Source organism: Mustelus asterias, unplaced genomic scaffold (genome assembly GCF_964213995.1).
Source record: "Mustelus asterias unplaced genomic scaffold, sMusAst1.hap1.1 HAP1_SCAFFOLD_199, whole genome shotgun sequence".
Lineage (NCBI taxonomy): Eukaryota > Metazoa > Chordata > Chondrichthyes > Carcharhiniformes > Triakidae > Mustelus > Mustelus asterias.
In genome coordinates this window covers 189346-261434 of record NW_027590191.1, presented here as the reverse complement: position 1 = coordinate 261434, position 72089 = coordinate 189346, and the positions used below count along the sequence as shown (strand labels likewise).

Below are 72089 nucleotides of genomic sequence, written 5' to 3'. Positions count from 1 at the left end.
GTAATTGAAAGTAACACATGAGCAGCTTGTGTGACTGTTTCACCTCATTGCCCCTTTCATACTGCAACGAACAGTAATCGTTGTTGCCATTGGATAAAGGAGTCACTTATGTTCTACCTGAACAGAACATTTTGAAAGAGAGACTTGCCTCTTGTGGAAATAGATCTGACATGAAAATAATGAAATGTAAAATGAAGGAAATTAGATTAAATATCAAACGTATTAGAAATATTGGGGCATCCAACCTATTCGAAATATTGGGTTCACAAGAAGTGACATGAATTGATGTTGTGATCGCAGATATAGAACTGGAACCCACCATCACACTGAGTGAATCCGCTGTCTCGTTAAATGTTGACCAAAGAAAATTTTTGACCATCTTCCACATTGGAAAGTACGGGAGCTCAGACAATAAGCTGTCTCCACTCACAAATAACAGAAAGGGTCAATTTCATCTCGCAACTTTAAGCCTTTACCATCTTCTGTACATTAATCATGGGGCGGCACGGTAGCACAGTGTTTAGCACTGCTGCTTCACAGCTCCACGGTAGCACAGTGGTTAGCAGTGCTGCTTCACAGCTCCAGAGTCCCGGGTTCGATTCCCGGCTCGGGTCACTGTCTGTGTGGAGTTTGCACATTCCCCTCGTGTCTGCGTGGGTTTCCTCCTGGTGCTCCGGTTTTCGTCCACAGATGTGCGGGTTAGGTTGATAGGCCAGGTTAACAATTGTCCCTTAGAGTCCTGCGATGCGTAGGTTAGAGGGATTCGTGGGTAAATATGTGGGGATAGGGCCTGGGTGGGATTGTGGTCGGTGCAGACTCGATGGGCCAAATGGCCTCCTTCTGCACTGCAGGGTTCCTAAAAAAAAAGATTTATAAAGTAAGTAAACAGACTGTGTGATGGTTAAATAAAAATGCGTTCCCTCCCAGTGGCGGATTAACCATTAGGCTGAGTAGGTTTCAGCTTAGGGGCCCGGAAGGGAGGGGGGCCCGAAAGCAAAAAAAAAATTGGTTTAACCCTTTTAAGGGTGAACAAATTTTCATAACTCTACCCCGTGGATGAATTAATATTACAAATACCTATAAATAGAGAAGCTTCACCCCCGGACTTGTGCTACATGCAAATAAATACAAAATAAATGCAACAAAGAGTTTATTGTCATGCTATAACATGTATACATACTTATTTTAGTGCATATTTAGTTACATATAGTACTTTTTTCAACATTCACCCTAACATAATATTAGTCCCACACCCCAGCACGATGACTGTCACCACTGCCTCCAGTGCTATCAACGTATCATCAAATTCACGATCATCATCTGATAATTCACCAACATCAACTTCAAAATCCTCGACACCTAAATCACTCCCACTATCATCACTGCATAATCCATCATCAAAACTGTTGTTGAGCGCATTTACCGCCTGTGAAAACGTCAAAACAGACTTTCGTTTGCGCGCCATCATCGTACAATGATATGTTATCTAACGTCACTTAACGTATCTTTATTCTATTCAACGAAGGGTGGGACGGGGGCAAGGGGCAAGGTTTAGGGGGCCTTACCAAAGCTCAGCCTAGGGGTCCGGGTGGTAGTTAATCCACCACTATTCACTCCCTTCGGGCCCGTAAACACAGAGGAACAAGCATAAGCATAGGCCACGCGAGACAGAAGACGAAGGAGCGACAAAACGGAGTCTTGGTATCAACGGAATAGCTGAAGGGTGGAGCATTTGACTGCAGGTTAAGAAGTTCCTGCATTCAAATCTGATGCCTCCTTCCACGCTTAACTGATATTTGTTTTTCAATTGAAAACTGCCCTTCATTGGCTGGAAAGCGCTTTCTGACGTCCGCTGGTCGGGAGAGGTTCGAAATAAATGCAAACATTTCATGATCTTCAATCCCAATCCTCTGTTACTGAGCCCAGTCAGTGGGAACAGTCTGTCCCTCCCTGCTCTATCAAACGGCCCTTTGCCCATGTTAGGAGAAGGGATTAACCATGTCACCACAGCAACACTGTGGGGTAAAACAGTTAAATGTACATGTTTAGATTTGTAAACGATACCATCATTTGGTTTTTCTGTGTCAGGTTTGGTGAAAATTGAATTGGCTTCAAATTTGCAGCCAACAAGCTGACACCCTGATTCAGGATACCATGTGGGCTGTAGTTGCCTCAGTCTCTGTGGCGCAATTGGTTAGCGCGTTCGGCTGTTAACCGAAAGGGTGGTGGTTCGATCCCATCCAGGGACGGGTTTTTGCTATTTTTACCCTCTCCATCTGCTTTCATTATCTCTCGGTTTTTGAGTGTCACTGAGGTCCGTGGGCAACACAAGAAAAAACGTATCGTGTGTTTCTGCCTCTACTGTTAGCCGCCGTCAGTTTATTGAACATTTATCTCTAACATATTATTTGTAACAATTTATATATTTCAAATATTATTAAATTCAATGACTGAACTCAAAACTTTAACCCATGTTTGATCTTGAGTTGCCATTTTCCTGCACATTTCCCTTCTTTCTCAGATAGATCAGGAATCTGTCTATCCCAACCTAAAATGTGTTCATTGAGGGAAATACACAGCAAATCGGCAAAGATCAGTGGAATGAGGACTGAGTTAAACTTTCACCAGAATGCTGTTTTTATAATTGCAAAGTCATGAGATTGAGTGCAGGTAGTTCACATTTGAGGCGTTTCAGTTCTTTGAGAGATGAATGCCTGCCGTGTTTTACAAGGTGCGTTTCAATGGATCAGCAATGATGAAATTGGTGGATTTTGGAAATTGAAATTTACACGTGAACAGCTTGTGGGACTATTTCATTTATCATTGCCGTCTTGCGGTGTGTTTTATGTTCTGATAAAACCTGTATTTATAATACAAGCATTAGATTATGGAAATTTTCAGCAGGTTTGGCAGAATCTGTGGACACGCATCGAATTCTAAACTCTTCCATGTGTCACCTGTGTTTCTGCAGTGTACTGATTACTGTGTTCGAAATAACTGACAAAACCTTTTCAAAACAGCTGTCCCATCTCTAAGTGTTATTAAATCTTAAGGAATCACATTATCTCACAGCCATGTGGTATTTACACTTCCCCAATGCTTGAATAATATTCTGCAACTGCCGTCATGGAGAAAGCGATACAATTCAGGACAAATGTTATTTTCTGAATCTTATGTTAGATCAATGACTGTGCCACATGGCTAAGGTTTTCAACCGAATTATAATTCTACAAAACAAGGATTTAAATTGCAATCAGACTGTACGGCTTGCTATTCTAGGCCGGTCACATTGGTCATGAGCAGAGTTTTGTAGGAGTTAACATGTTCACTTCATTGGCTCCACGATTCAAAATAAGGTTGAAACATAATCGAAAATATTATTATTTTTTTAATTTTCCCCGAAATTGAATTAAAGCATTCTTAGAGAGTTTAAAAGATTTAGAATGAAGTTTTAGAAGCATAGAGCAAGACGAAAAGATAGAGTTAGAAGGTATACTGGTCACTGCTTCCAAGAGGTCGCCTCGCTCGGGCGCCATCTTGCATCAATTCTGTAGCGGCATAGAGGTCTGTGAATCTTCAGCTGATGAAGACATTGAAGGTTGAGGTGGAGAGTTGTTGGAATCTAAGTGAATGGAGGGCTGTTGGTATAAGCTGGGAAATTGGGGTTGAGGCTGTGGATCTGACTTGATTCTGTCATGGAGGAGGCTCAATGGTTCATGTGACCCTATTCTACTCCATTGATGCTGTTCATTGGCAATACCAGATACGGCATCAATAGGTTCTGCTGGTACCATTGATGAGCTCAGGGCAGTAATGATGTGGAGTTGCCGGCGCTGGACTGGGGTAGGCACAGTAAATAATCTCACAGCACCAGGTTAAAGTCCAACAGGTTCATTTGGTAGCACAAGCTTTCGAAGCAAGCCTCTTCATCACGTGAGTCACCTGATTCGGACAGTGCTCCGAAAGCTCGTGCTACCAAATAAACCTGTTGGACTTTAACCTGGTGCTGTGAGACTACTGACAGGGCAGTGATAGTAGTTGAAGCGTGTGATCGAATCTCATCACCGTTATATGTCCAGTTCCTTAACTTTATGAAATACCTTTGTTATCGCACAAATTCCAATGGAACGCAAATGTAAATTATTGTTTGCAATTGATGGGTTTGTGGAACCAGTTTCCTTGAATCATTGCATCGCAATGTTTCTGTGGTGTAGTGGTTGTCACATTCGCCTTACACACGAAAGATCCCTGGTTTGATCGCGGCAGAAATACTTTCATCATAAACAGAAAAGGTTGGAAGGTCTAAAGAGACATGACAGCATCTGTGGAGAGAGGAAAGAGCCAAACTTTCAAGTCTGGATGACCCTTCGTCAGAGCTCCGGACTCGAAACGATGGCTCTATTCTCTCTCGACAGCTGCTGTCAGACCTGCTAAGATTTTCCAGCATTTTTCTATTTTTGTTTCAGGTTCCAGCATCCGCAGTATTTTGCCTTCACAAAAAATAACAAAAGCTTTTAATTTCAGAGGGATTCGACTACTGGAATTATTTGCGCGTTTGTCACTAAACATGAACTGACCGACTGAGTATTCCCAGTATTTTCTGATTGTAAAGTGAGGAATCACTGAGCGAAAGGGGGAAAAAAAGGATTTTTGTGATAGGGCACAAAGCAGGATGGATTACATGACACCATGAATGGTGGAAAAGACAACATCGAGGAAGTGATGGTGGAGCCTGGGTGGTCTAGTGGTTCAGAGTCAATGTTTCCATAGCTATGGCCCGGAATTGATGATAAACTGTAAACTAAACAGAGCACTTTGCTCAGCACGGACTGAATTTCTGGAGATGAAAGTATCTGAACATAAAGGAAGAAAGCATAATTTGCTTCAGTTGGTCATAAGATGTTAGAATGACTGTGTGACAATGTCAGTAGCGAAAGTGACTTGAAATGAAGCGGTGGAGACAGAGATGGTTATCAAAGAATTTCAAATCTCTGATATTAGCTTCCCTGGCATGCCGTGGTCAGGTTTCATCGCCATGTTCCACGTTGGAGTACCAGGCAAGTAGCGAATAACTTCTTATTTAACTCTTCATTAAACGAAAGCACGCCTCACAGTGTCTGTTAAGGGAGAAACAAGATCAATCTTCAGCTGTATGAATTGTATTAGAGCCGGAAAAATCAGAGATGTAACAATACAAACTCTGAAGAAGAATGACACGGCAGACATTTATCACAAAAACAACTGACACACATGTCAAATTCTTCCTCTTTCAAGTCTCATCGATTGACGCCTTGTTCTCCACCTCGGATATTTCCACATCCATCAAATATCACCCACCTGAAAATTCAATCTCTTCTTCGCTCCACTGATGATGATACACCAACTCCACGCTGGGCGCAGGAATTGGCTCCATAGCTCAGTGGTTGCATCAGTTGGACAGTTTAAAGTTTATTTATTAGTGCCACAATTAAGCTTACATTAACACCGCAATGAGGTTTCTGTGACAAGTACGTCATCGGCAGAACCGGCACCTTCTCGGGAAAATTGACAGCTAATTTAGCATGGCCAATGTACCTAACCAGCACATCTTTCACTCTGTGGGAATAAGAAGGGGCACCCGCAGGAAACCCACGCAACACGGGGAAAGCATGCAGACTCTGCACAGACAGTAACCAATGCCGGGAATTGAAACCGGGCCCCTGGCGCTGTGAGGCATCAGTGCCACCATGTTGCCCAGAAAGATCTTATCTTGTTCATAAACGGAGAAAGAGCAGACAATGTTTGTAAAGGTGACCTAGTTCTTTTTTAATTGATTAGAAATGGGTGTCGCTGCCGGCCAGCATTTATTGCCCATCCTGGTTGCCCTGGGACAGTTAGGATCAAACACTTTGCTGCAGCTCTGGAATCAATGTAGGCCAAGACGGATAAGGGACGGCAGATTTCCTTCCGTAAAGCACATTACCGAACTCAATGTTTGTTTTTCCGACAATCGACAATGGTTTCATGGTCATCAGTAGATTCTTAATTCCAGATAGTTTTTATTGAAAAACAATTCTACAACGTGCCGTGGCAGGATTCAAAAGCGGGGCCCCATAAAATTGGATGAGTTTCTGGATAAATAATCTCGCGATAATATCACCAGGCCATCGTCTTTCCTAATATAAGCGTTTGTCTTGAGAGATTTGGGTGTGTTTGTACAAGGAACGCAGGAAGATAGCATGGTGGTGCAGCAAACAATAGGAAGGGAATAGCATTTTGGTTTTTATTGCCAACAGATTGCTGTACAAGAATAAAAACACCAATTTACATTTATACAGGGTTTTGTTGGGAGCAAGTGTGAAATATTCGGTGCAGTTCTGATATCCACAATGCTTTTTATTTTAGAAAAAGGCTACCCTTCCAATGGAGACGGTCCACTGGGTAGGTTCCTGTGATGAGAGAGTTCTCCTGGGATGAGAGGCTGTGTAAATTGGGCTGAAATTCCCTGGAGTTTAGAAGACTGAGAGACAATTTTATTGAACCTACAGAATACTGAGAGATTGTTTCCCAGTCTCAGATGAGGACTCATCGGAGAACTGACACACAAACACATCCAGCCAAGACTCTAATTCTTAACTTTAATTGCATATTTGAAATGAATATATATTATACCTTGTGATATGGATGATATGAATATTCATTAAATAAATAATGTTGACAACACCTGACAACAGTCGAGCGGCAACACTTGAGAAATATTTTTATTGTTGCCGCGGTTCACAAGCCGGAACTGCGCGACAATGAATGCTTATGGGGAAAATAAAAGTACAACGACCGCCTCTGGATGGTACTGAGCCACCAAACATTTGCTTAAAGTCGAACGCAATAACGAATTCCGCAATTAAGACGAAGGCACACTATATTAGGGTGTCAACGAGTGCTGTTATATATCCAACCCCAATTCTCTTTTTTAAAAACATAGTCGAGAACTACAACATGACCACATCGTTTACAATACTATGCAAACCCCTTTGACTACTTTACCCCCCACAGTGTTGCAGCGATGTAGGGGTTTCCCGCTTCTCCCAACATGGGAAAGGGCCGTTTGATAGAGCAGAAAGAGACAAACTGTTTCTATTGACGATTGTCAGTAACCAAAAATTGGGACTGAAGGTAATTTATGAAAGACAGAATTGTATTTCTGTGACGCCTTTCCCGGTTGGTGGACGTCACAATGCGCTTTGCAGCCAAAGAAAGACAGTCACAATTAGAAATAAGACAAAGATAAGGAAGGGGGCACTCGGATTTGAACCGAGGGCCGTTTGATCTGCAGTCAAACGCTCTACCACTGAGCTACACCCCCTCAGCTGTGAACTGACGCTCGGGATCCAGCATAGTCTTATTAAGTGGTGGAGGGGGTTCCAGTGGTCAGACTGCATCACGCTTTGTCTCAGAGTTACTGGTTTCTGAGTGAAGTCGGAGAGCTCAGCGTTTAAGTTAGCGAGATGTTTTCTTGTGATTTGGCTGAGATTTGGATCCAGGTCTGGGAGATGTTTGTGTCAATCTAACCGATAAAATCAACTCCATTGTCACACAGATTTGAACTTGTATCCCCATCTCCATTGGCAGCGCTTTGCAGCCTATCACTGTCCTTCACAATCTGTGTTTGTTCTTGAACTGTTGCCCATGTGACATTTCCAATTCGGACACAAATATAGATCTAACTCCACTGCTTCTGACAGAGCTGTTTTCGACCAGGAAACGACTCAGGTTTGTTAAATGGATTGTAAAAAACTTTAAATCCTGGCATATCGAAGCCGATATATGACCCTGAAAGCGCCAAATCCTAAGCACTGGACCACCAGGATTTCATTCTCCTGGTTCTCCCATAGACTGGATACAGGAATATGCACAGTGCCAATTATTCACAGTCGCATTCTCCTTCCTGTCTTGTGCACGTTGTTCAGCTTTGAAATTATTCATTTTTTTCACATTAGCTTCCAGTGTGATGAAAGCAGAGCAGTGATAAGCGGAAGTTTTTCAACAGATTTACCACAATAAGGTTTATAGCAAACATTACTCTTTGAATGTGGTGAGCTACAATGAAATTTAATGCAGTAGAAGGTAAGTCACTCATTCTGACAGTAGGTACCAGCAATTGCAATGTAAATATGATGTCGGGATACCGGCGTTGGACTGGGGTGGGCACAATAAGAAGTCTCACAGCATCATGTTAAAGTCCAACAGGTTCATTTGCTCCGATAATAAAATCAATTTGCTTCATTTTATCAGCGCCCCGAAAGCTCCTGACTCCAAATAGACTTGGTGTTGTAAGACGTCCGAACGTAAATATGAATTGTTGTGGGTAATTGACAGGATTGTGAAATGGGGTAGATTTTTCCTTCTTCCTGTTCAACCTGCCATAAGTATCGCTCCTGTTTTCGACCAGGAAGTAATACCCACTCTCCTTAATTCATGTGTTGCACGAGAGCAATGAATCATCATTCCCTGACCGGGGATCGAACCCAGACCATTGCAGTGAAAGCAACAAATTCTATCAACGAAACCAACACGGAAATTGAGGTGATCTGAGCATTATTGAGCAATTGTGGGCGTGTGTGATTTGGGAGAAAGGTCACGTGCTCTAGGGTAACCCTTGATGAGTGAAGCCACCGACCTCTTTATCGCTGAGGTTTTTGTGTTCTTGAGAAATCGTCCTCTGGGGCTGATGCAATGAGGCCAGGAGAGTAACTCACTGCACCGTCTGCAATGTGATTGCGGTGCGATTTGCTGAAAGCTGTTAATTTTATAAAAATCATCTTTTTGCGAATTGTAAATGAAATGCCCTTCAGTACCCGGTAAGAATTCGCACAACACCAGGTTAAAGTGCAACAGGTTTGTTTGTAATCACGAGCTTTCGGAGCACAGCTCCTTCATCGCTCACGCTGAGGATTCACCACATTTTTCTGTCTTTGAATGAAAGCAATAGATATCTCGTCAATTCCCCGGTATCCTGAGTGGACGACACTGATTTCCACAGTACACTGCTTTAAATGTTTGTTTTCAAAGTGAAATTAAGTGGTTTGATTCCATGTGAAGGATTTAAACTTACACTCTTCCGGGAAGAAGGTGACATAGTGGTAAAATGAGTGGAGTATGAATCCTGTGGCCCAGGCTCACAGGTCACGAACCCACCGCAGCCTAGAACTGAAACGGAAGTGAAAGCTAGTCTCAGTAATGAAGCTTTGTTTTCTGATTGTCATGAAAACACATCTTGCAGAAGGAAATCTGTCATCCTTCTCCTTTCTGGCCTCCATGGGCCTCCAGAGGAAAGGCAATGTGATAGACTCTTAACTGCCCTCAGAAATGGCCCAGCAAAATACTCAGTTCAGAGGGAAATAGGGATGGACAACAACTGCTGGCATTGACAATGGAATATATATTGCATTCGCAGCATTTTAAGAAATGATTAAATGTCATTTTGTTTCATTTCATATCAAACAGGGTGACATATTCTGGTGTCTTATTATTTAAAACCTCAGCTTTTCAACTGTTCAAACAGGTAAGATTCAGTCAGAGAAAAGTGAACCACTGTGATCCAAAACTAGGAATTGTAGTTGGTGCGAATCCCACCTCAAAACAGAAAATGTTGGAAGCACTCATCGGCTTCGACAGCTTCTGTGGAGAGGGAAAGAGAATGAATGATTCAGGTTGCTGACCTTTGACCCTAACTGGAAAAAAGTAGTGATTTAATGGCTTAGTCAAGAAGTCAGTGAGGGTGGTGAGGTATTGGGGAAGGTATCAGGGTCAAGGGTGGGTACCGGTAGACAGGAAGGTGGGTTCAAGTGTGTCTACTTCAATGCAAGGAGCATCCGGAACAAGGTAGATGAACTTGGGGGCGTGGATTGGTACTTGGGACTACGATGTTGTGGCCATTACGGAGACGTGGGTAGAACAAGGACAGGAATGGTTGTTGGACGTTCCGGGGTATCGATGTTTCACTAAATGTAGGGAAGCTGGTAAAAGAGGTGGAGGATTGGCATTGTTAATCAAGGATAGTTTAACGGCTGCGGAAAGGCACTTCAAGGGGGATCTGAACACTGAGGTAATATGGGCTGAGGTTAGAAATAGGAAAGGAGCGGTCACGTTGTTAGGAGTTTACTATAGGCCCCCAAATAGTAATAGAGATGTGGAGGAAGAAATTGCTAAGCAGATTATGGATATGTGTGGGGGTCACAGGGTAGTTGTCATGGGGGACTTTAACTTTCCAAATATTGATTGGAACCTTGGTAGGTCAAATAGTTCGGATGGGGCAGTTTTTGTGCAGTGTGTGCAGGAGGGTTTCCTGACACAATATGTGGATAGGCCGACAAGAGGTGAGGCCACATTGGATTTGGTACTGGGAAATGAACCGGGCCAAGTGTTAGATTTGGTTGTGGGAGAGCACTTTGGAGATAGTGACCACAATTCGGTGTCTTTTGTTATTGCAATGGAGAGGGATAGGGCCGTACGGCAGGGCAAGGTTTACAATTGGGGGAGAGGGAATTATGATGCGATTAGGCAAGAATTAGGGGGCATACGTTGGGAACAGAAACTGTCAGAGAAAGGAACTAATGAAAAGTGGAACTTTTTCAAGGAACAAATACTGGATGTCCTTGATAGGTATGTCCCTGTCAGGCAGGGAGGAAACGGCCGAGTGAGGGAACCATGGTTCACGAAAGAGGTAAAATGTCTTGTGAAAAGGAAGAGGGAAGCTTATGTAGGGATGAGGAAACAAGGTTCAGAGGGCTCGATTGAGGGTTACAAGTTAGCAAGGAATGAGCTGAAAAAGGGGCTTAGGAGAGCTAGGAGGGAACACGAGAAGTCCTTGGTGGGTCGGATCAAGGAAAACCCCAAGGCTTTTTACTCTTATGTGAGGAATAAAAGAATGACCAGGGTGAGGTTAGGGCCGGTCAAGGACAGTAGTGGGAACTTGTGTATGGAGTCAGTAGAGATAGGCGAGGTGATGAATGAATACTTTTCTTCAGTGTTCACCAAGGAGAGGGGCCATGTTTTTGAGGAAGAGAAGGTGTTACAGGCTAATAGGCTGGAGGAAATAGATGTTCGGAGGGAGGATGTCCTGGCAGTTTTGAATAAACTGAAGGTCGATAAGTCCCCTGGGCCTGATGAAATGTATCCTAGGATTCTTTGGGAGGAAAGGGATGAGATTGCAGAGCCTTTGGCTTTGATCTTTGGGTCCTCGCTGTCCACGGGGATGGTGCCAGAGGACTGGAGAATGACGAATGTTGTTCCTCTGTTTAAGAAAGGGAATAGAAATGACCCTGGTAATTATAGACCGGTTAGTCTTACTTCGGTGGTTGGTAAATTGATGGAAAAGGTCCTTAGAGATGGGATTTACGACCATTTAGAAAGATGCGGATTCATCCGGGATAGTCAGCACGGATTCGTGAAGGGCAAGTCGTGCCTCACAAATTTGATTGAATTTTTTGAGGAGGTAACTAATTGTGTTGATGAAGGTAGGGCAGTTGATGTCATATACATGGATTTAGTAAGGCGTTTGATAAGGTCCCCCATGGTCGGCTTATGATGAAAGTGAGGAGGTGTGGGATAGAGGGAAAGTTAGCCAATTGGATAGTTAACTGGCTGTCTGATCGAAGACAGAGGGTGGTGGTGGATGGAAAATTTTCGGATTGGAGGCAGGTTGCTAGCGGAGGGCCGCAGGGATCAGTGCTTGGTCCTCTGCTCTTTGTGATTTTTATTAATGACTTAGAGGAGGGGGCTGAAGGGTGGATCAGTAAATTTGCTGATGACACCAAGATTGGTGGAGTAGTGGATGAGGTGGAGGGCTGTTGTAGGCTGCAAAGAGACATAGATAGGATGCAAAGCTGGGCTGAAAAATGGCAAATGGAGTTTAACTCTGATAAATGTGAGGTGATTCATTTTGGGAGGCCGAATTTAAATGTGGATTACAGGGTCAAAGGTAGGGTTCTGAAGACTGTGGAGGAACAGAGAGATCTTGGAGTTCATATCCACAGGTCTCTAAAGGTTGCCACTCAATTGGATAGAGCTGTGAATAAGGCCTATAGTGTGTTAGCTTTTATTAACAGGGGATTGGAGTTTAAGAGCCGTGGGGTTATACTGCAACTGTACAGGACCTTGGTGAGACCACATTTGGAATATTGTGTGCAGTTCTGGTCACCTCACTATAAGAAGGATGTGGAAGCGCTGGGAAGAGTGCAGAGGAGATTTACCAGTATGCTGCCTGGTTTGGAGGGTAGGTCTTATGAGGAAAGGTTGAGGGAGCTAGGGCTGTTCTCTCTGGAGCGGAGGAGACTGAGGGGAGACTTAATAGAGGTTTATAAAATGATGAATAGGATAGATAGAGTGAACGTTCAAAGACTATTTCCTCGGGTGGATGGAGCATAAGGGGGCATAACCATAGGGTTCGTGGTGGGAGATACAGGAAGGATATCAGAGGTAGGTTCTTTACGCAGAGAGTGGTTGGGGTATGGAATGGACTGCCTGCAGTGATAGTGGAGTCAGACACTTTAGGAACATTTAAGCGGTTATTGGATAGGTACATGGAGCACACCAGGATGATAGGGAGTGGGATAGCTTGATCTTGGTTTCAGATAAAGCTCGGCACAACATCGTGGGCCAAAGGGCCTGTTCTGAGCTGTATCGTTCTATGTTCTAAACAAGTACAGAGTCAAGGAAAATAGAGAGGAAGAGGAGGAAAGAACAAGCGGTCTTTTGATCGGATGGAAGGCTGGAGTGATTGAATTACACTGAAGCTGATTATTGTTCCCACTGACACAATCTCGCTGATCTGGGTTTAAATCTCATAATAAATGACATCAAAACCTCTCGCTGAGTTCAGCGCTAAACTCCCCGCCTTCCAGTGAACTGGAGGCAGTTTTCAGTCAGAAACGCACAACTGTGAGATAAACAACGCAGAAAGGAGAAAGACTCAGTTTGAGCGGTGACACTTCTGGAGGAACGGAGATCTGGAATTCACCCAGGAATGAGGGAAAGTTTAAAAATCAATGTCGCCCAACGTGGGGCTCGAACCCACGGCCCTGAGATTAAGAGTCTCATGCTCTACCGACTGAGCTAGCCGGGCACATGCACTCGAACCATTTCCATAACCTAAAATGCATGGAGACCAATACGGGTTTTCCATCATTAATTACATTATTCACATCTTCCAATTCTTAGCTTCACCTCTCCCAAATATTCCAAACTCCTCTTACATCATTCTCCTTATTTTTCTTTGTTCTTAATAATTTAGCCGGGGTGGAGGGAACTCAACATTTACACTGTCAAACTGTTTCCCCGTTTCAGACTTTTCAATAAGATCACCTCTGATTATTCTTAACTCCAGAGCGAACAGACTCATCCCACTGATTCTCTCCTCGCAAGAGAAACGCATAAATCAATCCAGTGAACCTCGGTTACACACAGACAGCGAAATAATGGACAGAGCAAGGAGCAAAAGATGTCAACGTAATAAAAACATCGTCAGTGAGTCTGAGGGAAATATATAGAGACAATGAAAAACAGAAATAGCGAGTGGGGTAGACACCCACAACCCACGAATGAATAACAATAATCACACAGCCAGCTGTCTCTACCAACAAACATGGGGTCCTCTAAACTGGTGAACAGAGATAAAGTGAATGGCCACAAGCATATTCACCTTTTAATGTCTTGATTTTCTTGTGTGAGTGTTGTGTTGATAGATTGCCTGCACTGTGTGCTCAGGTTCTCAAACCAAATCCCACGTAAACTAATCCCAACGTTTGCACTGAGAAAACCTATGACTTGTCCAATACGAAACAACAGCTGATTGAGGGATCGAGTCCGGCATGTGAACCCGAGAACGCTCACACGTTTGTAGATGCTTACTCCCCAGGCCCGAGTCATACCCCTCGTCCAACGAGCCGCTGCTGAGGATGTTGTTCAATGAAAATATTTCCATTGACATCCAAAGCTGCTCAGACTTCTGCAGTGAAAGGTGAAAATGCTGGAAAAACTCAGAAAGCCAGACAGCTTGTGTGCACAGGAAAACAAATCTGATATTTTAGCTCCATAACCTTTCATTGGGAACAACTGGGAATTTTTAGAAATGTAGGAAGTTTTAAACAAGTGTTATCCAGCCGCATAACAGGAGGGTTTGAGGCCTCTTGCCGGGTGTAAATCAGGAGAGATTAAATGAGGGAAACAAAGAAATTTAAAGTAATTAAACCACAGAATGGGGCCATTCCTCAGCCCCTTACAGGACTCAGTTGTGGTGTGGATGAAGGGGAAACCTGTGGATGTAATGTATGTAGATTACATTGGAGCCACATTGATGAGTTGGTGGGTTTGAAAAATTGAAATTTACACTTAGGAACATAGAATTAGGAGCAGAAGTGGGCAAATTCAGCGCTTCGAGCCTGAACCAGCATGCAATCAGTTCATGACTGATCTCTCCCTGTTCTCAAATCCACCTCCCTACCTGTTCCAATATCCCCTCATCCCTTTAATTATCAGGAATATATCTGTCTCTTTCTTGAAATCATTTAATGATTCAGACTCAACCGTGCTATACTGCAATGCATTCCACAAATTCACGACCCTCAGTGAGAAGCTCCTCATCTCAGTTTTAAATCTACCACCTCTCAACATATACATTTGACATGGTGTTCCCGATTGCGCATAAGAAAAAGATTTCACTTTCTTCAATCCTATTTAGAATTTTATATACCACGATCACTTCAGCATCTTGTGGGACTACTTGACCTCACTGTCGATTTCATGTCCCAGCAAGCACAATCGGTGTTGTCATTCGCTGAAGCAGTCACTTATGTTCCATCCAAACTGGACACATTAAGGGATATATGGTAAGTCATTTTGAAAAACACAGTTCACCCGTGGCCCTGGGAGTCCAGTGGGTTGTATTCAGTACTCCCCAGTGTTGTTTGTTTTCAATTCCCGCTGAGAGAACGATTATTTATAGCTGTCAGCAAACTATTGAAAAATAACGTGATTTACTATCTGATCGAAAGTAGATCTACTAATAGCAGCCGAGTGAGTTTTGCAAGTCTACATCACAGCTGGAAACGTCACATGTGCAACAGGTCAAGAACAAACACAGTAGCAGAAAGATAGTGATAGGCTGCAAAGCGCTGACAATAGAGATGGTGATGGAAGGTAACATTTGGATGGTAAAAAGGTCAGATTTTGGCGTTCACACTGAATTATTCAACTTTTCCCTCACTCTGCAACGAAAATATTTGGAAAAGGTTCTCTCTAGTTTCAAACAGTCGGAAGTGAAATTAATAACTGTAAGTGGAATGTATGCTGTATGTTGTCACTGATTGAAAGTATCACTGGGATGGAAATAGAAGGTTCCATATTGCAACAGAGACTTGCTTGTGGTGAATGTAGTCTGGCCTGGCGCGAAAAATAAAGCAACACATGCAGTGTGTGTAATGCAAGTTGTAAAACAGGCAACAAGCAGCTGATCTGTTGGTTAGAGTTTGACACTTTCACTGCTGTTTCGATTGGTGGTCAGGTAATGGAGATTTGTTGCTCTCATCCAAACCGTAAAAACAAATGTCAGTTATTGCCTTGTGGAACATATTAAACACAATCTCGCTTCCCTGAAGTGAAGACTGAGCAAATTCAACAGGAGGTTTTTTCTTGTCATTTCTGGCAGGATAGTGGGAACCAGACAAGGTTAAGGGCAGTTTAAATGATGCTGGTCCTTCACTGCAGCTCATTCTGTTTCTGACTGGATGTGATTCCTGCTTGTTACAGAGTTCAGGATCAATTGATTCAGTAAAGGAGCAGGCTCAAGCCGACTGATGGACTGTCGCAGCTCCATTGCTGCTAATTTCAATAACGATACCAGTAAAGGACACAGCTGCTTACGTGGTAACGTAGCCGAGTAATCTAAGCCAGTGGCTGAAGGTCCAGTCTCTACGGAGTTGTTGTGTTCGACTGCACCAATGCCAGAATGGGTTTGAGTTTTGGTCCCTGCAGTTGAAGTCCAGCATTTCAGATTGAATGCAAGGGTTTGTGCCGTGTCGTTTTTGGCATGAAGAAAGAGGAGCGACAGAGCAATGTGAACAGGTGTTGAGGTAAAGGAACGAGTGTGGAAGGACTGGAGCAAATTATCGTGGATTCTGGAATCGGAAACAAAAAGAGAAAATGCTGGAAAATCTCACCAGGTCTGGCAGCATCTGTAAGGAGTGAAGAAAGCTGACATTTCGAGACCAGATGACCCTTTGTCAAAGCTGGGAGGAGTGGAGCTGCTCCGATGGAAAATATAAACGGGAACACCGGTTGAATGGCTGTCTGTCGAAATAAACAGCAGGATTGCAAACATTGAGACTGCAGTCCCGGCCCAGGGGATGGATTGGGATTTTCTAACTGAGGTTCAAATCCTATCATGTGCGCTTCCCGTCATTCCTCATTGTGACTTTTTTTTAATTGAAAGTTATTGGAAATGAAGCAATGGGTGCAGAGATGATCAACTCGCTCCATATTTGTCACATCAGCGTCACTGAGGGTCTAGTGATCAGCGTCGGCGCCGTGACGCGGTTTCGATTCCCAGTCTCGGAGTGAATAAATTTTTGTTCATTTCTTCATTCAATAAAAACAGCGTCCGTGAAGGGAACAACAAGCTCAATCTTCCAGCTGGATGAACTTGTATCAGAGCTGGAAAAATCAGAGATGTAACATTAACGATAAACTCTGAAGAAGAACCACATGTCACACACAACATACATGTCAAGTTCATACACAATACACATGTCAAATCATGTCACTTTCAACTTCTGTCTTTTAACTTCCGGCTCTCCACCTCAGACATTTCCACATTCATCAAAAATCTCCGTCCTCAAACCCCATCCTGGTTCTCAATCCACGGATAATGCTGCACTTAGTGGCAGCTCCTTGCAGCATTTGGCTCCATAGCTCAGTGGTTAGAGCACTGGTCTTGTAAACCAGGGGTCGCGAGTTCAATTCTCGCTGGAGCCGACGGGCAAAGTTTAGCTGATAGAAGCTGTAGGAAAGGGGAAGAGAGTCGAAAAGTCAAACAAGAGCTAAGTCGAGGTTCAGATCGGGTGTGATTTTGGAAAGCGAAAAGATATGTCCTTCTTCGTAAAAAAATCGAAAGAGCAGGACATATTTGAAGAGCTAAAATAGGTTAGTGTCGATATTGAGAATAGAATAGATGCATTTGTACAAGGAATGCATAAAGCTGGCATGGAGGTGCAGGCAATGATTGGAAGGAAACTTGCTTTTTAGTCTTTATTGACGGCAGACTGGAGTCCAAGTATAACGAGGTGTTGCTGCAGTTGTACAGGGTTTTGTTGAGACCACGTTGAATATTCTGTGCAGATATGATATTCACATTTAATAAAGGGTTTATTTGCATTGGAAACGGTGCAGATAAGGTTCAGCAGATGATCCCTGGGATGAGGGAGTTGTCGTATGATGAGAGGCTGAGGAAATTGGGCTGAAAGTCTCTGGAGTTTGGAGGAATGAGAGGCGATTTCATTAAACCTACACAAGTCTGATTGGGTTTGACAGGGTGGAGGCTGAGAGATTTCTTCTGCTTGTCGGGAAATCTAACCCACGGCAGTACAGTCTCAGGAAAATGGGCTGATCATTTCGGCCTAAGATAAGGCGAAATTACTTCACTGAAATGGTTGTGAATCTTTGAAATTCCCTCTGCCAGACAGTTATGGAAGCTCCATCATCGAATACATTTAAGGTTGGGATAGACAGGTTTCTGGCCTCTCGGGGAATTCAGGGATATGGGGAGCTGGTGAAAAACTGAGTTGTACCCCAAGATCAGCCATAACAAGCTATTTTATTCAAATAACCAAGAACTTTAAGGAAACAAGTAAAACATGTTAATTAAGGTACTGCCCTTCATTGACTGGAAAGTGCTTTGTGACGTCCGCTGGTCGGGATAGGTTCTATATAAATGCAAATATTTCATGATCTTCAATCCTCGTCCTCTGTTACTGAGCCCAATCAGTGGGAACAGTCTGTTCAATCAAACGGCTGTTTTCCATGTTAGAAGGGATGAACCATTACACCACAACAACACTGTGGGGTAAAATAATAAAATATACATGTTTAGATTTGTAAACGATGCCATCATTTGGTCTTTCTGTGTCAGGTTTGGTGAAAATTGAATTGGCGTCTAACTTGCAGCCAACACGCTGTCACCCTGATTTAGGATGCCATGTAAGCTTCATTTTCGTCAGTGTCTGTGGTGCAATTGGTTAGCGCGTTCGGCTGTTAACCGAAAAGTTGATGGTTCGAGACCATCTAGGGACGGGGCTTTCACTTTTTTTTCTCTCCATCTGCTTTCATTGTCTCTCGGTTTTTGAGTGTCACTGAGTCCTTGGGCAACACTAAAAAAAAACTTATCGTGTGTTTCTGCCTCTACTGTTAGCCGACGTTAGTTTATTGAACATTTATCTCCAACATCTTATTTGTAACAATTTATATATTTCAAATATTATTAAACTCAATAACTGAACTCGAAACTTTAACCCATGTTTTATCTTGGGTTTCCATTTTCCTGAACACTCCCCTTCTTTCTCAGATTTCTCAGGAATCCGTCTGTCGCAACCTGAAATGTGTTCAATAAGGAAAATACACAGCAAGTCGGCAAAGATCAGTGGAATGAGGACTGAGTTAAACTTTCACCAGAATGCTGTTTTTATAATTGCAAAGTCCTGAGATTTAGAGCAGATAGTGCACATGGAAAAGGGTTGTTTGATAGAGCAGATAGGGACACACTGTTTCCACTGACGAGGGTCAGTAACCAAAGGATTGGGATTAAAGATAATTAATGAAAGACCGACTTGTATTTATGTCGCGCCTTTCCCGGTTGCTGGACGTCACAACGCGCTGTGCAGCCAATGGAAGACAGTTCCAATTGAAAAAAAAAGGATCAGCTTGACAAGGAAGAGTGCATTCGGATTTGAACAGAGGACCTCTTGATCTCCAGTCAAATGCGCTACCGCTGAGCTACACCCCCTCAGTCGCCAGCTGGTTCACGGGATCCAGCATATTCTTATTAAGTGTGGAGGGGGATCGAGTGGTCAGACTGCATCCCGCTTTGTCTCAGAGTTACTGGTTTCTGAGTGAAGTCGGAGAGCTTAGTGTTTAAGTTAGCGAGATGTTTTCTTGTGATTTGGCTGAGATTTGGATCCAGGTCGAGGAGATATTTGTGTCAACCTAATCGATAAAATCTACCCCATTGTCATACAGATTTGTATCCCCATCTCTATTGGCAGCGCTTTGCAGCCTATCACGGCCGTTCACTATCTGTGTTTATTCTTAAACTGTTGCCCGTGTGACATTTCCAATTCAGACACAGAATTATAGATCTAACTGCACTGCTTCTGACAGAGCTGTTTTCGATCAGGAAGCAATTCAGGTTTGTTGAACGGATTATGAAAAACTTTAAATCTTAGCATATCGAAGCCGATCTATGACTCTGAAAGCGCCGAATCCTAACCACTGGACCACCAGAATTTCATCTTCCTGATTCTCCCAGAAACTGAGTACAGGAACATGCACAGTGCCAATTACTCACGGTTGCACTCACCTTCCAATCTTGTGCACGTTGTTCAGCTTTGAAGTTGTTCATATTTTCACATTAGCTTCCAGTGTGATGAAAGCGGAGCTGTGATAAGCTGAATCGTTTCAACAGATTTACTACAATAAGGTTTATAACAAACATTACTCTTTGAATGTGGTGAGCTACAGTGAAATTTAATGCAGCAGAAGGTAGCTCACTCATTTTGACAGGGGGTGCCAGCAATTGCAATGTAAATATGATGTCGAGATACGGACGTTGGACTGGGATGGGCACAATAAGAAGACTCACAGCATCATGTTATAGTCCAACTCGTTCAATTGCTCCGATAAAATAAATTTGCTTCATTTTATTAGCGCCCCAAAAGCTCTTGATTCCAAATCGATCCGGTGTTGTGAGACTTCTTAATGTAAATATTAATTGTTGTGGGTAATTGACAGGATTATGGATTGGGGCAGATTTTTCCTCCCTGCTGTTCAACCTGCCACAAGTATCGCTCCCGATTTGGATCAGGAAGTAATACCCACTCTCCTTAATTCATGTGGTGCACGAGAGCAATGAATCATCATTCCCTGACCGGGAATTGAACCCAGACGATGGCACTGAAGGCGGCGAATTCTAACGACTAGACCAACAAGGAAATTGAGGTGGCCGGAGCATTATTGAGCAAGTGTGCGTGCGTGGGTGTGTGCGTGCATGCATGTGTGCGTGTGGTTTAGGAGAAAGGTATCGTGCTCTCGGTCAATCGCTGATGAATGAAGCCGTCGACCTCTTTATCGCTGAGCTTTTTGTGTTCTTGAGCAATCGTCCTCTGGAGCTGATGCAATGAGGCCAGGAGAGTAACTCACTGCACAGTCTGCAATGTGATTGCGGTGCGATTTGCTGAAAGCTGTTAATTTTATAAAAATCATCTTTTTGCGAATTGTAAATCAAATGCCCTTCAGTGCCCGGTAAGAATTCTCACCAGCTAAAAGTGCAACAGATTTATTTGGAATCTCTAGCTTTCGGAGCGCAGCTCCTTCATCACTCACACTGAGCATTCACCACATTTTTCTGTCTTTGAATGAACGCAATCGATATCTCATCAATTCCCCGGTATCCTGAGTCGCTGACACTGATTTCCACAGTACACTGCTTTAAATCTTATTTTTTCAATGTGAAATTAAGCGGTTTGTTCCATGTGAAGGATTTACACTTATACCCTTCGGGGATGATGGTGACGTAGTGGTAAAATCAGTGGAGTATGGGTCCTGTGGCCCAGGCTCACAGGTCCCGATCCCACCACAATCTAGAACTGAAACGGAAGTGAAAGCTCGTCTCATTAATGAAGCTTGTTTTCTGATTGTCATGAAAACTCATCTGGACCTTTTGCAGAAGGAAATCTGCCATCCTTCACCTTTCGTATCCATTGGACTCCAAACCCAAGGCAATGTGATTGACTCTTAACTGCCCTCTGAAATGGCCCAGCAAAATACTCAGTTCAGTGGGAAATCGGGGTGAATAACAAATGCTGGCATTGACAATGAAATATATATTGCATTCGCAGCATTTTATGAAATGATTAATTCTCATTTTGTTTCATTTCATGTCAAATAGGGTGACATATTCTGGTGTCTCATTATTTAAAACCGCAGCCCTTTAACTGTTCAAACAGGTAAGATTCAGTCAGAGAAAAGTGATCCACTGTGATCCCAAACAAGGTATTGTAGTTGCTGCAAATCCCACCTCAAAACAGAAAATCTTAGAAGCACGCATCAGCTTCAACAGCTTCTGTGGAGAGGGAAAGAGAGTGAATGATTCAGGTTGCTGATCTTTGACCCTAACTGGAAGAAATTGGTGATTTAATGGTTTACAAACACGCACAGAATCAAGGAAAATAGAGAGGGAGAGGAGGAAAGGACAAACGGTATTTTGATCGGATGGAAGGCTGGAGTGATTGAATTACAATGGAGATGATTATTGTTCCCACTGACACAATCGCGCCGATCTGGTTTTGAATCTCACAATAAATGAGAACAAAACCTCTCGCTGAGTTCAGCGCTAAACTCCCCGCCTTCCAGTGAACAGGAGGCAGTTTTCAGTCACAAACCCACAACTGTGAGATAAACAACGTCGAAAGGAGAAAGACTCAGTTTGAGCGGTGACACTTCTGGAGGAACGAAGATCGGGAATTCACCCAAGAATGGGGAAAATGACGCCCAACGTGAGGCTCGAACCCACAGTCCTGTCATTAAGAGTCATATGCTCTACCGACTGAGCTCGCCAAGCACATGGATCAGGTTGGTTTCCATAACCTAAAATGTATGGAGACAAAAATTGTTTTTCCAACTGGTGTCGATGCTTGCTCTGACTTCAAAGTTTACAATGAATCGACCTACAGAATCCTCAAGGTTCCTATCCCTTCCTCTCAATCATCAATTACATCATTCACATCTTGCAATGCTCAGCTTCACCTCTCCCAAACATTCCAAAATCCTCTTAAACAATTCACCTTTTTTTTTGTTCATAATAAACTAGCCAGGGTTGGGGGGAACAGCCTCTCAGCATGTACACTGTCAAACTGTTTCCCAGTTTCAGACTTTTCAATAAGATCACCTCTGATTATTCTAAACTCCAGAGCGAACATACTCATCCCACTGAATCTCTGCTACCAGGAGAAACGCAGAAATCAATTCAGTGAAGCTCGGATGCACAGAGACAGCGAATGAATGAAGACAGCAAGGATCAAAATCGGTCAACGTAATAAAAACACAGTCAGAGACACTGACAGATTCTGAGGGAGATATATAGAGACAATGAAAAACAGGAATAGCGAGTGGGGTACACATCCACAACTCATGAATGAATAACAATATACACACAGCCAGCTGCCTGAACCAACAAACATGGGGTCCTTTAAACTGGTGACCAGAGATCAAGTGAGTGGCCACAAGTATATTCACCTTTTAATGTCTTGATTTAATTGTGTGAGTGTTGTGTTGATAGATTGCCTGCACTGTGTGCTCAGGTTCTCAAACCATATCCCACGTAAACCAATCCCACCGCTTGCACTGCAAATACATTTACAAAACCTTTGAATTGTCCAATACGAAACGACAGCTGAATGAGAGCTCTCGCTCGGCCTTTGAACCCGGGATATCTCGCAAGTTGATGATGTTAACATCCTCAGCCCGAATCATACCCTTCGGCTGGGGAAGTTGTGCAATGAAAATATTTCCATTGCCATTCAAAGCTGCACAGATTTCTGCAGTGAAAGGTGAAAATGCTGGAAAAACTCAGGAAGTCAGACAGCTTGTGTACATAGGAAAACAAATCTCATATTTTAGCTCCATAATCTTTGTTTACTACGGGGCATGGTAAGAAATGTAGGAAGTTTTAAACAAGTGTTATCAGCAGCATAACAAGAGGGAGAACTCTGGCCCGGTGTAAATCAGGAGAGCTTAACTGAGGGAAACAAAGAATTTTAAAGTAATTACACCACAGAATGGGGCCATTCCCAAGTCCTTTACAGGACGCAGTTGTGTTGTGGATGAAGGGGAACCTGTGGATGTAATGTACGTAGATTACATTGGAGCCACAGTGATGAGGTGGTGGGTTTTGAAAATTGAAAGTTACACTTAGGAAATAGAATTAGGAACAGAAGTGGGCAAATTCAGTGCTTCGAGCCTGAACCATCATGCAATCAGTTCATGACTGGTCTCAAATCCACCTCCCTATCTGTTCCAATATCCCCTCATCCCTTTTATTATTAGGAATATATCTGTCCCCTCCTTGAAAACACTTAAAGATTCAGACTACACCGCGCTATGGGGAAATGCATTCCACAAATTCACGACCCTCTGCGAGAAGTAGTTCCTCCTCATCTCAGTTTTAAATCGACCGCCTCTCAACCTATATATTTGACCTGTTGTTCTCCATTGCCCCATGAGAAGAAACATTTCGTCAACGTTCAATCTATCAATTCTTTTTAGAATTTTATATACCCCGATCACTTCAGCATGTTGTGGGACTATTTTACCTCACTTTCGGTTTCATGTCCCAGCGAACTCATTCGATGTTATCATTAGCTGAAGCAGTCCATGTTCCATCCAAACTGGACATATTAAGAGGTGTATGGTAAGTCAATTTGAAAAACACATTTCACCCGTGACCCTGGATGTCCAGTGGGTTGTGTTCAGCACGACCCCAGTGTTGTTTGGTTTCAATTCCCGCTCAGGAAACGATTATATTTTGCTCTCGGCAAACTATTAAAAATAAAAGCAGATCTCCAAATATCAACCGAGTGAGGTTTGCATGTCTACATCACAGCTGGAAAGGTCACATTTGCAACAGGTCAAGAACAAATATAGTAGCAGAAAGACAGTGATAGGCTGCAAAGCGCTGACGATAGAGATGGTGTTGTCAGCTAACATATGGATGGTAAATCGGTCAGATTTTAGCGTTCACACTGAATTATTAAACCTTTCCCTCACTCTGCAACGACAATATTTGAAAAGGTTTCTGTCCAGTTTTGAACCGTCGGAAGCGAAAGTAATAACTGTGCGTGGAATGTCTGTTGTCTGTTGTAATGGACACAATACATCACTGTGGTGCATACAGAAGGTGCCATTTTGCGGTAGAGACTTGCTTGTGGTGAATGTGATCTGGCGCGAAAATTAAAATAACAAAAGCAGCGTGGATAAGGAAAAACTGTAAAATAGGCTAGTCAGACTCGTCAAGAATAACGAGGTGTTTCTGCTGTTGCACGGGGTTAGTTGAGACCACATGTTGAATATTCTCTGCAGATGTGACAGTCAATTTTAAAAAGGGACGTGCTTGCATTGGAAACGGTAAAGAGAAGATTCACCAGATTGCTCCCTGGGGTGAGGGAGTTGTCCTGTGATGAAATTCTCTGGAGTTTAGAAGAATAAGAGGCGATCTCAGTAAACCTACACAGCTCTGATTAGGTTTGATGGGATGGAGGCTGGGAGATAGTTTTTTTTTTCTGTTGGTCGGGGAATCTAACCCACTGTGGCACAGATAAGGGGCTGATCATTTCGGGCTAAGACAAGGAGAAATTACTTTACTCAAAGGGCTGAGAATCCTTGGCGTTCTCTGTACCTGACAGTTATGTATGCCCCATCATCGAGTACATTTAAGGTTGGGATAAACAGGTTTCTGGTCTCTTGGGGAATTCAGGGATATGGGGAGATGGGGGGAAAACTGAGTTGTAGCCCAAGATCAATCAAGATGGTATTGAATAGCGGAACAGTCCCGATGGACTGAGTGGTCTGCTTCTTCTCCTATTATTCATGATATAATAAAAGCAGAAAGTGCTGAAAGTTCTCAACAGGACTTGCAACAAATGTGGAGCAAGATATAGAATTAGGTTTCCGAGTCCAATATGACTCTTTGCAAACCAGTAACTGATTGGGAGTTAGAGCAATTAGCACAGCATCGAGAATGGGCATTGAATTGGATCCAGGCAGTGAAAGCCCTGAATTTAAACTGCCGCAGGACTTCTGTTGGAAAATTGTTCAGGAAAGTTGCTGCAACTGAAAGGGAGGAGGTTTGAGAGCATTCTGCGCCAAATCGACCTCCTCTATTACTGTTTCAACTTATGTTCCCAATATTGATATACTTTGTGTCCTTCTGCATCAGGGAAATACTGTCCAAACTTTGCCAGTCTTGCTGATATTCACTAAGTTGTCATACAAATCGATCGATGAATATTCATTTCAATTAAAGCGAGGTATATTAGATCATGCTGATGTATATTTCCAACCTATTAGAAATCTGGGACTCACAGTAACTGAGAGAAATTGATGCTGTCGTTGTAGATATAGAACTGGAACGCACCATCACACCGAGTGAATCCACTGTCTGTTTAAATGTTGATCAGTGAAAATTTCAATCATCCACTGCTGTGTAACACACGGCCACTGAGTCAAATAGCAATAGCCAGTCAAAAAAAGCCTGTATCAGTCAATCTTTCTCGCAACTTTCAGACATGCTGTTATTCTCTGTACCATTTGCCGTTGAGGTATATGAATAAGTGAACACAATTCGTGATGGTACAAAATGTGTTCACCCCTTCTGGGAACTGAATCACATTGATAGCTGAAGAAATAGTGGAGGCGTTAGTTATGATCTTTCAAAAGTCACTGGAGTCAGGGAAAGTCCCAGAGGATTGGAAAATCGCTGTTGTAACCCCACTGTTCAAGAAGGGAACAAGAAAAAAGATGGAAAATTATAGGCCAATTAGCCTAACCTCAGTTGTTGGCAAAATTCTAGAATCCATCGTTAAGGATGAGATTTCTAAATTCTTGGAAGTGCAGGGTCGGATTAAGACAAGTCAGCATGGACTTAGTAAGGGGAGGTCGTGCCTGACAAACCTGTTAGAGTTCTTTGAAGAGATAACAAATAGGTTAGACCAAGGAGAGCCAATGGATGTTGTCTATCTTGACTTCCAAAAGGCCTTTGACAAGGTGCCTCACGGGAGACTGCTGAGTAAAATAAGGGCCCATGGTATTCGAGGCAAGGTACTAACATGGATTGACGATTGGCTGTCAGACAGAAGGCAGAGAGTTGGGATAAAAGGTTCTTTCTCAGAATGGCAACCGGTGACAAGTGGTGTCCCGCAGGGTTCAGTGTTGGGGCCACAGCTGTTCTCTTTATATATTAACGATCTAGATGACGGGACTGGGAGCATTCTGGCCAAGTTTGCCGATGATACAAAGATAGGTGGAGGGGCAGGTAGTATTGAGGAGGTGGGGAGGCTGCAGAAAGATTTAGACAGTTTAGGAGAGTGGTCCAAGAAGTGGCTGATGAAATTCAACGTGGGCAAGTGCGAGGTCGTACACTTTGGAAAAAAGAATAGAGGCATGGACTATTTTCTAAACGGTGACAAAATTCATAATGCTAAAGTGCAAAGGGACTTGGGAGTCCTAGTCCAGGATTCTCTAAAGGTAAACTTGCAGGTTGAGTCCGTAATTAAGAAAGCAAATGTAATGTTGTCATTTATCTCAAGAGGCTTGGAATACAAAAGCAGGGATGTACTTCTGAGGCTTTATAAAGCACTGGTTAGGCCCCATTTGGAGTACTGTGAGCAATTTTGGGCCCCACACCTCAGGAAGGACATACTGGCACTGGAGCGGGTCCAGCGGAGATTCACACGGATGATCCCAGGAATGGTAGGCCTGACATACGATGAACGTCTGAGGATCGTGGGATTATATTCATTGGAGTTTAGGAGGTTGAGGGGAGATCTGATAGAAACTTACAAGATAATGAACGGCTTAGATAGGATGGACGTAGGGAAGTTGTTTCCATTAACAGGGGAGACTAGGACGCGGGGGCACAGCCTTAGAATAAAAGGGAGTCACTTTAGAACAGAGATGAGGAGAAATTTCTTCAGCCAGAGAGTGGTGGGTCTGTGGAATTCATTGCCACAGAGGGCTGTGGAGGCCGAGACGTTGAGCGTCTTCAAGACAGAAATTGATAAATTCTTGATTTCTCGAGGAATTAAGGGCTATGGGGAGAGAGCGGGTAAATGGAGTTGAAATCAACCATGATTGAATGGTGGAGTGGACTCGATGGGCCGAATGGCCTTACTTCCGCTCCTATGTCTTATGGTCTTATGGTCTTATGATCCACAGAGGAACACACACAGACACCGAGAGTCACAGAGGGCTGACGAGACACAAACATCCATAGATCAAGGATGTCACCAACTGGGTTCAGTTTTCTTCCATTTCTGGCTGGGGTTCTGATGAATTCTAGCTGATGACCGGAAATGAAGGAATGCGAAGTGAAGCAGGAAAAACAGATGGGAATATTTGAAAGACTTTGATTCCATTGAAAGAATAATTAATTCTGCAGTCATCGAAAGGAATGAATGCTGAGCAGCGCACTGGGTGAGATTCAAATCTCTGTGAGAAAACAATAATTTCAAATGCCGCTTGGCCATCGCTGCAACCGGTATCAATGTGTCCATTGAATCATTGAATAGTGACAGCAACAAAAGTGAACATTCTGTTCCAGAAGGTCACGCTGCACCTTTCATCCCTGCGTTTTCTTCCTTACAAAATGCCAGTTGCTGAAAAGACAAACGAGCTGCACTTTTTGGCAGTAGTGGGATTTGATCCCACAGAAATTCAGATATTGAAACTTAAATTTAGTAATTAAGACCAAGCGGCTCCACTAACAGTCGAAGGTAACTATTGCTCAGAGTAATACCGGCAACGGGTTAGAATATAATTGAGATTTTGGATGGAACATTTCGCCCCTCAAGCCCCTCACAATATTTTGGAATCATAGCCAAGCAGTTGTTTTCCATCTGTTACATTTCCGAGTTTTCCAGCTTTGATGAAAGATCCAGCTGGAAGATTAAATTTGTTTCTCACTCTACAGACGCTGCCAGATCTGGTTTCATTCAATGCGGAATTCTTTTTCATGGTGTGAGTTCACACAGTAATACAAGCGAATTACTCTCTGGCTGGGGATTGAATCCAGTCCATAGTGATGAACGTGCCGAATCCAAACCACTAGACCAGCAGGGAAGCTGACAGTGACTTTCCCAATCAGCGGATCATCGTCATTTTAGCCATTCTCTTCCTCCTCTTCCGTCACATAATCGACAGGTTTCTCATTTTAAAAAAATACACAACTTATTTCCACATTTGTCACCTGCCATCGAGACCATGGCCGTGAAGACGATGACTTTGCACCATTGGAATACCCGAGTTCCGCCATCACCAACTCAATGTTGCCTTGTCTATCATTCCTTGTGTCAAATAATACATCCTCCCTCGTTTTCTGTGCCGAACCTTACCTTCTGCCCTTTTCAAGGAGTGACCCCTGACTTCACAACTAGAAAATGCAGGGGAACCCCATCAGACTAATTAAAATTTGCAAATACATGAATAATAGAACTGTTCCCTCAGTCTGCAATGAAAATGATTTGGAAAAAAATTCTACCAGTTTCATGCCGTGGGAGGCGGACGCGATAACTGTCGTGGAATTATTCCTGTAATTGGCGGAACACTTCTCTGGTGTTGAAACAGAAGGTGCCATTTTGCAGGCGAAGTTCGTGGTGCAAGTGGTCTGGCATGGAAATTAAAATAACAAAAGGATCGTGGACAAAGCAAATTGTGAAACACGCTGCAATCTGTTGGTCTGCTGGTTAGAGTTTGAAACTTTCACTGCTGTTTTGATTACAGGTCAGGAAATGAAGATTTATTGCTCTCCTCCAATGCGTGAGAACAAATATCAGTTATTTCCAGGCAGAACGCACAAATCTCAGTCTCGCCTTGTGTCCTGTCCTTTCTCAAGTGAAGACCCTGGGCAAATTCAACAGGAAGCCATATTGTCCTTTCTGGGAGCGAAACGAGGTTAATGACAGTTTAAATGAAGCCGGCCCTTCACTGCAGCTCATTGCGTTTCTGACTGGAGATGATTTTTGTTTGCTGCACATTTCAGGATCATCTGATTCGGTCACGATGTCGTCATGGCCCATCCCAACTCCACGGATATTGATATATTTCAGTATTAATACAATGAAAGGACATGATTATCAAGACTTCCCGCGTGGTAGCCTGGCGAGCGGTCTAAGGCTCCAGTCTCTCTCGAGGCGTGGGTTCGAATCCCACCGCTGCCAGAGTTGATACAAGTTTTTGTCCTTGGAGCTGAAGTCCAAAACCTCGGGTTGAACGCAGGAGTCTGAGTGGTGTCGTTTTTGACAGACGCCCTTGTAAGAACTTGACTCATCAATCGACATTTCCGACACGCCACAACAAAAAAGCGCACCGACCTCCTCAGAAGACAAGTACGGGACACGGACGTCAGAGTGCCCTTCCTCCTCCAGTACGTCCCCAGAGTGCAGAAGCCAAGACATCTTCATAGAAATCATAGAAACCCTACAGTGCAGAAGGAGGCCATTCGGCCCATCGTGTCTGCACCGACCACAATCCCACCCAGGCCCTACGCCCATATCCCTACATATTTGCCTGCTAATCCCTCTAACCTACACATCTCAGGACACTAAGGGGCAATTTTAGCATGGCCAATCAACCTAACACGCACATCTTTGGACTGTGGGAGGAAACCGGAGCACCCGGAGGAAACCCACGCAGACACGAGGAGAATGTGCAAACTCCACACAGACAGTGACCCAAGCAGGGAATCGAACCCAGGTCCCTGGAGCTGTGAAGCAGCAGTGCTAACCACTGTCTACTTCTTCGGAGTGGAGAAGTTATGACATTTTCTTTGGAGCCTTCAGCGTATAATCGATGAAGACGAATATCACGCGAAGGCCATCTCCACGCCCCCACTACTTGCCTTCAAAAAAGAGCAACCTCAAACAGACAATTGTTCGCAGAAAACTACCCAGCCTTCAAGAGAACAGTGACCAAGACACCACACAGCCCTGCCACGGCAACCTCTGCAAGATGTGTTGGATCATCGACACGGGTGCCACCATCACACGTGAGAACAGCATCCACCAGGTAGACGATACATACACATGCAACTCGGCCAACGTTGTCTACCTCATACGCTGCAGGAAAGGATGTCCCGAAGCATGGTACATCGCCGAGACCATGCAGACGCTACGACAACAGATGAATGGACACCGCTCGACAATCACCCGGTAAGAGTATTCCCTTCCTGTCGGGGAACCCTTAAGCAGTCAAGGGCATTCAACCACCGATCTTCGGGTAAACGTTCTCCAAGGCGGCCTTCAAGACGCACGACAACGCAGAATCGCTGAGCAGAAACTGATAGCCAAATTCCATACACGACAATGGCCTCAACCGGGACTTTGGGTTCATGTCAAACGACTTGTAACCCCCACCATTTGGCCTGGGCTTGCGAAATCCTACTAACTGGCTTGGCTTGAGCCAATTCACACTGCTTTAACCTGTCATTGTCCCCCTCTCCACTCGCATTGTCTCTACCTGTAAAGACTCGATTCGCTGTTAAGACACGCATTCCAACCATTATCTTGCAATTGAGTCTGTGTCTTTCTCTGCCCTGTTTCTAAACCCAACTCTCCACTCACCTCATGAAGGAGCAGTGCTCCGAAAGCTCGTGCGACCAAGTAAACTGATTGGACTTTAACCTGGTGTTGCGAGAATTCTTACTGTGAGGGAGATCAACAATGATTTTACTGAATGGCGGAACAGGCCCTAATGAAGGAACAAATGGTTCATTGCATCACCTCTTCCCTATTCTCTATTGTTCTTCTGTGCAGCTCGTTATTCTGAGAACAGATTCAAATTGGTCCTGCTCCTCTCTCTGACGTCATGAATTGGGGAATGAAGACACTCGGAGCTGATTGGATGAAATGGAGGAAAAATGAGATGTGAGCTGATTGGGTGTTTCGTGCTGGAAAGGAATGAACCTATCACCATTGGGGCCGGATATTACTCAACATTTTCTGAACTCTGAACTGAAACAATTGCGCTTCAACTCATTGAGTTCCCTCAGACATTTGGTGGAGGAACGCTTTTTAATTTGGAATTACAAGATAAGTTGATGCAACAGGTTGAAAGTAACGAGTATGTTCTTGTATTCAGTGGCATGGGTTCTCAATCTAACCATGCGAACCTGCAGCAACACAGTGGAGTTGAGCATTGTAGTCAGGCCGATTGGGGGCGATATGCTGTCATTTGCTTCTGTAGTGTAGTGTTTGTAAAGGACCCGGGTCCGAAACCGGGCAGAAGAATACATTAAGATTTTTCATGTCGGGTGAGAGAAATCTGAATGATTTCAGTTTGTTGCTGAACATTATCCGAATCTCGATTCATGTTATCTTTGCTTGACGTCGGCTTCAAATGCTTCCTGTAAAATAAATACTGAATATTTTGGCGCATTGACAGGAAAGAAATGTTTCTGTTTTGACAACATGCGCACATTAGCATTTCGTTCAGTCCACAACAGAATTTAATGGGTTAATAGGTGCAGACTAACATAGTTAATCACCATCTGAAACATGTCTAATGGTAGTGTGTGCTCAAAAAGACAGACACAAGTGAAACTGCACGTGGGCATCGTCAGCTGAAGTGTAGTTATTCTCGCATTCGCCTTACACGCGAAAAGTCCCCGGTTCGAAACCAGGCAGAAACACTGTTGGATCGTTGTCATTAAGCATGAGCGAAGTCTGCATGATGTAAGTTCATAGCTCAACCTCATGCGAATCCGATGTCACGGTCATGTTATATTTCCTTTGATCTCGGCCTCAAAAGCATTTCGGAAAGTCAGAAATGCTGTCTTTGAGGACGCAGGGAAGAAAGAATTCCATTGTGTATACACATATTCGCAACTCGTGCAGTCCACAACTTAATTTAATGGGTTTAGAGGTGCAGACTGACGAAGTTAATCACCATCTGAAATATATCGAATAGTATTATGTGCTCATAAAGACAGACACAATTGAAAGCCAAACTGAACTGGTGGAAATAGGCGCATTTCACAGAAGCACCTTTTTTAAAATTGCTCTTCACAGTAAAGAAATAGTTAAAACCACTCAGACAAATGTGGAAATCGAGATTCAGTGCGGACCTCCTGGACTTCCGATAGATGGACGAGATTTAGGTGCCAGAATACTTCACGCACAGAACAAAGAGGATTCAAGTACATTTTATTTTCTTTAAAGGATGAATGTGGTCAATCTCAAATAAACATCATGGCATGGGCATTACCCAGTGACTCTATTTCTTTTGTTGGTCAGACATGTTTGCAAGACAATGTTGTATATTTCAGAGATATTCAATTCAGAATGAGGACATCTGTGTTAAATAAACGTATTGAAATTAAATGTTGAATAACTACAAATATTTGATATAACTCTGAAATTATTTGACGGAAGATGAGAATGATGTATTAATGATTGAACAGAAACCATTGCCGCCTGAGACATTTGCCAGACGAACGCTTTTTAATTTTGAAGTTCAAGACAAGTTGAGATATCAGGTTGAAAGTAACGGATTTGTTCTTGTATTAATTGACATGGACCCTCAATTTGAACATGAGAACCTGCAGCAACACAATGTAGTTCAACATTGTAGTCAGGCCAATTGGCGGCGTGGCGCATTCTCTTGTTTCTGTAGTGTCGTGGTTATCACATTGGCCCAACACGTGAAAGATCACCGCTTCAGAACCGGGCAGAACATTCATCACCCATGTAGGGTGAGGGAAATCTGTATGATTTCAGATCGTTGCTGAACATCAACTAAATCTCGATGTTACAGCCATCTTATCTTTGCTCTGAACTCTGCCTCAAATTATTTCTGTAAAATAAGAAATGCTGATTCCTTTGACGCACTGACAGGAAATTTTCGATTTTGACAGTGTGCACACATTAGCATCTCTTTCAGCCTACAACAGAATTTAATGTGTTTAAAGGTGCAGACGAACATAGTTAATCACCATCTGTGCGCTCAAACAGACAGACACAAGTGAGGAAAAGGCGCACATTTCCTACAACATTTTTTTTTTTGGAAATCGTTCTTCATAACAAGGAAATAGGAAACAGCACTCAGCCAGATGAGGAAATCGAGACTCAGTGCGGATCTATTGGACTTTCCTAAAGATGGCCAACATTTATGCGCATGAATGTTTTACGCCCACAATTAAAAGGCTTAAGTGCAACTAACAGATGTCTTTTCAATCTCTTCCATTTAAATGGAGTTGATTTTGTTTCACAGCAGACTATGATCAATGTCAAAATTGTGATCTCCATTACCCAGTGACTCGCTTCCAACTGTTGGGCAGTTATTTTTGCAATTCAGTGAAATTCAATTTCAGAGATATTCAATTCATAATGAGGACATATGTATTAAATAATACATTGATACTAAATATTAAAACAAATATTGAGTAAAATTGTAAAATGAGTTTCACGAATGCTATCTGAAACCGAAACGTCAGCCCTTTTCACTCCTTACAGATGCTGCCAGACATTTTGAGATTTTCCAGCACTTTCTCTGTTGGTTTCAGATTCCAGCATCCACGGTAAATTGTTTTTATTACTGAGTACAATTGGTTGAGATTATTCAAAGGAAGATGAGAGCGATGCATTAATGAATGAGCAGAAATCATTGCTCCCTCAGATATTTGTCGGACGAACGCTTCTAAGTTTTGAAGTTCAAGATAAATTGAGCAATCAGATTGAAAGCAGCGGTTATCTTCCTGAAACAAGACACATTGTTGGGGGGTGGGTGGGGGAGGGACGTTGCGAGGGTGAATGGGTCGGGGGGGCGGGGGAGGAGACGGGGCTCTCAGTCTAACCATTTGAACGTGCAGCACAACAGCGCAGTTCAACATTGCAGACAGGCAGATTTGCTCAACCGCGTTTCAAGCGGTTTCTGTAGCGTAGTGATGATCACGTTGACCTAACACGAAGGTCCCCGATTCGAAGCCAAGCGGAAACATGCATTACGCTTTCTCGTGTCAGGAAAGTTGCTTGATTTCGGTTTGTTGCGCAACATTATCCGGACCTCCATGTTAAAGGCATGTTATCATTGCTCTGACAGCACCCTCAAATGCTTTCTGTGAAATAAGAAACGGTTTTTCTTTGACGCACTGACAGGAAAGTTCGGTTTTGACACCGAGCACATATTCGCATCTCGTTCAGTCGACACCCGAATTTAATGGTTTGTAGGTGCAGACTAATATGGTTGATCACCGTCTGAAATATCAGATAGTCGTGTGTGCTCAAAGAGACAGATACAAGTGATACTGTAAGTGAACGAGAGGAAATGCGCACATTTCACAGAAGAATCTTTTTTTACAAATCGTTTTTCATCACTACGAAACAGGAAAAACCACTCAGACAGGTGAGGGAATCGAGATTCAGTGCGAATCTAAAGGACTTTCTTGTAAAGGGCCGGAATTTATGCGCATGAATGTTTCATACCCATAATTAAAAAGGCTCAAGTGTCACGAACAGATAATTCTTGATTCTTCTCCATTTAAATGAAGTTGACTTTGTTCAAAAGCTGACGATTGTCAATCTCAAAATTGCGATCTGTATTACCCGGTGATTCGATTCGTTCTGTTGTTCAGTTATCTTTGCAATTCAGTCTTGTTCGATTTCAGAGATATTCAATTCATAATGAAGACATATGTGTTATATAATGCCTTGATACTAAATTTTGAAACAAATACTGAGTACAATTGTACAATGAGCTTTGATGAAGTGTCATCTGGACTCGAAACGCACGCCCTTTTCGCTCCTTACAGGTGCTGCCAGACATTGGAGCAACACAGCGTAGTTGAACATTGCAGACAGGCAGATTTGCTCTATCATGCTTCAAGCTGGTTCTGTATTGTAGTGGTTGTCGCGTTCCCCTAACACGCGGAAAGTTTCCCGATTCGAGACCGGACAAAAACATTCATTAAGCTTTCTCATGTCGGGTAAGGGAAGACTGCTTGATTTCAGTTTGATGCTGAACGTTATCCGAACCTCGAAGTGAAATGCATGTTATCATTGCTCTGGCATCACCCTCAAATGCTTTCTGTGAAATAAGAAACGATTTTTTTTGACGCACTGACAGGAATGTTCGATTTTGACACCGAGCACTTATTCGCATCTCGTTCAGTCTACAACAGAATTTAATGGGTTTAGAGGTGCAGACTAATATGGTTAATCACCATCTGAAATATCTGATCGTAGTGTGTGCTCAAAAAGACAGATACAAGTGAGACTGTAAGTGAACGAGAGGAAATGGCGCACATTTCACAGAAGAATCTTTTTAAAAATCGTTTTTCATCACTAAAACACGAGAAGCCACTCAGACCGATGAGGGAATCGAGACTCAGTGCGGATCTACTGGACTTTCCTGTAAAGGGCCGGAATTTATGCGCATGAATGTTTCACGCCCATAATAAAAAAGGCGCAAGGGTCACTGGCAGATAACTCTTAAATCTCTTCCATTTCGATCTAGTTGACTTCTTAAAAAAAACTGACTATGTTCAATCTTAAAATTGCAATCTGTACTACCCGGTGACTGGATTCATTTTGTTGGTCAGTTATGTTTGCAATTCAGTGATGTTCAATTTCAGAGATATTCAATTCATAATGAAGGCATATGTGTTAAATAATGCATTGATACCAAATATTGAAACAAATATTGAGTACAATTGCACAATGAGCTTTTACAAAATGTCATCTCAACACAAAACGCCAGGTCGTTTCACACCTTATAGATGCTGCCAGTCTTTGTGAGACTTGCCAGAATTTTCCCTTTTCGTTTCCGATTCCAGCATCCGCAGTAATTTGCTTTTATTACTGAGTACAATTGATTGAGATCATTGGAAGGAAGATGAGAATGATGAAATGATGAATGGGTAGAAATCATTGCTCCCTTAAATATTTGCCAGACGAACGCTTTTAAGTTTTGATGTTCGGGATACGTCATGCAATCAGATTGAAAGGAAAGGTTATCTTCCGAAATTTAGTGCCCTGGGTTCTCAGTCCAACCATCCGAACCTGCAGCAACACAGCATAGTTGGACATTGCAGACAGACAGGTTTGCTCCAAGCGCATCAAGCTGTTTCTGTAGTGTAGTGGTTATCACGTTCGCCTAACACGCGAAAAGTCCCCGGTTCGAAACCGGGCGGAAACATTCATTAAGCTTTGCCATGTCGGATAAGGTAAAATTGCTTGATTTCAGTTTGTTGCTTATCATTTGCCGAGCCTCGATATGAAAGGCATGTTATCATTGCTCTGACATCACCCTCAAATGCGTTTTGTTAATTATGAAACGCTTTTCCTTGACGCACTGACAGGAAAGTTCGATTTCGACACCGAGCACTTATTCGCATCTCGTTCAGTCTGCAACATAATTTAATGGGTTTAACGGTGCAGACTAATATGGTTAATCACCATCTGAAATATCTGACAGTAGTGTGTGCTCAAAAAGAAAGATACAAGTGATACTGTAAGTGAACGAGAGGAAATAGCGCACATTTCACAGAAGAATCTTTTTTTAAAATCGTTTTTCATCACTGAGAAACGGGAAAAGCCACTCAGACAGATGAGGGAATGGAGTATCTGTGCGGATCGACTGGACGTTGCTTAATGGGCCGGAATTTATGCGCCTGAATGTTTCACGGCCCTAAAAGAAAAGGCTCAAATGTCACGAACAGATAATTCTCGATTTTTCTCCATTTAATTGTAGTTGACTTTGTTTAAAAGCTGACGATAGTCAATCTCAACATTGCGATCGGTATTACCCGGTGATTCGCTTCGTTCTGTTGGACAGTTTTGTTTGCAATTCAGTGATATTCAATTTTAGAGATATTCAATTAATGATGAATAATGATGAATAAGTGTGAAATAATTCATTGATACTAAATAGTGCAACAAATACTGAGTACAATTGTACAATGAGCTTGGATAAAGTGTCATCTGGACTCGAAACGTCCGCCCTTTTCGCTCCTTACAGCTGCTGTCAGACATTGGGAGATTTTGCAGCATTTTCTCTTTTCTTATCCGCAGTAATTTGCTTTTATTACTGAGTACAATTGATTGAGATTATTCGAAGAATGATGAAAATTATGCATTAATGAATGGGCAGAAATCATTGCTCCCTTAGATATTTGCGAGACGAACGCTTTTAACTTTTGATGTTCAGGATAAGTCGCACAATCAGATTGAAAGTAACGGTTATCTTCCTCAATTAAGTGATACGGGCTCTCAGTCGAACCATCGGAACCTGCAGCAAAACAGCGTAGTTGAACATTGCAGACAGGCAGATTTGGTTCAGTGCCCTTTAAGCTGTTGCGTTCATGCAGTGGTTATCACGTTCGCCTAACACGCCAAAAATCCCCGGATCGAAACCAGGCAGAAACGTTCATTAAGCTTTCTCATAAGGACATAAGAAACAGGAGCAGGAGTAGGCCATCTAGCCCCTCGAGCCTGCCCCGCCATTCAATAATATCATGGCTGATCTGAAGTGGATCAGTTCCACTTAACCGCCTGATCCCTTCAACCCCTAATTCCCTTACCGATCAGGAATCCATCTATCCGTGATTTAAACATATTCAACGAGGTAGCCTCCACCACTTCAGTGGGCAGAGAATTCCAGAGATTCACCACCCTCTGAGAGAAGAAGTTCCTCCTCAACTCTGTCCTAAACTGACCCCCCTTTATTTTGAGACTGTGCCCTCCAGTTCTCGCTTCCTTTCTAAGTGGAAAGAACCTCTCCACCTGTACCCTATCCAGCCCCTTCATTATCTTATAGGCCTCTATAAGATCCCCCCTCAGCCTTCTAAATTCCAACGAATGCAAACCCAATCTGCTCAATCTCTCCTCATAATCAACACCCCTCATCTGGTATCAACCTGGTGAACCTTCCCTGCAAGCCCTCCAAGGCCAATATATCCTTCCACAAATAAGGGGACCAATACTGCACACAGCTGCGACCCCACCAATGCCCTGCACAGATGCAGCAATACATCTCTGCTTTTATATTCTATCCCCCTTGCGATACAGGCCAACATCCCATTTACCATCTCGATCACCTGTTGCACCTGCAGACTGGGTTTTTTGTGTCTCATGCACAAGGACCCCCAGGTCCCGTTGCACAGTAGCATGTTGTAATTTTTTCCATTTAGATAATAATCCAATTTGCTATTATTTCCTCCAAAGTGAATAACCTTGCATTTGTCAACATTATACTCCAACACTGGTGGTGTTTTTTGAAGAAGTGACCAGAATGGTTGACGAAGGAAGGGCCGTGGATGTTGTCTATATGGACTTTAGTAAAGCGTTTGACAAAGTCCCTCATGGTAGGCTAGTGAAAAAGGTTGGATCTCATGGGATAAAGGGGGAGGTGGCTAGATGGGTGGAGAACTGGCTTGGTCATAGAAGACAGAGGGTGGTAGTGGAAGGGTCTTTTTCCGCTGGAGGCCTGTGACTAGTGGTGTTCCGCAGGGCTCTGTATTGGGACCTCTGCTGTTTGTGATTTATATAAATGATCTGGAAGAAGGAGTAACTGGGGTGATCAGTAAGTTTGCGGACGACACAAAACTGGCAGGACTTGCAGATAGTGAGGAACATTGTCAGAGGCTCCAGAAGGATATAGATAGGCTGGAAATTTGGGCAAAGAAATGGCAGATGGAGTTCAATCCTGATGAATGCGAAGTGATGCATTTTGGTGGGAATAATGTAGGGAGGAGCTACACGATAAATGGAAGAACCATAAAGGGTGTAGAGACGCAGAGGGACCTGGGTGTGCAAGTCCACAGATCTTTGAAGGTGACGTCACAGGTGGAGAAGGCATATGGCATGCTTGCCTTTATAGGACGGGGCATAGAGTATAAAAGTTGGGGTCTGATGTTGCAGATGGAAAGAACGCTGGTTCGGCCGCATTTGGAATACTGCGTCCAGTTCTGGTCTACACACTACCAGAAGGACGTGGAGGCTTTGGAGAGAGTACAGAGGAGGTTTACCAGGATGTTGCCTGGTATGGAGGGGCTTGGTTATGAGGAGAGATTGGGGAAACTGGGGTTGTTCTCCTTGGAAAGACGGAGGATGAGGGGAGACTTAATAGAGGTGTATAAAATTATGAAAGGCATAGATAGGGTGAACGGTGGGAAGCTATTCCCCGGGTCGGTGGTGACGTTCACGAGGGGTCATAGGTTCAAGGTGAAGGGGGGGAGGTTTAACACAGATATCAGAATGACATATTTTACACAGAGGGTCGTGGGGGCCTGGAATGTGTTGCCGGGCAAGGTGGTGGAGGCGGACACACTGGGAACGTTTAAGACTTATCTAGACAGCTATATGAACGGAGTGGGAATGGAGGGATACAAAAGAGTGGTCTAGTTTGGACCAGGGAGCGGCGCGGGCTAATTGTTCTTTGTTTCTCGTTTCAAGGCTTCATTCTATGATCATCTTGCCTGTGCCAGTACAGAGCGAGACTGCGGATAGTTGGGAACCTGTCTCGGGGGCAGGGAATTCAGATGGTGTTCGTAAAGCAGAAGTGGAAATGAATAGGGTTGGGAAGCATTTTCTGATCAGGGCCAGTGTGATCTCCTGGACTCGTTTCGATCGCCTCAGGGGGTCGGAGAGGAATTTCCCAGATTTCCTTTCCCCATATTGGCCCTGGGGTTTTCACTCTGGGTTTTCGCCTCTCCCTGGAGATCACATGGTCTGGTATGGGGGGGTGGGGGTGAGTTAATAGGTTGTGATGAACAAAGCATCGTAGCTGTGAGGGACAGCTCGGTGGATAGGATATTAGGATGTAGATAGGCTGGAAAATTGGGCGGGGATCCTGGATTCAGGATTCAATCCTGGACCGGGGAGCGGCGCGGGCTTGGAGGGCCGAAGGGCCTGTTCCTGTGCTGTATTGTTCTTTGTTCTTTGTTGTCCATCTGCCAGATCCTCGCCCACTCACTCAGGCTGTCCAAATCTCTCTGCAGACCTTCTACGCCCTCCACACGATTCACTTTTCCACTTATCATTGTGTCGTCTGCAAACGTTGTTACCCTACACTCAGTCCCCTCCTCCAGATCGTCTATATAAATGGTAAATAGTTGAGGCCCCAGTACCGATCCCTGCGGCACGCCACTAGTTACCATCCGCCAACCAGAAAAGCACCCATTTATACCGACTCCCTGCATCCTGTCAGATAGCCAATCCCCGATCCACGCTAACACCCTACCCCCAACTCCGTGTGACCCAATCGTCTTCAGCAAGCTTTTGTGAGGCACCTTATCAAACGCCTTTTGGAAATCCACCGGTTCCCCTCCGTCAACCGCACTAGTCACATCTTCATAAAAATCCAACAAGCTCGCCAAGCACGACTTTCCCCTCATGAATCCATGCTGCGTCTGCTTAATCGAACCATTCTTATCCAGATGGCCTGCTATTTCTTCTTTAATGATGGATTCATATCGGGTAAGGGAAAATTGCTTGATTTCAGTTGGTTGTTCAACGTTTTTCGAACCCCGATGTTAAAGGCATGTTATCATTGATCTGGCATCACTCTCAAATGCTTTGTGTGAAATAAGATTCCATTTGTTTTTGACGCACTGACAGGACAGTTCGATTTTTACACCGAGCACATATTCGCATCTCGTTCAGCCTACAACAGAATTTAATGGGTTTATAGGTGCAGACTAATATGGTTAATCACCATCTGAAATATCTGATAGTAGTGTGTGCTCAAAAAGACAGATACAAGTGATACTGTAAGTGAACTAGAGGAAATGACGCACATTTCACAGAAGAATCTTTTTAAAAATAGTTTTTCGTCACTAAGAAACAGGAGAAGCCACTCAGACAGATGAGGGAATGGAGCCTCAATGCGGATCTACTGGACTTTCCTGTAAAGGGCCGGAATTTATGCGCCTGAATGTTTCACGCCCATAATTAAAAAGACTCAAGTGTCACGAACAGATAATTCTTGATTCCCCTCCATTTAAATGTAGTTGACTTTGTTGAAAAGCTGACGAGAGTCAATCTCAAATTTGCGATCTGTATTACCCGGTGATTCGATTCGTTCTGTTGGTCAGTTATGTTTGCAATTCAGTGATGTTCAATTTCAGAGATATTAAATTCATAATGAAGTCATATGTGTTAAATAATGCATTGATACCAAATAGTGAAACAAATACTGAGTACAATTGTCCAATGAGCTTTGATAAAGTTTCACCTGGATTCGAAACGTCCGCCCTTTTCACTCCTTACAGGTGCTGTCAGACATTGTGAGATTTTGCAGCATTTTCTCTTTTCTCATCCGCAGAAATTTGCTTTTATTACTGAGTACAATTGATTGAGATTATTCGAAGAAAGATGAAAATGATGCATTAACGAATGGGCAGAAATCATTGCTCCCTTAGGTATTTGCGAGACGAACGCTTTTAAATTTTGATGTTCGGGATAAGTCGTACGATCAGATTGAAAGTAACGGTTATCTTCCTGAATTCAGTGCCATGGGCTCTCAGTCTAACCATCGAAACCTGCAGCAACACAGCGTAGTTGAAAATTGCAGACAGGCAGATTTGTTTCAGCATGTTTCCAGCTGTTTCTGTAGTGTAGTGGTTTTCATGTTCGCCTAACACGCGAAAAGTTCCCGGTTCGAAATCGGGCAGAAACATTCATTAAACTTTCCCATGTCGGGTTACGGAAAATTGTTTTATTTCAGTTTGTTGCTCATCATGATCCGAGCCTCGATGTTAAAGGCATGTTATTGCTCTGACAGGACCCTCAAATGCTTTCTGTGAAATAAGAAACGCTATTTTTTGACGCACTGACAGGAAAGTTCGATTTTGACACCGAGCACTTATTCGCATCTCGTTCAGTCTACAACAGAATGTAATGGGTTTATAGGTCCAGACTAATATCGTTAATCACCATCTGAAATATCTGACAGCAGTGTGTGCTCTAAAAGATAGATACAAGTGATACTGTAAGTGAACTAGAGGAAATGCGCACATTTCACGGAAGATTCTTTTTAAAAATCGTTTTTCGCCACTAAGAAACAGGAAAAACCACTCAGAGAGATGAGGGAATCGAGCCTCAGTGCGGATCGACTGGACTTCCCTGTAAAGAGCCGAAATGTATGCGCCTGAATACTTCACGCCCATAATAAAAAACTGCTCAAGAGTCACTGTCAGATAATTCTTAACTCTCTCCCATTTAGATGTGGTTGACTTTTAAAAAGCTGACTATGTCCAATCTTAAAATTGCGATCTGTATTACCAGGTGACTCGATCCCTTCTGTTGGTCAGTTATATTTGCAAATCAGTGATGTTCAATTCCTGAGATATTCAATTCAGAATGAAGACATGTGTGTTCAATAATGCATTGATACTAAATATTGAAACAAATACTGAGTACAATTGTACAATGAGCTTTGCCGAAGTGCCATCTGGACTCGAAACCTCAGCCATTTTGACTCCTTACAGCTGCTGTCAGACATTGTGAAATTTGCCAGAATTTTCCCTTTTGGTTTCCAAATCTTGCCGCCGCAGTAATTTGCTTTTATTACTGAGTACAATTGGTTGAGATTCTTCGAAGGAAGATGAGAATGATGCATTAATGAATGGGCAGAAATCATTGTTCCCTTAGATATTTGCGAGACGAGCGCTTTTAATTGTTGAAGTTTAAGATAAGTTGAGCAATCAGATCGAGAGTAACGGTTATCTTCCCGAATTTAGTGACACGGGCTCTCAGTCAAACCATTGGAACCTGCAGCAACACAGCACAGTTTAACATTGCAGACAGGCCGATTTGTTGTAACGTAGTGTCACCTGGTTCTGTAGAGTAGTGGTTATCACGTTTTCTTCATACGTGAAAAGTTCTTGGTTCCAAACCGGCTCGAAACATTCCTTAACATTTTCATGGAGCGGTCACCCTGTCACTCTGGCAGTGTTTTCTTTTCATACCAGGCTCCCTCTGGTTTCTGTCACTGCGTTTCTCAGTCCACAGTAATACACCGCGCTGTCCGACAATCACAGCTGACACATGCTGAAATTCCCCTTGCTTTTCGACCTCTCGATATATGCAGAAAATCGAATGCCCACACACTCTGCACCGGAAATATCTCCATAATAAGAGATACAGATCAAGAAGATGGGGGCTTTCTCCGTTCTTTTTGCTGGGAGCATTCTCCCGATCCTGGCGATACAATTGAATGTAATATGCAACAGCTGCTGAGCAGTTAACCTATTGGTCACCGGGCCATTGAGTTTAAAAAATGGCGAGTCATATTGCAGCTTTATAGAACCTTAGTTAGGCCGCACTTGGAATATAGTTTTCAATTTTGGTCGCCACACTACCAGAAGGATGTTGAGGCTTTGGAGAGGGTACAGAAAAGACTTACCAGGATGTTGCCTGGCATGGAGGACATTAGCTACGAGGAAAGGTTGGAGAAACTTGGTTTGTTCTCACTGGATCGACTGAGGGGCGACCTGATAGAAGTCTACAAGCTGATGAGGGGCATGGACAGAGTGGATAGTCAGAAGTTTTTTCCCAGGGTGGAAGAGTCAATTACTCGGGGGCATAGGTTTAACGTGCGAGGGGCAAGGTTTAAAGGAGATGTACGAGGCAAGTGTTTTACACAGAGGGTGGTGGGTGCCTGCCGGGGGAGGGAATGGAAGCAGATACGATAGCGAGTTTTAAGGGGAGTCCGGACAAATACATGAATAGGATAGGAATAGAGGGATACGGTCCCCGGAAGGGTAGGGGGTTTTAGTTCAGTCGGGTAGCGTGATCGGTGCAGGCTTGGAGGCCGAAGGGCCTGTTGCTGTGCTGTAATTTTCTTTGTTCTTTGTTCTTTGAGTCCCATTCAAAATTCATCGCTGTAACCGGCTCCTTTGATATTGAGTCTCCAGCCGTGGCACCGGCAGAAATTTAGAAATATTGAAAGATAAGATATTATTATCATTCTATTGTAACTCATAACATCAGGACACGGATCACATTATCATCAGCATGAAAGCGGAATTAAATTACTGTCGACATCGCTTGCAAGAAGAAATTTATGTCCCTTGCAGACTTACCAGGCAAAAGAGCTGAAACAAGGACACTGAGGGCAATTTTTTAGCATGGCCAATCAACCTAACCCGCACATCTTTGGACTGTGGGGTAAAACCGGAGCACCCGGAGGAAACCCACGCAGACACGAGGAGAATGTGCAAACTCCACACAGACAGTGACCCAAGCCAGGAATCGAACCCGGGTCCCGATAGCTGTGAAGCAGCAGTGCGAACCACTGTGCTACCGTGCCGCCCATTGCGAAATTAAACAGAATGGGTTCAATCTGTAATTGTTTGGGTGAAGATATTTACATGTATATCCGGTATCTCCAGCGATTGGTTAATTCCCAAAAGAGTCAACTGGTAACGTCCAATCATGTCCCTGATTCTCCAATTCATCCAATCAGCTCACAGACCCTTTGTCCTCCAGTTTATTACGTCAGAGCAGGGCCAGCGAAGCAATGAAGTTGTTTTCCCCACAGCGGGACCGAAACGAGGATTCACCGCAATGTTGGACCTTTCGCCAAGACAGCTTCTGAGATGGTGGCAATGAGGGGAAATAGTTAATGTTGTCCTTGTAACAATGTCGAGAGTTCCCATTCAACAGACTGAATATTTTGCATATCCTTTTTCACATTATATGAAATTGAAAATTTTGCATATTCTTTTTCACATTCTTTGAAATTGAAAATATATACAACTAAGAACCAATGTTCCAGAATTCCCTTTTTGATTTTGATGCCCGCGTATTTAATATCAGCGGAGTTCTTATCAAACATCTCAACAGTGGGTGGGGGCGGGGCTGGGGAGGGGTGTCCTGCTACAGGTTGATCTTCAGGTTCAATGTTACCGAGGAGATCCATCTACCTGACTTACAATGTTCCTTGAGACGCATCTTACTTCTCAGGAGGTCCATGTCCACCTCAGAATTTCTATTACCTAAATTGACCGCATCCAACACTCTCGGAGGCAATGAGTTCCAGGTCCTGAGCACTCGCTGTGGAAAAAATGTTGCTTCCAAATCTTCTTCGCCCACGCCTTGCCCAATATCTTAAAACTTGCCCCTCCCCCTCTAAACTTGCCTGATCTACTCCACCTCGATTAAATCGCTCCTCAATCTCCTTCGCTCCAATGGACAACAATCCCAGCATCACAAACCAGAAACTTCTGGCTAATTTGAAGTTTTCAAAACTAAACTTACTCCAAAGAAATTCCTCCATCTGATTTTCAACTGTAAAAAAAACATTTCTGTGTTTTTTGCTTCTTAAAATTAAACATGTTTAAAAGAAATTCTTCCGCAGAGTTCATCAACCTTTTAGAAAATGTTTTCACCATTTTGAAAAATGTAATGTTTCCACGTATTTTTCGAGAAATTTCCAACTTTTTAAAAGATAGCTTAAACTTGCTAACATATTTTTCCCAAATACTTTAACGAGAATTCGTCATTTAAAGAAGCTATTTTTTAAAAAAACTTAATTGAAGTTTATCGGTAAATTTTTTCTTAAAATAGTCAACATTTTTTTGAAAAATAATTAGCTAAGATAAATTTCTTCAGAGAAGCTGACTGCATTTGTTCAACATTTCTCTGAATTGGTCAAAAATTTGTGAAAACACATTTTTCATCCACACGAACATGGAGTTTTCGAACTACTGTTAAACTATCACAGCGAGCCAGCCAGGAGTCAAACGTGGAATACTTCTGATCCGTCGTCAGACGCGTTATCCATTGCGCCACTGGCCCACAGCCAAACACCATGCAGCAATGTTTTACATATCGGTTCGAGGCTTCGAAATCGGCAGAGCCATGGTCAAAACATATTCGTTTTAGTGAGGAAATGTTGCATCATTAAATTTTTCTCTACTCACTTACAGTAATTGTACTTTGCCTTGAATTGAGTTAACCTGCTGTGCTGGATTTCGAACCCTGGTTCCCAAAGCTTCAGCCTGCTTCTCTGCGTTATCAATCCAGCGTCAACAACATGACTCGAAACCGCACCCCTCCCGCCAGTGAATCCACTATTGAATATTACCTGAATATCGTATCTTACAATCATATGACATTGGCTCTTACTTGAGCCTCAAAATACATTCAAGAAAAGACAAAAGTGCTGAAAATTCACGACAAACTGAGCAGGAAAGAAGACACACCTATTTTGACTCATCACACATGTTATCAGTTTATCCAGTGGCTAAAAGAGCAGGGCAGAGGATGGGAATCCTGCGGGAGTAACTCACCTCCTGACTCCTAAAAAACAGTCCACGATCGGCATAACTATAGGGTTCATGGTGGGAGATATAGGAAGGATATCAGAGGTAGGTTCTTTACGCAGAGAGTGGTTGGGGTGTGGAATGGACTGCCTGCAGTGATAGTGGAGTTAGACACTTTAGGAACATTTAAGCGGTTATTGGATGGGCACATAGAGCACACCAGGATGATAGGGAGTGGGATAGCTTGATCTTGGTTTCAGTTAAAGCTCGGCACAACATCGTGGGCCGAAGGGCCTGTTCTGTGCTGTACTGTTCTATGTTCTATGTTCTATGATCGACGTGGCACAAGTCAGGAATGCGATAGAATATTCACTACTTGTCTGCATGATGCAGGAATCCACCAAAGGCACTTTAGACAGCATCTTCCAAACCCATGACCGCTTCCACCTGGCGGCTCCCCCGCCCCCCCCCCCCCCCCCACCTCCCCCCCCCGCCCCCTCCAACGCCACACAGCCAACACCACCCTCAAGTCCCTCAGCATTCTGATTTGGAAATTCCTTCACTGTCATTGGGACAAATTCGTGGAATTCCCTCCCTAACAGCACTGTAAGTGTACCTGCACAAATGGATGCAACGTTTCAAGAATGCAGCTCACCACTACTTTCTCAAGGCTAAATACTGATGGGCAGTGCATGCTGATCTAGCCAGCGACACCCACATGAACAAAAAGAAACATCCAGGCAGCTCTCTGAACCCATAATCATGCGGCCAACTGAAGAGGTGAATGGAGATAAAATGAATGTCAAGTTACATAGCCAACCCTGTTGATCATATCTTTATTTTCGAGCGAGTGTGTTGTGCTGTTGGACTCCTCACAGTTTATGCTCAGGTTCTCAAACGAAACCCCATGTGAACCAATCCCAAAGTCTGCAATGCAAAGAAAAAAACAAAATCTGCAGCTCATAAAATCTGATAAAATCTTCGTGGTAGAGGGCGGCACAGTGGTTAGTTCTGCTGGCTCACAATGCCAGGGACCTGGTTCCGATTCTGGGGTTAGTCACTGTCTATGTGAATGGAGATATACAGCTTTTTAAAGCTGCAGCAGTAGCTCACCAATAGTTCCAGTGACCTAATGCGTAAGGCACCGGCTTCCTAAACCAGGAAGCGTGTATTCGAGTCAACTGTAAACCTTGGTGACAGTCGTAGCTGACATGCCAAATTTCCTAAGTCTTCTGAGAAAGTAGAGGCGTTGATGGGCTTTCTTCACTATAGTGTCGGCATGGGAGGCCAGGACAGGTTGTTGGTGATCTGGAGACCTAAAAACATGAAGCTCTCGACCCTTTCCACTTCGTTCCCTTTGATGGAGACAGGGGCATGTTCTCCTCTACGCTTTCTGAAGTCAATGACAATCTCCGTTTTGTTGACATTGAGGGAGAGATGACAGAAATGAGAAATGAGAAAATACTTTGCAGTTCACGGCCTCAGGGTGAGGTACGCACTAAATCAGAAAATGAGTGCACCACAGAATAAGGCCATGCTAAGGAATGGCAATACAATTCCAAGTCAGGATGGTGAGTGACTTGGAGGAGAACTTACAGATGGTGGTGTTCCCATGTGTCTACTACCCTTGTCCTTCTGGATGGAAGTGGTCGTGGGTTTCGAAGGTGCTGTCTGAGGATCGTTGGTAAATTGCTGCTCTGTATCTTTTAGATACACATCGTTGCTACTGAGCGTCGGTTGTGGTGGGATTGAATGCTTGAGGATGTGGTGCCAATCAAGCGGGCTGCTTTGTCCTGGATGATGTCAATCTTCTTGAGTGTTGTTGGAGCTGCACCCATCCAGGCGAGGTGGGAACATTCCATCACGCTCCTGACTTGTGCCTTGTAGATGGGTGGACAGGCTCTGGGGAGTCAGGAGGTGAGTTATTCGCCGCAGAATTCCTGGCCTCTGACCTGCACTTGTAGCCATTGTGTTCATGTGCCGAGTCCAATTGAGTATCTGGTCAATGGTAACCGTAAGGATATTAACAGTGGGGGATTCAGTGATGGAAAAACTATTGACTGTCAAGAGGCGGTGGTTAGATTTTCTCTTATTGGTGATGGACATTGTCTGGCATTTGTGTGGCGCGAATGTTACTTGCCACTTGTCAGCCCAAAGTCTAATATAATGCAGCACACTGCGGACTTTCAAAATCTGAAATAAAAACAGAAGATACTGGGTTATGTCAGTATTTCTGGAAGTATCTGTGGAGCGAGAATCAGAACTAACTCTTCCCGCCCAGCTCTCACGTGGCAGGCGCAGACATGATGGGTGTCCGCGCCTACCATGTGGGTGTCCCAGTGGGCTCTATCCGTGCTGTAAAATTCTGTACCTTTATGACTCTTTTTCGGAGCCAGCAGCAGAAAGCCATCGCGCCGTTTGCACCTTAAACAAATCAAAATATCTCCTTTTGAACACAATATTTTGGTCAAAACGAAATAAATGAGGAGCTCGTCCGGGACTTGAACCCGGGACCTCTCGCATGCTAATGGAGCGAGATACCCTAAGCGAGAATCATACCCCTAGACCAACGAGCCTGCACATTAGTACTAAACAAAATAAACATTGTTTAACTTTCTACAAAGCAGTTCTGACACCTCGAGTGAAAGCCGAAATGGTTTAAATAACTCACCGCATCAGAATTTGTGGACTTTAAGCACCAGCAAAATATCCGCCCAATATTGTTACCTCGACTGTTTGCACCTGGGGGCTTTTGTTTATAAAGTACACATGTTACAGTCAATAATTTTAACCCAGCGACGTCAACATGTGACAACTCTGAGTCTGCCTTTGATATTTGATCACTTTTGAAAGGTGTTGTCTGTCAGACAGTTAACTGATCTGGAACATTTAAAGTACAGATTGATGACATTGTTCAACTGGGAGATCTGCGGGTTTGTGTGAATGGGATCGGGGAACGATTGGACTTGATGTGATAGTAATATGAGTAAAAACATGTCAAATTTCCCAACAGTGACAATCATTAACCTCAGTGAGGGAAAACACTCAGACACTCACTAATTGTCACGTTCACTATGAGTAATTATTCTCTGAAGTTTAACCCCATGTGTTGTCCTGATAATGAATCATTGATTATCGACCTGTGCTCGATTTTGTCTGAGGCCCCGCGGGAGCCTCATGGACTGTGGCTCTCAGTGCACAGTAATACACGGTGCTGTCTGTCACCTTCTAATCTTTCATGGGCAAGTGAAAAGTGCTTTGTTTCAGGTTGAGATTCCCGCTGCAGTGTAAAAAACCTGCAGCCGTTTCGGTATATTAGCGGCTCTGAGGAGCTCGGTGTGTGTACTGGCGATACCAGAGCAGGTAATGTCCTCTTTTTAGGAAATTAATGTTTCTGCCCGGTTTCGAACCGGGGACTTTGCGCGTGTTAGGTGAACGTGATAACCACTAGACTACAGAAACAACTAAAATCGGTTCCGAGTAACTGCAGGGTGTTGCTGAATCTTCACCCTTTGCTGCTTGAACTCCTCGTTCTGACTGGGACACTGAGTCACCGTTACTCATGTCTGAAAATAGGCAACAGACACGCAGTGGGTTAGAAGGAGTAACAACAACGGAATAATCCCCTCGAGATGGAAATGGGGAATGAATGTGGTGACTGGCAGATTTCACGCAGAAGTTCAAAATGATAGACCAGTAATCAGGACAATAACCAGAGTGAGACAGAGTTTCACCCCCATGGTTCGAGTCTGAACACCCGAAACAGAGAGACTGATCATTGTCTGAATCAGATCTGCAATTGGAGATGTTTAAACAGTCAGGGGGATGTTATGAGGGCTAAGGTGACTCCATCTCTCCGCCCATCTTTACATGTTCAAACAGACACTTCCTTTAGAAATGGGTTGTGATCTTTCATAGGTGATCAGATAGCGCTCTCCCGTGGACATCACAGCCGCATATTGGAAACAGGTACACACACGGCAACCTGAAAAGACTGACACTTATAGAGATCATAGAATCATAGAACCCCGACAGTAGAGAAGGAGGCCATTTGGCCCAGAGAGTCTGTACCGACCACAATTCCACCGAGGCCCTATTCCCGTAACCGCACACATAATCTCCCTGACACTAGGGATCAATTTATCATGGCCAATCCACCTAATCCGCACATCTTTGGTCTGTTGGAGGAAACCACAGCACTCGAGGAAACCCAGCAGACATGCGGAGAACAGATACACACACGGTCACGTGGAAAGACCAACACGAATAAGGATATATAACCATATAGATATATGCCTAGACAGTGACATCAATTCTAACGCCCCTCGTTAAAAATCCAGAATTATTCTGCAGATTTCTGACACCTATTAGTTTGCGTTGCTAACCATGATAATGCATGAATAACTCCACTTCTGTGTTCACTGGTAGCCTCGGATACTGCACAGAATCAACACAGAGACAAGTAAACTAAGTGATAGATTGCTAAACCGATCGACTCAAACATAGAGTCATCGAGTCATGCAGGTTTACAGAATGGAAACAGGCCCTTCGGCCCAACTTGTCCATGCCGCCCTTTTTTTAAACCCCTAAGCTAATCCCAATTGCCCGCATTTGGCCCATATCCCTCTATACCCATCGTACCCATCTAACTATCTAAATGCTTTTTAAAAGATAAAATTGTACCCGCCTCTACTACTACCTCTGGCAGCTTGTTCCACTCGACACACGGACAATCACAAAGAAAGATAACCAAGCAGATTAGCACAGCCATTGACACACAAAATAAAAATGAACTCATTGGGAACCTAAAAAGCGTGCTAGCTCCAGAGTAAACTTCCTGAACTGGAATTCCCTGGTGTTGTGTAAGTGCGGCAATATCGTGTTAGATATTCATTGCGATGGAACACGACATTTAAACAACAGGAGCAGCCGGAAATCTATTTCTCATCAATGGTGATCATTGATTGACGACTCGACGTGGACCCTTTTGCAGAATAAGCAATAATGGATATATTTATTTTGACTGCCAAATATATTCTGGATGTGTCCGTGTCCCAAGTTTATTTACGAGTGTCACAACCAGGCTTACATTAATACTGCAATTAATACTTCAAGTTACTGTGACAATCCCCTCGTCGCCACATTCCGCCGCCTGTTCGTGTACACTAACGAGGAATTTGAATTGAACCCGGGTCCCTAGCGTTGTGAAACAGCAGTGCTAACGACTGTGCCGCTGTGTTGCCCTATGTGAAGTCCGTTTGAATAAGACAGATTCTCCATCCATTCTCGAGGATCTCCGATCGGATGTCCGGGAAACAGGAGGACAGCACAAGAAGACTGCTTCAGGTGGAGGTGATTCATTCTCGTCTGTTATATTCCACACTCTGTGGAAGGTTGTGGTGTAAATGTTATATTAGATATAATTCAGAAATAATGAGGAGATGCTTCATCAAGATTTAAACTCGTTTTGTAAAATCGATATGAAATCAATTGCATAATTAAATCTATGTTTACACTGAAAACTATATCGGGAAGCTAAATCCAATACTTCCTGCCATTGGGTAAGGGAAAAGTTGTTAAATCAAATTGTACATGGATTCCGCAGAAACTCCTTCTTCAAATGGGGATTTTTCAATGACTTAAAAGGGAGAAAAATCAGCTTCATGGAATGAGAGGAGGAAATTGAAATTGGAACAAAAAACAGTTCAGCACAGGAACGGGCCACCAATCCGCAACGACATATCAATTGTTTCGCTCCTCATAAAATAATTCGCATAGGTCTGATGGATTGATGGGCCTCTCATCGTTCTGTGCCATTGTCAACCATTTTCAATCATTCTTCGATTAATATGTCTACAGCATTCCCAAAGAATGTTGCAACATTTCAAGACAGCCCCATTGGGCTACGGAGCAGCCAACAGTTTCTGTGCTGGAGTGCTGGTTGCATTTGCCTCACGCACGCAAGGGCCCACGTTCGAAATCGAGCAGAATCATTAATGAAATGTGTTCCTTAACGTTGAGGGAAGTCTGTATAATTTCAGACTGTAGCTAAAAATTATCCGAAACTCGATGTTACAGCCATGTTATATTTGCGCTCACCTCAGCCTCAAAAGTTTTCAGCAAAATCAGAAATCTTGTATTTTCATGACGCAATGAGAGGAAATAGATGTTCCCATTTTACAGCCGTGCACTGATTAGCAATATTTTCAGTCCACACCAGAATTTAATAGGTTTATAGATGCAGACTAACATACTTCATCACCAACTGAAACATGTGTAATAGTATTGTGTGCTCAAAAATACAGATACAAGTGATGCTGTAACTGAACCAGAGGAAATAGGGCACATTTCGCCGAAGCATCTTCTTAATATTTTTCTTCATTAAACCTCTCAGACAGAAGAGGAAATTGAGAATCAAAGCGGACCTTCCGAGTCTCCTATAGATGAACGGGATTTAGGCACCAGAATGTTTGTCACACAGAATAAAGAGGGATCAAGTATAACTGACAGATCATTCTTGAATCTCTTCCCTTTAAAGATATTTGATTTGGTTTAAAAGCTGATCATGATCAAACTCAGAAAAACACAATTGGATGTTTATTACCCGTGGGTCGATTTATTTTGTTGGTCAGTAATGTTTGTAATTCAATGTTGTATATTTCAGACATATTCAATTCGCAATCAGGACATCTGTGTTAAATAACTGGATTGATAGTAAATGTTGATTACCGAAGAAATACTGGATATAAGTGGTTGAAGTTAATCGATGGTATATGAGAATGACGCATTCACGATTGAGCAGAAATCATTGCTCCCTTAGACATTTGTCCGATGAACGCTTTTAAATTTTGAAATTCGAGACAAGTTGAGACATCACGTTGAGAGTAACGGTTGTCTTCTTGCACTGAGGTACATGGACTCTCAGTCCAACCAGTCGAACCTGCAGCAATAGAGCGGAGCTGAACAATGCAGTCAGACCGATTGTATATTCCAGAGATGTTAAATTCAGAATTTGGACATATATATTAAATAACTCTATTGATATTGAAAATTGAATGAAGATCCAAGGTGGATTGGGCATGCTAAATTGTCCCTTGGTTCGATAGATTAGCCGTGGGAAAGGAGTAGCCTTGTGGGGAAAACGAGGGAAATGGCCTGGTTACGATACCCTGGCGTCGCTGCTGATTCGTTGGGCCGATTGGCCTTTTCTGCACTGATTCTATGATTCTATGAAACAAATACTGAGTATAATTGGTTGAAATTATTCGCAGGAAGATAAGAATGAAACGTTAATGATTGAGCACAAATCAGCGCTTCCTTACACATTTGCCGGACGAATTCTTTTTAATTTTGAAGAACAAGATAAGTTGAGATATCGGGTTGAAAGTGAGGGATGTGCTGTTGTATTAAGTGACATGGGCCCTCAATCATACCATTCAAACCTGCAGCAACATAGTGGAGTTAAACATTGTAGTCAGGCCCATTGAGGCCCCAATGCTATCACTTGTTTCTGCAGTGGAGTGGTTATCCCGTTCGCCTAAAACACGAAAAGTCCCCGGTCCGAAACAGGGAAGAAGCATTCTTTGAGCTTTCTCATGTAAGATGAGGGAAATCCTGTATGATTTCAGGTCGTTGCTAAACATTATCCGAATCTGGAAATTACAGCAATATTAACTTTGCTCTGACCTCAACCTCAAATGGTTTCTGCGAATAAGAAATGCTGATTTTTTCGACGCACTGACAGGAACGAAACGTCTCTATTTTGACAACATGCACATAGTATCATCTTGTTCAGTGGACAACAGAATTTAATGGGTTTATAGGTGCAAACTAAAATAGCGAATCACCATCTGAAAAATGTCTAATAGGAGTGTGTGCTCAAAAAGACAGACACAAGTGATACTCGAAGTGAACGAGAGGAAATGGCGCACATTTCCCAGAAGAGTCTTTTTTAAAAATCATGCTTCATAACATGGAAATCGGAAAATAAAACACAGACAGATGAGGAAGTGGAGACTCAGTGCGGATCAACTAGACTTTCCTATCGGTGGCCGGAATTTATGCGCCTGAATAACTTATAATAAAAAAGGCTGAAGTATACCGAACAGATAATTCTTCAATGACTTCCATTTAATTATAGTTGACTTTGTTTAAAAGCTGACGGTGGCCAATCTCAAACAAACACCATGGGATCTGTATTACCCGGTGACTCGACTCTTTTCGTTGGCCAGTTATGTTTGCAATTCAGTGATATTCAATTTCAGAGATATTCAACTCATAATTAAGACATCTGAGTTCAACAATGTATTGATATTAAATATTGAAACAAATACTGAGTGCAATTGTACAATGAGCTTTGACAAAATGTCATCTGGATTCGAAACATCAGCTCTTTTCTCTCCTTTCAGATGCTGCCAGACCTTATGAGATTTTCTAGGATTTTATCCTTTGGTTTCAGATTCCATCATCCGCAGTAATTTGCTTTTATTAATGAGCACAATTGGTTGAGATTATTCGAAGGAAGATGAAAATAATGCACTAATGAATGAGTAGAATTCATTGTTGCCTTAGATATTTGACAAACGCTCGCTTTCAAATTTTGAAGTTCAAGATAAGTTGAGTAATCATATTGACAGTAACGGTTATCTTCCTGAAACAAGGGACATGGGCTCTCAGTCGAACCATCTGAAGCTGCAGCAACACAGCACAGTTGAACATTGCAGAGAGGCGGATTTGCTGTCATTGCTGTCACCTGTTTCTGTAGTGTAGTGGTTATCACGTTCACCACACACGCGCAAAGTTCCCTGTTCAAAACCGGGCAGAAATATTCATTAAGCTTTCTAATTTAGGGTGAGGAAATCTGTATGATTTCAGGACAAAGAACAAAGAAAATTACAGCACAGGAACAGGCCTTGGGCCCTCCAAGCCTGCACCGACCATCCTGCCCGACTTAATTGAAACACCCTACCCTTCCGGGGAGCAGATCCCTCTATTCCCAACCTATTCATGTACCTTGTCAAGGCGCTCCTTAGAAGTCACCACCATATCCGCTTCCACTACCGCCCCGGGAAAGAGTTCCAGGCACCCACTACTCTCTGTGTAAAGAATCTACCTCGTACATCTCCTTTAAACCTTGCCCCTCGCACCTTAAACAGATGTCCCCTAGTAATTGACTCTTCCACCCTGGGAAAAAGCTTCTGACTATCCACTCTCTCCATGCCTCTCACAATCTTGTAGACTTCTATCAGGTCTCCCCTCAACCTCCAGTGAGAACAAACCAAGTTTCTCCAACCTCTCCTCAGAGCTAATGCCCTCCATACCAAGCAACATCCTGGGAAATCTTTTCTGTACGCACTCCAAAGCCTCCACATCCTTCTGGTAGTGTGGCGACCAGAATTTAACACGACATTCCAAGTGCAGCCTAACAGGAATCCAGAGTACTGGGCTAATGGTAAGATATTTGGTAGTGTGGATGAACAGAGGGATCTGGGTGTCCATGTGCATAGATCCCTGAAAGTTGGCACCCAGGTTGATTGGGTTGTTAAGAAGGCGTCCGGTGTGTTAGCTTTTATTGCTAGAGGGATTGAGTTTCGGAGCCAGGAGGTCAGGCTGCAACTGTACAAAACTCTGGTGCGGCCGCATTTTGAGTATTGCGTACAGTTCCGTATTATAGGAAAGATGAGGAAGTATTGGAAAGGGTGCAGAGGAGATTTACCAGGATGTTGCCTGGTATGGTGGGAAAATCGTATGAGGAAAGGCTGAGGGGCTTGAGGTTGTTTTCATTAGAGAGAAGAAGGTTAAGAGGTGACGTAATAGAGGCATACAAGATGATCAGAGGATTAGATAGGGTGGATAGTGAGAGCCTTTTTCCTCGGATGGTGATGGCTAGCACGAGGGGACATAGCTTTAAATTGAGGGGTGAGAGATACAGGACAGATGCTAGAGGTAGGTTCTTTACTCAGAGAGTAGTAAGGGCGTGGAATGCCCTGCCTGCAGCAGTAGTGGACTCGTCAACATTAAGAGCATTCAAATGGTTATTGGATAAACATATGGATGATATTGGAATAGTGTAGATTAGAGGGACTTTAGATTGGTTCCACTGGTCGGCGCAACATCGAGGGCCGAAGGGCCTGTACTGCGCTGTAATGTTCTATGTTCTATGTTCTACATTTCACTTTTCTCCTCCATCTTGAATGGCTCCCTGAACCCCCGTGCTATGGTTCAGTTGCTCATCCTCCTTGCAGCCCCGCCCACGTCCGCACAGGGAGCAAGTGTCACGAACCTGTTTGTTTAATCACTCGAAGGACGTGGGCGTCCGTGGCTGGCCAGCATTTATTGCCTGTCCCGAGTTGACCTTGGAGAGCAGTTGAGAGTTTAACACATTGCCACATGTAGGCCAGACCTGATAAGGACGGCAGATTTCGTTCCCTAAACGACCTTAGTGAACCAGATGGGTTTTTCAGACAATGGAGAATGGTTTTATGGTCAACAGTAGATTTTTGATTCCAGATTTTTTTAAAAAATTCAAATTCCAGCAGCTGCCGTGACGGGATTCGAACCCGGGTCCCCAGAACATAAAAAACTTCGGGAGCCCTTCCTGAAGCTATGAATCAGTAGGAGCTCCTCAGAAAATTCCGTCAGTCTTCCTTCCAAGGCCTTACTCACCAATCAGCTGCTTCCATTGGTCCCACGTCACTTTCTGAACTGTAATGTCTGGGCAACACCTGCCCGCACTGGACCTGGTCGTAAGGGACCGGGCAGTAAGGGACACAAGACGCAGCAATACATCTCCATCCACTTCCCTAAACTTCGACACTTACCCCAACTCTCAGTGCTTCACTCTCTGCGGCTTGCACTCTGTGGAGCTCCCTGAGTGGAAAGATTTCACGGGCCACAGTTCGATAGTTTCGGAATTCTTTCCGAGGTTCCCGGTCTGCTGGGAATTGATTTTTCCTGCATGGCTTGGGGTTTCATGGCTTGGAGATGATTGAAGCATTCCCATAGGATGGTATCTCCCAAGCGGACTTGATAGGAAACTGACTCTGTTCCTGACTCGACCGTGCCTCATAACCACACGGATTCATTGCCATGATTCTTTACTAATAACCTATGAACTGCATTTAAGTGCCTCTCCCAGCTGGTGGGATCGGCCTGGGTGTCTTGCTGCCTTGCCAACCCCCCGCCCTCGGGAAGATCAGATCAACCTTGTCCGGATTCATCTTCCCGTGAGCATCTCAGCTGGGGCTGTTCCGATCATTGAAGGGAATGAGGTGTGTGTGTGTTGGGGGGGGGGCGGGGGGGGGGGGAGGTGTCGTCTTGTAATTGAGGATGAATCTGGATGGTTTGGTGTCCAACGAGGCTGTGGGCTGGTTTTTTGAACCTGCTTGTACTGTTTGGACCGCTCTTTCTGCCAGGTCGTTGGATGATGGCTAAGATGACACTGTCCCAACATGTCAAATTCTGTTCAACTTCATCTAATGCAGAAATTCCTGACTGATGAAGGGTGGTCCATTTTCAGAAACAAACACCTGCGGGATCCCGGGTGTCAAGAAAGAGGCGTGAAGTTTCTCCACTCCTGTCCTTGTGTTTGATTAACTCACCCTGTGTACGGCCATCCATTTTGAATCAGCATCTCCCATTACCAGGAACATTGACCTCATGAGCAGACCGGCACTGTCCATGTGCAGCTATATCTACGGATGTCCTGGCCATTCCCAAGTGTGTGAAGAGTAGTGCCTGGTGATAGTTATGCCCTTGTTGATATTGCCAACACTGACCCACAAGCAAATATCTGTATCCACACCTGGCCACCAGACATGGCAACATGGCGGCTCTTCAGTTTACCACTCCTGGGTGACCATGGTAAAGTTCAGCCAGGATGGGATGGTGAACCTGGCTCAGGATGACACTTTTGAACCCCACAGGAGTTTGCCATCTTCCACAGTCAGCTGCTCTCTGCCACTGCAATATGGGTGCAATTCAGGCTGTAACGGCCTTTTGGATTCCCCCATCAGCACGAGCTGCTTCAATTCATTCAGGAATGGGTAATTGTACGTCCACAGCCTATATTATCGACAGCCACTGGGAGAGTTTTGAAAAAGTTTATGATTACCGTCTCTTCCATTGGGGGTACGGCAAGTGTCTGTTAATCGTCGCCAACTCAAGGCATCTGCCTTAACGACTCGGACTCCGAGAGAATGCTCCAATCGATAATGGTAGGCGGACAGTAATAAAGCCCACAGCTGGATATCGGCCGATGTAATGGGCTGCATCGCCATGCAGGTACTTCTGGAACTTCTTTGCCCAAACTATCACCATAGGCGAGGTGTCACAGTGGTTAGCACTGCTGCCTCATAACGCTCGTGACCGGGGTTCAATTCCTGGCTTGGGTCACAGTGCGGAGTCTGCACATTCACTCCGTATCTGCATGGGTTTCCTCTGGTTGCTCTGGTTTCCTCCCACAGTCTGAAAGACGTGCGGTTCGGTACATTGGCCATGCTAAGTTCTCCCTCAGTGTACCCGAACAGGCACCAGTGTGTGGCGACTAGGCGATTTTCACAATGACTTCATTGCAGTGTTAATGTAAGCCTACATTTGACACTTTATAAATGTTCAAATTCCTCTGAGTATGAATTGTTGAATATCGCTGGGAATCCTCATCTGGCTGTTTGTGTAATTGCACGTGAATAAGTTCATAATTGGAAACAAGAATCCTCCTGTCAGCTTTGAGGTTAAGTCCTCAATCAGAGGGATTGGGCATTTATCCGGCTGTGAGAAACAGTTTACCGTTTGTTTGAAATTTCCCAGGACAAAGTATTTTTATTCAGTCTTGGGACTTGGGTGCCGCTGGTCGGCCAGCATTTATTGCCCATCCCTAGTTGCCCATGTTCAGAGGACAATTAAGTGTCAACCACTTGGAGTCACATTTAGTGCTGACCACATAAGAACGACAGATTTCCTTCCCTGGGACATGGGTGAACCAGATGTGTTTTTCCGGAAAACGACAATGCTTTTATGGTCACCAGCTTATTCTGAATTCCAGATATATTTATTCAATTTCCACCCTCTGCTGTGATGGGATTGGAACCCGGATGCACAGAACTTCAGCTGAGTTTCTGTATTAATAGTCTAGTGATAAAACCACCAGTCCATCGCATCCACACCCTGAGTGTACACACCCTGGGTTCCGGTAACTTGGACACACCATATTATATACGTCTGCAGGGCTCCCGGATTGGACAGCATTAACTGCCTCAATCAGGGAGCTCACATTCCAATAACTCCGCCTGATGGTTATCGTTAAAGTCACTAAGTATGTCTCTCTCTGTCTTCCTGTCTTTCTGTGCATCCCTCTCTCTGTATCTCTCTCTACCTGTGTGTGTGTCTCTCTCTCTGCCTGTTTCTCTGTGTCTCTGACTGTCTCTCTGCATCTCCCTCACTCACCTTCTCTCTACACGCTTCCTCTGTGTCTCCTCCCCCCTCTCGGTCTCACTCTCCTTCTCCCTCTCCTTCTCTGTCCCCTCTTCTTATTTCTCTGTCTTTTTCTCTCTCTACCTCTCTCTGTCTATTGCTCTTGCTGTGTCCATTGTACTCATTCAGTCGCACTTTTTCAAATTCGCTGACGCTCCCTGTCTCTGTATCTGTTTCTCTCTGCCTCCCTTTCTGTCTCCCTTTCCGTCTTAGTCTCCCTCCCTCATTACATCCTCCCATCTGTCTCCCTCTGTCTCCCTTTCTCATTCCCTGTCCATCTCCCTCCCCATTTCCCCCAATCCCCATCCATGTTTTTTCTCGCTCTGTGAGAGTCCCAATCTGTCTCTGTCCTTTCTCTTTCTCTCTCTCTCCCTCTCTCTCGGTCTCTCTGTTTCTTTCCCTCTATCTGTTAGAAACTCTTTCAAACTCTGTCACGCTCCATGTATTTATGCCCTTCCCTCTCTCTGTCAATCTCTGTCGCTTTATCGCTCTCACTATTGCTCTCACTGCCCTCTCTCTCTCTATCTGTCACTCTTTCTGTCTCTGTGAGGCTGTTTGTTATTTACAGTTTGAATGTCCAATAGGAAGAGTCAGGGGTCTTGTACTTGTAGTTTCCTCTCAGGGTTTAATGAGTTGAAGAATTCCAGTAACGGGATATTTCAGTAGATTTTTTAGGTGCTGTCTGAAGTGAGTCTGTGTCACAGCATAAATGACAGTATTTGTGCAGCAACTTGTGAGTTGCAGCATGAATCCCAATTCCATAACAAAATAATCTAACGTGACCGACCGATAGCCCAAATTATACATCCGAACATATATAGAATAGACCATTAATGTCGACCATAACAGGATGAAATTGGCTGAGATAACAAACAGTAAAATGATGGATTTCCTACGACTCTCCATCTCTGGGTCTCTGGGATTCTCCCCACTGCTGTGAGCCCGGAGTCTCCTGCGGGCTCTGCTGCTCACTAAAATGTGTCTGACGGTGAAAGCATTGAGCAGCAGAATCAGGATGAATGGGACACCCGGGGTTAGAATGTTGTGGAGGAACTCGATTGTTACCCAGACCGGAGAGAACGCAACATCCATTGTGAAATCACAAAACCAGGGGGTGTTCAGCAGCCGATATCCATTTGATAACATAAAATACCAGAAAATGCTCTTCACACAGCTCAGCACCGTCACTGTTCCCAGAACCACAGCTGCCGATTTCTCACTGCAATATTTACTTTTCAGCTTGGGGCAGCAAATGGCCACAAATCGATCAAAGGTGAAAGTGACGGTGAACCAGACAGAACAGTCAGTGGCTGCATAAAGCAGAACGGCGTGGATGTTACACACGCGGACCCAGTGCAGGAAATAAAAGTATTCCGGAAAAACAATGGGAATGTGTCTCAATATCAGGTCGAGGATAACGACCAGCAGATCCCCCACTGACATAGCCACCAGGTAACGAGTGACACATTTGGACAGACCACAGTTTCTGCTCGTCAGGGTCACAATTGTGATTATGTTCACTGTCAGGAAGGGAAATAAATAATAAAATTAGACATGATTCAGGGGAAGAAGTTAACATTTAGACTGAGGATGTGTTGAAATAAAAAAGAATGTACACACACAAAATCACTTAAATCTTTTTTTAAAAAATCCAGCACGACTTTTGCAGTGTGAGAGGAAAGAGGAGCATCCGGAGGAAACCCACACAGACACGGGGAGAAGGCCCAAACTCCACACAGACAGTGACCCAAACTTGGAACTGAAACGAGGTCCCAGACGCTGTGAGTCAGCAGTGCTAACCACTGTGTCACCGTGCTGCTCCATGGTAGCGACATAATGGTATACATTTTGGAGAGAATTTTCCGGGGAGTCCACAACATAGACCCTCAATCAGCTACAAGTAAATAGCCCCTCTACCTTGTTGGGGATTTGGAGGGTAAGAAGGATGAGTGAGTAAACCCTGACAGAAAATCCAGACTGGAGTCCCGTAGGTGGTAATCTGTCGTCTCTCAGACAGCTGATTGACAACCCCTGCAACAGATGTGGTACCAAACAGTGCTTGTTGCACCCTCTCCTCTGGACAATGCTAACAGTTGGCAGAGGGAGATCCTGATGCCTTGACAGAACAGAATCTCTATTCTATTTACGCAGAACTGTACCCCAGAGAGGAGACCACAGTATTGTGGCCATCGTTAGCACGACACAGGAAGAAATGGTAATCTCACACTCGATTGGCACAGAACACAAGTACCGTGGTTTGCTTTCAACAGTGGGAGAAAGCTTCAGGGTTCAGCAAATATCTATTGTCCATAATACTCAGTGCGATTGCTGCTGTCCCACTTTCGTCTACTGGACCAGTGCAGCTGTATGAGTCCTCTCTCGGCAGGAAGGTTGCTAATCTCTGCACCAGGTAAAAACCTCAAACAAAGGCCAGTACCAAAGAAAAAGCCAAGCAGCCCGCCTTAATGAATATTGTCCGGTGACTCTGGTATCCAATATTATGAAATGCATCAAAAAGATTAGTCATGGCATGAATCAGCTCCAGCTTCCCAGATTCCCTGGATCCACTTCAGTTCACCTACCTCCGCAACAAGTCTACAGATGCCATCTCCCTGGCCCTACAGTGAAACCTGGAACCCCGTCTCGTGTTTATCGACTACAGCTCAGCCTGCAACACCATTAGTCCTACGAAACTCATGTTCACAATCCGTGGCCTGCGGCTTGGCTCCTGCCTCTGCAATTGGATCCTGAACTTCCTAATCCATAGACAGCAAAATTAAGGACAGTCAACAACATCGCCTTCACAATCATCCTCAACAGCGGTGCTCCGTAAGGCTGCGTCCTCAGCCCCTTACTATTCTCCTTATACGCTGGTGACTGTGTGGCCAAATTCCCCTCTAACTCGATTTCCAAGTTTGCTGCTGACACCTGCAGTGGGTCAGATCTCAAACAACGATGAGACCGAGAACAAGGAAGCGATAAAGAACCTGGCGAACTGGGGCGACAACAATAACCTCTTCCTCAATGTCAACAAAGCAAGTCGACTTTTGGAAGCACAGTGGAGTACATGCCCCTATCTACATCAATGGCATGAAGTTGAAATGTTCGAGAGCTTCAAGGTTTAGGTTCCAGATCACGGACAACCTTCCTGGTTCCTGCATGACAACCCTATAATTAAAAAAGCCTACGAACACCTCTATTTTCTCAGAGGTTTGCAGACATTTGGCATCTCAGCTGCGACTCTCACCAACATTTACAGATGCACCATAAATGACATTCTAGCTTGGTATGGCTCCTGCTCTGTCCAAGACTGCAAGAAACCTCAAAGCTTGGTGAATGCAGATCAGTCCATCACTCAAACCAACCTCCCACTCATTAACTCTGTCTAAACTTCCCGTTGTCTCACAAAAGCAACCAGCCTAATTAAGGAATAGCGCACCACGGACATAAACTCTTCCCACTTGTTCCATCAGAGAAAAAGATAAAAAATGTGTGAGGACATGCACCAACCGACTCATAGAATCATAGAAACACTGCAGTGCAGAAGGGGGCCATTTGACCCATCGAGTCTCCACCGACAACAGTCCCACCCAGGCCCTACCCCGAGGTCCCACATATGTACCCTGCTAATCCCTCAAACCTACATATCCCAGAACGCTAATGGGCAGTTAACATGGCCAATCAACCTAACCTGCACATTTTGGACTGTGGGTGAAAACCAGAGCATCCGGAGCAAACCCATGCAGACACGGGTAGAATGTGCAAATTCCACACAGACTGTGATCCAAGCCAGGAATCGAACTTAGGTCCATGTGAGACAGCAGTGCTAACCATTGTGCCACCATGCTGCCGACTGAAGAACAGCTTCTTCCCTGCTGCCATCTGACGTTTTAATGGATCCACATCGCATTCAGATGATCTTTTCCTACACCCTAGCTATGATTGTAACATTACATTCTACACTCTCTCCTTCTCTTTGTACAGTATGCTTTGTCTGTATTGCACTCAAGCAACAGCACTTTTCACTGTATATCCAATGTTATGAAATGCATCAAAAGGTTAGTCATGGCATGAATCAATTCCAGCCTCCCAGATTGCCTTAATACACTACAGTTCACCTACCTCCCCAACAGGTCCACTGATGCCATCTCCCTGGCCCTACAGTGAACTCTCTAACACGGTAACCCTGTACGTAGAGAAGGAGAAAGTGCAGAATGTAATGTTGGAATCATAGCTAGGGTGTAGTAAAAGATCATAATGTGATGTGGGTCCATTAAAACGTCTGATGGCAGCAGAGAAGAAGCTATTCTTGAGTCGGCAGCATGGTGGTACAATGGTTAGCACTACTGTCTCACAGGGACCTGAGTTTGAGTCCCGGCTTGGATCACATATTTATTAAATGTGAAAATAATAAACCAAATCAATTCAAATCAAATCAAATAAGTCTTTCACATCTCAAGCTGAAACATCAGCACGATGTGCCCTGGCCTTACCAATGACCTTATGCAGGTTGATGATGTATACAGGATGGCTGTTATCGAGACTGAATTTACAAGGCTCAATGTGGACAATGGGGAGCTGCGAGAAACTGGACTTGCTCAAAGTGGATCCTTTCCAGAGAAACACCACACGTTCTTGTAACAGGAGAAATCCCAACAGGCGAGATGTGAGAATGGAGCTGGTTTCAAAGTTAAAAAAAAGCTTCACCAGTGCTGATGGAATCACAGGAATTGAACTGGGGTCCCTGATGCTGTGAAGCAGCAGTGCTAACGACTGTGCCATACTGCCATCCTGCAAGGTGCCCTGGAGACATCCAAGATCATACCCAGGACACCATCATCACCATATCTGTGGGAGGGTAATGATTGGAAAACAATCTGAGGGACAGAATTAATCTCCACTTCGAGAGGTAAGGATTTATGAACAATAGTCAGCATGGCTTTGCCAAAGTTGAGATCATGTCTAACAATTTGCTGGAATATATTGAGGAGGTGACTGGATGAGTAGATGAGGGAAGTGCAGTCGATGTAGTCTACATGGAGTTCAGAAAAGCTTCTGACAAATTCTGCATGGAGACTGACAAGGAAGTGATATCCGATTGGAACCAGGGCAATTTGGTAAATTACATTCAAAATTGGCTGAGTGGCAGGGGGCAGAGGGTGATGGTCGAAAGTTGCTTTTGTGACTGCAAGCCTGTGTCCAGTGGGGTTCCACAGGGATCGATACTGGGTCCCTTGCTGTTTGTAGTGCACATTGATGGTTAGACATGAATTTCTGAGGTATGATCAGTAAGTTCGCAGATGGTACAAAAATTGGTGGTGTGGTAAATATTGAGGAGGAAATCCTTCGATTACAGGAATCATAGAATCCGACAGTGCAGAAGGAGGCCATTCGGCCCATCTAGTCTGCACTGAGCACAATCCCACCAAGGCGATATGCCCATAACCCAATGCATTTACCCAAGCGATTCTCCCTGACACAAAGTCCAGTATATCCTGGCCAATCCATCTAACCCACAAGTCTTCAGACTGTGGGCAGAAACTGGAGCACCCGGAGGAAACCCATGCAGACACAGGGAGAATGTGCAAACTCCACACAGATATGGTCCAAGCCAGAAATCGAACACGTGTTCCTGGCGATGTGGGGCAGCAGTGGTAGGCACTATGCTACCGTGCTGAGGAAACTGAAAGGCTGGTCAAATGGGCAAATGTAATTTACACCTGAAAAATGTGAGGCGATGCATCTGGGACGACTATGAGGGCAAGGAAATGCACCATGTCCGGTCGAGTATGAGGAAGTGTAGAGGACCAGAATGAATTTGGGGTGCATATATGCGGATCCCTAAAAGCAGCCAGACAGGTAGATGAGGTGTTTAAGACAACATGTCGGATAATTGCCTTTCGCAGCCGCAGCACAGAATATAAGAGCTCGGAGATTATGATGGAAGTTAATAAAATGCTGGTTAGACCAGAGCAAGAGCACTGTGTGCAGCTCTGGTCAGCACACTACAGGAATGATGTAATTGCACTGGAGACGGTGGAGAGGAGATTCACCAGGATGCTGCCTGGGCTGGAGAGTTTCAGTTTTGAGCAGAGGCTTGTTAGGCTGGGTTTTCTACCTTCGAGCAGAGACGGCTGGAGGGAGAGCGGGTGTAATGGGTGGTGGTGGGGAGTGCTTTCAGGTGGGGGGTACAAAGTTATGTGGCACATAGATAGGAAGAAAATGTTTCCCTTTAGTAGAGGTGTCAATAACCAGAGGGGCGAGGATTTAAGGTAAAGGGCAGATTTTTGTGTGGATTTGAGGAAACATGTTTCCATCCACAGGGTTTTGTGTTCTGCAGCTCAGGGCCTGAAAGGATGGTAGAAGCGGGAACATCCAGGAGAGGCATTTAGATCAGCCATTCAAACGCCAGAGCATACAAGGCTGGAATCGAGTGCTTGAAAATGGGATTCGATTGGATAGGTGTTTGATGACCATTTCAGACATAATGGGCAAAAGGGCCTCATTTTGTGCTGTTAAAACTCTATGGCTGTTAGACCACCCCCATTACTTGCAGGTCTCACAGTGCTGGCAGGGATACCGACCACGTACCAAACTTATGTGGTTGCAAATGCGCAATTGCAGCCAGCAGTGAGCTGCCTGGCCCGAGAGAGACATATGTCAGCTCTCTGCTGCTGCAGCTAGCTTCAACACAGCAGCTGCCCCCAGATAGTCCGGGGGCCGCAGCTCTTTGTGAGCAGCCCCCGACGGGATATAGACCCAGCCCCCTCCCCACCATCCGCACCAATCACCCACTCCTTCCCGCACACCAATTGCATGCATAGAGGCAGCAGGTAATCTCTCCCTACCCCACTGTGCATGGAGAGAGGCAGCGAGACCCCCTCCCTACCCCACTGTTCATGCACAGAGGCAGCAAGGCCCCTCTCTACCCCACTGTGCATGCAGAGAGGCAGCGGGGCCACCTCCCTACCCCAATGTGTATGCAGAGAGGCAGTGGGACCTCCTCCCTACGCCACTGTGCATGCAGAGAGGCAGCGAGACTCCCCTCCCTACCCCAATGTAGATGCAGAGAGGCAGCGAGACCCCCTCCCTACCCCACTGTGCATGCAGAGAGGCAGCGAGGCCCCCTCCCTACCCCACTGTGCATGCAGAGAGGCAGCGAGGCCCCCTCCCTACCCCACTGTGCGTGCAGAGAGGCAGCGAGGCCCCCCTCCCTAACCCACTGTGCATGCAGAGAGGCAGTGAGACCTCCTCCCTAAACAACTGTGCATGCAGAGAGGCAACGAGACCCCACTCCCTACTCCACTGTGCATGCAGAGGGGCAGCGAGACTCCCCTCCCTACCCCACTGTGCATGCAGAGAGGCAGTGAGACACCCCTCCCTAACCCACTGTGCATGCACAGAGGCAGTGATGCGCGCCTCCCTACCCCCACCAATCATGTGCAGAGGGGCAGCGGGGACCACCCCACCCCACAGACAGCGTGCAGAGTGGTAACGGGACCCTCTGCCACCCAGCAACTACGTTCAGAGTAGGCCCCGCTACCTTCAGGCACCGCTCCTGTAGACACTGCCACCTCATGCCCCACTCCCTGGTACTGCCCGATGGGCATTGCCCAAGGGGCACCTAGCTTTGCTCTCGACCTTGCCCGGCGTCCTCAATGGCCTTCGGTTTTATCGGCGAGGTCATCACGACTCGTCCTCGTACATGTGGGCCAGCTGCTTTCCCCACCGAACACAACCTCTCCCGATGACGCTGCAAAGGCAAGTGTGCCGCACAATTCCATCCCGGGCTCGCTAATATTATTTAAATTTGTTTTAAAATAAATTTCAATACTTTATTCAGCCTCTCGCCAGAAATGGGCAGGAGACTGAATCCGCAGCATATCAGTTGCTGGTAAAGGTTGCAAGAGACGAGAAATCGGGCGTGGACCTGAGTTCCAGACTGTCACACGGTTTTACTGCTCACCCCGCCATAAATGGGCAGGGAGTAGTTCTAAACCCGCCACCACCCCCCCCCCCCTCACCCTCCCACCCCGTGTGTGTGTGTGTGTGTATGTGTGTGTGCACTGTCTGTACCAATATGCGTGTTTTGTGTGTGTGTGCGTAAGCAAGAGAGCACCGTATGAATGTTCCTCAGTATGCGTTGTCCTATTTTTAATTTGTGCATGAGTGGGAGTAAGTGTAAAAATCTGATTGCTTCTATCAACAAATGTGGGTATTAATGTATTTGCATTTGGCGGTGTTTGTGTTCCTGTTACTCGAGGAGATATTGTGTTGGCACAGAGGACAGCATTGTTGCCTCACAGCACCAGAGGTCCTGGTTCAATTCCAGGCTTGGCCACTGTCCATGCAGATTCTGCACGTTCTTCCTGTGTCTGCGTGGATATCCTTCTGGTGCTCCCGTTTCGTCCCACACTCTGAAAGTTCTGCTGGTTCGGAGCATTGGCCATGCTAAATTCTCTGTCAGTGTGCAGGCGCTGGAGTGTGGTGACTTGGAGATTTTCACAGTTACTTCATTGCAGTGTTAATGTTCTCATATTTGTGACACTAATGAATAAACTTTACAAAACATGTTCTCTCTCTGTGAGATCTTGCTGTGCATACATGACCAATAAAATGGATTCTGCAGCTTGCTGACTGGGTGGGTGATTAGCAGAGAGAGAACATGTTTTGTAAAGTTTATTCATTAGTGTCACAAATATGAGAACATTAACACTGCAATGAAGTAACTGTGAAAATGTAGAGGGTAAAAAGGATTCTGTCTCAATCTTTTCCTCACGAAGGAATAGCGTTTGAGGTCACATACCTCTGGAAAGCCACAACACACAGAAGACATCCTGGCCCATAGGTCCTTAGACAATTGTGGCTGAAAGAATTAACAACCGGATACAGAGATTCAACAGAAACAACAAGAGCAGCAAACCCAGTACAGTAAATGACAAGAAAATCAATACAGTGAAACAGCCTTTCTAGAATTAGGAACTGGATACAGGGAACGGGACTTGACAGCCTCACTCTTCCCGAAGCTGCAAAATCCCGCCCATGTTCAACAGACCTTCCCATGCTCCGCCCCTGGTCTGCTCAGATTCCCGTGGCGGTCGGGCCGGTATAATTCCAGCCAGAGACTTACCCGGAACACCAACAATGGCCAGGAGGGGATAGTAAAAGCATTGAATCGCGTGCAGTAGATGTTCAATCCGATAAGCTGATGTCACCCACCAATTATCTGCAGTAAACTTAGAAATCCAAGTGAATAAACTCCTGTCCTTAATTGGAACATTCCAATCCATTCTTTCCAGATTCTTATCCATTGTTGGAACATTCCAATCCATTGCTCCCTGATTCTGATCTGTTGTTGGAAGATTCCAATCCATTGTTCCCAGATTCTGGTCTCTCCTCTCCCTCTCTCTCTCTCCACAGCCGCTGATCTCTGTTGGTGTCGGAGTTGCCGCTCCCGCTGACTCAATAGGACAACACATTGAACGGAATCCCTTATTAATAGAAGAGGGAAATCTCTCCAGGCACACTGATCGGATCCATGGAGACCCACATCAATTACAGTCACTGAACAAACAGCTTCACCTAACCCCGTTCAATCCAAAACTTTTTATACCCAAAGTACAAAATTTACAGCCGAGATGGGTTGTTGATGGTCAGGGAGGTATGGAAAGTTGGGAATAATGGAGGGTCAGACACGGCAGTGCAGAAGGAGGCCATTCGGGCCATCGAGTCTGCATCGACTCTCCAACAGAGTATCTTACCCGCATTGGAATGAACCGGGTACATGTTTTCTTTTAAGATCAATGTTAATATTTAAATTCAGAGACCTGAACGCACCTCTCAACACAACAAATAATGTTGGTTTTGACATAATGTACTTCAAACTTTAACATAAATATTACATAATGTACTTCAAACTTTAGCATAAATCGGTTTGTTTTACATCAGGATATGACCCTAAATATTACTGTAAGGATAAATATATCATTGAACTTCTTGCCTTTCTTCTCCTTCAATAAATTCGTGAGGCAATTAATTAAGCACTAAAATAATTTACCAAGTTTTTATTTCAGGCTTTAGAGTAAGAACAAAGAACATTACAGCACAGGAACAGGCCCTTCGACCCTCCAAGCCTGTACCAACCATGCTGCACGACTTAACTAAAAACCCCTATCCTTCCGGGGACCATATCCCTTTATTCCCATCCTATTCATGTATTTGTCAAGCCGCCTCTTAAAAGTGACTATCGTATCTGCTTCCATTACCTCCCCTGGCAACGACTTCCAGGCTCCCACCACCCTCTTGTAAAAAATCTGACTCCAACATCTCCTTCAAACCTTGTCCCTCGCACCTTAAACCTGTGCCCCCCAGTAAGTGACTCTTCCAACCTGGGAAAAAGCTTCTGACTATCCACTCTGTCGATGCCTCTCATAATCTTGCAGACTTCTATCAGGTCACCCCTCAACCTCCGTCGTTCCAGTGAGAACAAATCAAGTTTTTCCAACCTCTCCTTATTACTGATGCACTCCAGACCAGGCAACATCCTGGTAAATCTTTTATGTACTCTCTCCAAAGCCTCCACATCTTCCTGGTAGTGTGACGACCAGAATTCAACACTATATTCTAAGTGCAGACTAACTAATCTTCTACAAAGCTGCAACATGACTTGCCAATTTTAAAACACAATACCCCGGCTGATGAAGTCAATCATGCCAAATGCCTTCTTGACTATCTTCTCCACCTGCACTGCAACTTTCAGGACCTGTGGACCTGTGCACCCAGATCCCTTTGCCTATCTTAAGAGTTCTGCCATTTACTGTATATTTCCTATCTGTATTAGACCTTCCAAAATTCATTACCTTACATTTGTCCGGATTAAACTCCATTTGCCACCTCTCCGCCCAAGTCTCCAACCGATCTATATCTTGCTGTATCCTCTTATGGTCCTCATCGCCATCTGCAAATTCACCAACCTTTGTGTCGTCCACAAACTTACAACCTTTTTGTCATACACAAAATTACAAACAGCAAAGGTCTCAGCTCTGATCCCTGAGGAATGCCACTCGTCATAGCCCTCATTCACAAACGCACCCTTTCACTGCTGCGCTCTGTCTTCTTTGACCTGGCCAGTTTTGTATCCACCTTGCCAGCTCACCTCTGATCCCATGCGACTTCACCTTCTGCACCAGTCTGCCATGAGGGACCTTGTCAAAGGCCTTACTGAAGTCCATGTAGATAACATCTGGAGTAAGGGGAAATATGAAGCCATCAGGCAGGATATTAGAGGCGTAAATTGGAAGGAGGTATTGTCGAGGAAGAGTACCGAAGTAAGGTGGCAGATTTTCAAAGAATGCTTGTCTAGAGTTCGACATGACAACGTTCCGATGAGACAGGGAGGTTTTGGTAGGTTACGGGAACGGTGGTGCACGAAAGCTGTGCTGAACCTAGTCAAAAAGAAAAGGAAAGCGTTCAAAACGTTCAGAGAGCTCGGCGATGATTGGGATTTAGATGAGTATATGGCTTGTAGGAAGGGACTTAAGAAGGAAATTTGGAGAGCCCGAAGGGGCTACGAGAAGGCCTTGGCAGATAAGATTAAGGAGAACCCTAAGGCGTTCTATAAATATGTGAAGAGTAAAAGGATAGATGTGAAGGAATAGGACCTATAAAATGTGAAGGTGAGAAAGTCTGTACAGAAGCGGAAGAAATAGTAGAGGTGCTTAATGAATACTTTACCTCGGTATTCACGGTGGAAAAAGACCTGGTTGTTGTCCTACAGGATTGAGGCGGACTGAAAAGATTGAGTTTGAGGACATTAAGAAAGAGGATGTGTTGGAAATTTTGAATAGCATCAAGATAGATCAGTCGCTCGGACCGGATGGGATGTACCCCAGGTTACTGTGGGAGGCGAGGGAAGAGATTACAGAGCCTCTGGCGATGATCTTTGCGTCGTCGATGGAGACGGGAGAGGTTCCGGAAGATTGGAGGATTGCGGATGTGGTTCCTGTATTCAAGAAAGGGAATAGGGAAAGCCCAAGAAATTACCGACCCGTGTGTCTAACCTCAGTGGTTGCTAGGTTGATGGAGAAGATCCTGAGGGACAGGATCTATGAACATTTAGAGAAGTTTAGTATGCTCAGAAGTAGTCAGCACGGCCTTGTCAAAGGCAAATCGTGCCTTACGAGCCTGGTGGAGTTCTTTAAAATGTGACTAAACACATTGAGGAAGGAAAAGCCGTAGATGTGGTTTACACGGACTTCAGCAAGGCGTTCGATCAGGTCCCCCATGCAAGACTTCTCGAGAAAGTGAAAGGGCATGGGATCCAAGGGGCTGTTGCCTTGTGGATCCA

At 44.2% G+C, this 72089-nt stretch overlaps 8 non-coding genes across 8 annotated transcripts; 5 read left to right on the top strand and 3 right to left on the bottom strand.

Annotated features, from left to right (window-relative positions):
• Positions 1-2175: 2175 nt before the first annotated feature.
• Positions 2176-2249, top strand: trnan-guu (transfer RNA asparagine (anticodon GUU)). The gene has a single exon. It is a non-coding gene; the product is annotated as a tRNA-Asn (tRNA).
• Positions 2250-7270: 5021 nt separating this feature from the next.
• trnac-gca (transfer RNA cysteine (anticodon GCA)) lies at positions 7271-7342 on the bottom strand. Its single transcript has one exon. It is a non-coding gene; the product is annotated as a tRNA-Cys (tRNA).
• Positions 7343-13029: 5687 nt separating this feature from the next.
• Positions 13030-13102, bottom strand: trnak-cuu (transfer RNA lysine (anticodon CUU)). Its single transcript has one exon. It is a non-coding gene; the product is annotated as a tRNA-Lys (tRNA).
• Positions 13103-16934: 3832 nt separating this feature from the next.
• trnat-ugu (transfer RNA threonine (anticodon UGU)) lies at positions 16935-17007 on the top strand. Its single transcript has one exon. It is a non-coding gene; the product is annotated as a tRNA-Thr (tRNA).
• Positions 17008-18247: 1240 nt separating this feature from the next.
• On the top strand, positions 18248-18321 carry trnan-guu (transfer RNA asparagine (anticodon GUU)). Its single transcript has one exon. It is a non-coding gene; the product is annotated as a tRNA-Asn (tRNA).
• Positions 18322-36128: 17807 nt separating this feature from the next.
• trnav-aac (transfer RNA valine (anticodon AAC)) lies at positions 36129-36201 on the top strand. Its single transcript has one exon. It is a non-coding gene; the product is annotated as a tRNA-Val (tRNA).
• Positions 36202-41609: 5408 nt separating this feature from the next.
• trnav-aac (transfer RNA valine (anticodon AAC)) lies at positions 41610-41682 on the top strand. The gene has a single exon. It is a non-coding gene; the product is annotated as a tRNA-Val (tRNA).
• A 7077-nt stretch (positions 41683-48759) lies between these two features.
• On the bottom strand, positions 48760-48849 carry trnap-agg (transfer RNA proline (anticodon AGG)). Its single transcript is given in 2 exon segments — positions 48760-48795; positions 48814-48849. It is a non-coding gene; the product is annotated as a tRNA-Pro (tRNA).
• Positions 48850-72089: the final 23240 nt, after the last annotated feature.